Raw genomic sequence first — 58,653 nt, 5'->3', positions numbered from 1 at the left:
AATAAAAACCCGGAGCCAGAGATAGGAGTGAAAACCTGAGAGATCGGAGAAATAGGAAAAGCCACAAGCTAACCTTGCCTCACTGACACTTCAGGCTCCAAAGAGACCTTCTTCTTTTTTTGTTTGTTTGTTTTGTTTTGTTTTGAAGACAGGGTTTCTCTGTGTAGTTTTGGTGCCTGTCCTGGATCTCACGCTGTAGACCAGGATGGCCTCGAACTCACAGAGATCCACCTGGCTCTGCCTCCTGAGTGCTGGAATTAAAGGCGTGTGCCACGACTGCCCGGTTCAGAGACCTACTTCTTATATACCCACACCTATATTCCTTTGTGTTTTGCTATATCATTTGCTCTCTCCATTCAGCTACATCACTACCTACCTCTTCCTGCCCAGCTCTGTCACTTCCTGTCTGTCTGTACAGACCTCCAGACCTCCAAGGTTAACTAGTGTTGGAATTTAAGGCATATGCCATCACACCTGGCTCTGTTCCCAGTATGGCCTTGAATTCACAGAGATCCAGACAGATCCCTGCCTTCTGAATGATAGGATTAAAGGCATGTGCTACCATTGCCTGACTTCTATGTTTAATATAGTGGCTGGCTTTTTCCTGTGATCCTCAGATAAACTTCATTGGGTTGCACAAATAAAGTATCACCACACAGGAGGTCTTGCCAGGAACCAAAAGCAGACAGAACCTTCAGGGGCCTGCCCCCAGTGACCTACTTCCCATCAGGCCCCACTTCCACAGGCAGCCTTTCACACAAGCTGGGGATGAAATATTTAAAGTGTGAGCTGTGAGACACCCTTCACATTCAGACCTTGACACCAGTGCAATATCAAAGTATATAAATAACTTGCTTGTGTCCATGTTTATCATCTGTCCTCCCCACATTAGTATGGTCTCTACATGAGCACAGAGCTACACACATAGGCCCCCAGACATGGAATGATGCAGAGAATCCATACATGAATACTCTGTGGCAAGTGTAGTTTGGATTGATCCACTCAACAGGAGACAGGGATGACTGGGTGCCAGACACTGCACACATAGAGGTGAGTGACCTAGTCGAGGCCTAAATGAGCTCAGGGTCTACTGTGGGTGACTGACAAATGAACATTAGATTAAAAAAAAAAAAAAAAAAAGGCCTCAACCCTGGCCTTTGGAAATGCAAAGTGCCCTTGGACATGGTGTGTGAACCTAGACCGGGCAATGCAAGCCAGGCTGAGGGGAGGGGAGGTCAGGAAAGGATTCTGGGGATCAGTCAAATAGATACAGGGCACTGGGGTTGGGGTGGCTTCCTGATAAAAGGAATGGTGCCTTGGTACCTGTTTAGGGCAAGAGGGTTGCAAGAGGAGGGGCCGACCGACTGAGGTAGGCCTGTGGAGAAGAGCTGCTGGAGAGCAGGGCTCACCTAAGGTTATGGGGTGCAGGGAGGGTAGGCTCATGGTCTAGGCTGGGGAAACACTTTCACAGGGAAGCATTGGCTCTCCTCCTCCAGATCACAGGCAGGACACCAACGTGTGACTACAGCTGAGAAGTACTTCTCCTGCCTTCCTTGGTGCTCCTCCTTTACAGTCACCCATCCATTTAGCAGGCATTGATTGAGCTGCTTTGGCCAAGGCCTGTCTGGGAGCTAGGTTTACAAGAGTAAAAAAGACAGCGTCTAACCGTCCCACTGTCTTCAGTTCCCGGAATGCCACAGTGGGGGAAATAACAGCAGAGTGTTGCCTGGAGAGGTGGCAGCTGCCTTGTGATGAGCAACTCAAACAGGCACGTCAATCAGAGACAAGACTGTTACAGCTATCAAGCTGTAGAAACAGGTTTTTAAAAACCATAACCACCCAGTTTGATAGTTGTAGAAATCCCATTTACTCTGTAACATAGTGATTCTCAACCTGTGGCTCATGACCTCTTTGACAAACAAGTACCTCCAAAAATATTTACATTACGATTCACAACAGCAAAATTACAGTTATGAAGTATCAATGAAAATAATTTTATGGTTGGGGGTCACCTCAACATGAGCAACTGTATTAAAAGGTCGCAGCATTAGGAAGGTTGAGAACCACCCATCTGCCACCACCAAACACCTGCATTTTCTAAGTATACATGGATTTAACTGTTACAGTGTCTGATGCCCTCTTGTTTTATTGGCTTACTGTTTTGGTCTTATCAAGCGAGGCAATGCTCCCAGACCTTGGCTCCTCAACTGCAATGGGGAATTCAAACTGTATTATTGGCAAAGTCCTAATTCTAGTTTGCTTGTCCACCAGGCTTCCCAGGGTCCTAACAGCTACATTCTCACTTTCAGCTGGAATTCTATCATAGAATGAGGCAATGCTGGTATACTCAAGCTGGGTAGAAGCTTGGACTGGCTGTTATATAGGATTTGGGTGCAGCTTTTCAAAGGAAAGAGAAGCAATCATTAGCCAATAAATACAGCTTTATTCGGTACACAAATCTGCCACAGCTGCAGGAGTAAAGGAGGTTCTTAGTGGCAAAAGGTTGGAAACTACTAAGCTCAGGAATCTTGAGTCCAAAAAGCAGTGAACTATCACTTACCCACATGCAGACCTAAAGCAACTGGCTGCCCTCTCAGCACAAGCTCTAACTCAGTTAGTTGTTGGGCAGGAGTCTAGAGCTAGCTGGCTTCAGAGCAGGAGGAAGACATTCCGGCACCAAACAGCTTTCATAAAGAAAAGGCTAGAAGAAACCCCTGACGCCTGCCTTTGCTCTGCTCTTACGCTGCTCCTGGAGCAGGGATTTTAAATGAACTCATGTCACCCTCTGGCCATCTGACAAGCTTTATAAGCCTTACTTTAATCAATACCCATTTCACACACTGGGTTGAACGGCTAGTGAAGTAAGGATCTTGAAGCCAGACACACGTGGCTCTTGCAGTTCTCCAGTACTATGCTTCTAAGACAACGTACTAGAAATAGGCAAATCTCTCTTCCTTCTTAGGACCTCATTTTTTTTTTCTTGGTGATGGTATTATGGATTTTTTCTGATATTTTTCTATAATATCTAAATTTTTCTTGATATGGAGTATTGCATTTCTGATGGGAAAACAAAACAACCCCTCACCTAGCTATTAAAAACGGATTTCCCCGGGATGAATCCATCGGTAGTTACCGCCTGGCCTGAGTCTTCCAATGAGTCTGTTGACTACGAAGCTAGGTTCCACATTTTGTGAGTTATGAGCAGATGGGTTTTGAAACCGGGGAAGGTGGCTCAAGTTGCCCATAAGAGTCTGGAGAGTAGAAAATAGAGCTGAAGAAAGAACCCTGAAAAGACAAATGGAGGAAGAGGAGCATGTGAGAGGAAAAACAAAAATGCTTTATTACTTGCTCTGCATTACTTTCCAGAGTCAAGACACTTCTGGAAAGCCTTAGAGCTCTGCTAGTCTGATCGAGCCTTTACATTTCAATGTCTAGTTCCCCCCAACATCCCTCCCCCGACGGCTAGCTTCTCATACATTTCTGAGTAGTTCTGGTCTCTTCTTTAGTGACCCGGGTTTTTTTGTTTTTGTTTTTTGTTTTTCCAGCGAGTTTACCTGACCTCTTCGAGCTCAATGTTTTCGTTTACAAAACAGGAATTACTGCCTTTCTCGCAGCTGCTATTGGGAGAAGACGGCAAATGCAAAATAAAGTGGGGGAGAGGTAACACAAGGAGAATACTGCCAGTGTTTAAAACCGGTGCTGAAGTTAGCGGGCTCCCCACGGACCCCGACTTTTCGAGGCAGGCAGGGAAAGAGTACTCTATCCAGCTCCTCTTTGTTGTGAGGTTCAAGAAGCCCGGGAGTAAGGTTGTAATTTCCGCTCCACCACGATCCCTAACTCGGGCAATAGCCCCTACAGGCGCGGCCGCCGAAAGACTACCACTCCCAGAATGCTACGCTCCGGACGACACAGCCCACCGCTTCCGGGTGGGCTGCGCGCCGGCGCCGCTCTAGGCACGACCTCCTCTCGGTGCCTGGCTGCAGCCGCGGGCGTTTCGGATGCGGGGCGCTGGGAGCCGCTCCGAGTGTTACCTCGTTTCGAGGCCTGCGCGATGGAGGCCGGGTGCTGGGTGCTCGGCGGCGAATTTGAGGACTCGGTGTTCGAGCAGAGGCCGGAGCGGCGGCCCGAGCCGCCCGCGCCCTACGGCGCCAAGCTGTGCGAGCCACAGGTGAGACGGCTGGCTTCCTGCCGCTCCGCACCGGAGCCTGCCTGCGGCGAGGCCAGCCACCGCCACTGCCCCGCAGCCCTGGAGTCGGGGCTCGTAAGCACGGCCGCCTCGGTCGGAACCTCCGGCCGTCTGTCCCCACCCTCCCGCAGCTCCCGCAGGCTGGCCGGGGCTAGAGCCACACAACACCGCCCCGCCCCCGGCCCGCCCGCGTGGTCAAGAGCGCAGGTCCCCTGACAGTCTGGAGAATACAATAATTTCAAGCCAGTTTTGTTTCATCGTTTTCTCATAGGATAATGAAAACTGGGTGGAGGTTTATATGCTACTGTTATTCAGAAGTGGGGGAATGGCTAGTTAAAAACAGTGTGACTACATAGCTGTAAAGTGGAGAAGCTAACTGTGGCTCCGATATCTAGCCTTGAGTGACGTGGTGTTCGAAGACTAGAACCAAGTTTTCCCTACCGAGGTGGCTCAGGAGGAGAGAAACTGATTTAGCAAACTTGTGATACAGAGTGAAGTATTTTAGAAATACAGCCAAGCCATCAGAATGTGCTAACTACATTCGAGTCAACAGGATTTAGAGACAGACTTTCTTTGGCCTCAGCAGGTTTTATTGTAAAAGGGAGTAGGCGATGCTTCTTTGGACATACAGAATGCTTTTCATCCTGTTTTGTGTCCTTTCGTCGGGAGTTAAATCTCAATCTCACTTTGTATCCGGGGGTTTAAATCAGAAGAGGGAAGTGTTGTTAGAGACATGTCTTCAGTTCTCCTCTGAGTCTGTCTGGGATGCCCAGAACCCGCCTTTCAGTTGTAATTTCCTTTGCTCCGATTCCCTGTGTGCCTCTGTGACATTTTCACAGTAGCACCGTTGCCGTAGTAACCACAGCTTCCTGTGTGTGCGAAGGATTGTCGATCCCTTTCACCCCAGTGCCCTAAAAGAAAACAGATAACTGCTTTAAAAGAGTCCTTGGTGCCGCACAGGACGTGGTTGAAAATGTGTGCTTTTTTTTATTTTTATTTTTACAAATATGTTATTGATGCGTTTATACTAGTGGTCATTAAAGAATTTGTTTTTAACCACATTCATTTATGTGTGTGTGTGTATGTGTGTGTGTGTGTGTGAGAGAGAGAGAGATCGAGGTATGGCACTGTGTGGCAGTCAGGACAGACAGCTGGTTTTGGTTGTTTTCCTCTACCACATGGGTCCGTGGTCTTGGACTTGGTGACAAGTACTTTTACCCACTGAGCCATCTCACTGACTCTGTATTTGTGATCATTTTAATACGAACCTGGGCCATTAGTGAGATGACTCAGCAGGTGAAGTCACCTCTTGATGACCTGAGTTCTGTCACCAGAACCTACACAGTAGAAGGAGAGAACAGACTCCAGCAAAGCGTGCTGGGACTTCCACATGTTCACAGTGGCTTGGGTGTGACCTCACACATATAATATATTGAAAAAATGATTTAAAAAATCAGGCCACCATTAAGATTGTCATTGGTAGCGGGGGGAGGTGGCTCAAGCATGCGGACCTGATCGCCCTTATAAAAAACTGGGCATGTCAACCGGCACTGGGAAGTGGAGACAGGAGCACCCTGCGGCTAGCCAATCGGGAAGCTCCAGGGTCAGTGAGAGACCCTGTCTTGAAAAAAGATGGGGACTGATAGAGAAAGACAGCTGATCCTTACACCACACAGGCACAGGCATACACACACCTGTACACACACATATACTGCACATACATAGCATTTGGTCTGTGTGGGTTATGTCTGTAATCTCAGCACTTGGTGGGGCATAATGAGACCCTGTTAACAAAAAAACACCGAAAATGTAGCCATTCTTTGTCTACTGTTTCTGCTTGAGTCTCATCCTGAAGAAGCGTGTCCTTGGAGGTTATATGGTTGTATTATGGGAACCTGCTGTTGATGGCGATGTGGGAAAGCATGGCCTCACTCTTGCTCATAAATGCTGTCTTCTTGATTTCTAGTGGTTTTATGGAGAGACAGAAAGTAGTGAGGATACTGAAGTTCTCACTCTCAAGAAATTCAGAGGGGACCTGGCCTACCGACGACAGGAATACGAGGTGGGAGTCAGCCCGTGACAGACCACGGTACTAGAAGTGGGCTCTTGTCTTAGCAAAATAGCACGTGTAAAGAGCAGTGTGTGCCGAGTTAGGAGTGTGCTTTGTGGAGATGGAGTTAGCCTGTAGATAATCTTAGAATCCTAAGGCCCCGTCTTTTCTTTAGGGTCCATATTACGTTCTGTTTTTTCATAATTCCAACCAAAGACAATTTTGGGAGTCCTTGTGGTCTGTTTCCCTAGGCTCTCTCGACTCACCCGTGACTCCAGCATGCCACAGGGACAGATTCCCCAAAATATGCAAGAAAAGGGAAGAATGAACAATCAGGTGCCAGATTGCATATATGTTCCCATCTCATCTTTGTGCAAATGTTAATAAGGTCTATAGCTGGACCTCGTGGCATATGCCTTCAATTACAATGCTTGGGAGGTGGAGGCAGAGGCAGGTGGATCCCTGTGAGTTCAAGTCCAGCCTAATTAATCTACATAGCAAATTCCAGGCCAGCTGGAGTTATATATGTCTCAAAAGACACACACACACACACACACACACACACACACACGTCCCTATAAATCCGGGACTCAAAGCCTGTTCTGTTTGCGTCTAGAATGTTCTGTCTCTAATGCTGTGATATTTACCATAGTTGTAGACATTATGACCTGCAGCCATCTGTCTCCACCTTTTAGAAAAACATTAATAGTACTGTTTGAAGCACTTATGTCTCCCTTAGGTCTTTGGAGAGATCAGTTATTTTTTTATTTTATTTTAATTTTTTTTGGTTTTTCGAGACAGGGTTTCTCTGTAGCTTTGGAGCCTGTCCTGGACTAGCTCTGTAGACCAGGCTGGCCTTGAACTCACAGAGATTCACCTGCCTCTGCCTCCTGAGTGCTGGGATTACAGGCGTGCGCCACCACCGCCCGGCTGGAGAGATCAGTTATAATACTCCTTTCGGGCTGGAGAGATGGCTCAGAGGTTAAGAGCACTGACTGTTCTTCCAGAGGTCCTGAGTTCAATTCCTAGCACCCACATGGTGGCTCACAACCATCTGTAATGAGATCTGGCACCTTCTTCTGTGTACATAATAAATAAATAAATAAATCTTAAAAAAATAATAGTAATACTCCTTTCTGCGTGGGAAACGGCCCTCTCTACACTGGATCCTTTCTCCATCCTCCTTATGCCTTCCCTCCTTCCTTTACTAATTGTCAGAAAGCCCTGTGGGAGTACTCCAGGATCGCCGAACAGCTGCCGTCTACCAATGTTGCCATGAAAAGGGACGTCCAAGAAGGCCAGGCCCGGTGTCTGGCTCACCTGGGGAGACACGAGGAGGCACTGGAGATTGCAGCAGACTTGGTGAGTGGCTCCATCATGTTCTCAAACTCTCCTGTGCCAAGGACGTCAGAGTCGTTCACTCCCTGAAAGACAAACCTCCAGTGGAAGCAGGATTGGTGGGCTGGGATTATGGAGGGAAACTATCAGCGGTGTGATCATTGAGCTGAAGCTCGGTGCAACAGATGTGATTATTTCCTTGGAATCTTTTCCCTGTGCTATGATGAGAATTATTGCTTAGAAATCATATTTTCAGAAGTTTTATTTTTATGAGGAATATATACTCAGAGTTGGTAGGATTTTGAGGGATTTTTTTTTTATTTTTTTGGATTTTTCGAAGATACATTTTAAATTTTAATTGTGTGTGTATATATGTGTTGGGGTTGAAGTGTGGGTATGGACATGGCGTGCAGGTGCCCAGGAGCCTAGAGACATTGGATCCCCCTGGGGCTGGAGTACAGCTGGTTGTGAGCTACCCAGTGTGGGTGCTGGCACCCAAACCTGGGTCCTCTGCAAGAGCAATGAGTGCCCTTAACCACCGATCACCTCTAGTCCCGTTGTTTTTTCTTATTGCAGCCCTGGGAAAATCCCTGAAACACATTTAAATGGAATTTAATGTCCAAAGAGGGGCATACCAACCATGCCATCAAACCCTACTTTATTAATTTAGTATACCAGTCGTCTTAGTTAGGGGTTCTATTGCTGTGAAGAGAGACCATGACCATGGCAACTCTTTTTTTTTTTTTTTTTTTGGAGCTGAGGATTGAACCCAGGGCCTTGCGCTTGCTAGGTGAGCACTCTGCCACTAAGCTAAATCCCCAACCCCTGACCATGGCAACTCTTGTAAAGGAAAACATTTAATTGGGTGGTTCACTCATAGTTCAGAGGGTCAGTCCTGTATCATCATGGCTGAGAGCATGGCAGTGTGCAGGCAGACATGATGCTGGAGAAGTAGCTGAGAATCCTACATTTTGCAGGCAACAGGAGGTAGTCTGAGTGTCACACTGAGCAAAGCTTGAGCAAAAGAGACTTCAAAGCCTGCCTACGCAGTGACACACTTCCTCCAACAAGGCCACATTTCCTGATAGTGCCACTCCCTTTGGGATTATGGAGGCCAATTACATTCAAACTACCACACCAGTAAACTTACCTTATTAATCATATTATCAGGACCATAGTCTAGAACCCAGCATACTGGTGCATGCCTGTAATTCCAGCACTTGGGAGGCTGTGGTAAGAGCATCACAAGTTCAAGACCAGTCAGTCTAGTGTATGTATGTATGTATGTGTATATATATATATATATATATATATATATATATATATATATATATATATATATATCCTGTTTTTTGTTTTTTTTTTTAAAGCCGGAGTCGGGGCAGGATCACCGTCTGTGTGTAGCACCTACTTCACACTGACATATACCTGCTTTCCCAGTGGCCACGTGTTTTTGAGTAATAGAATGCATTATAGATAGTAGCAGAAGAAGTGGAGCATTTGCTAGATAACCCAGACATGTTCTTATCAGAAAGAAAAGGCATAATTAAAATGCTGTTTCTACATGTTGTCTGTTTGCTTAGAGGTGCTGGGGATTCCTACGCCGTAGCCTGTGTGGAGGTCAGAAGACAGTTGGTGGGAGTTAGTCTCCTTCCGCCGTGTGGTTTCCAGGATTGAACCCAGGTCCTCAGGCTTGGCAGCAATCACCTTTACACACTGAGCCAGCTCAGAAAGGCACAGCCTGGCTTTAGAGGATTCATTGTTCAGCAGTTAGGTGACATCTGTGGTAGGCAGAGCACTGTGCCATGTCTGTGTACTACAACTCAGAATCGAACCCAGGGCTCTTATTATTGCCGTAAGCAATAGAAACAGTTAAAGCAAGACGTGCCCAGTGCTTGGGTAGGTACGGTTTCACCAAATAAGTTATGAGCATCTGTTTCCTGTTTTCCCTCTCGGCATAGGAATGCTCCAAGAACTCAGCAGGCTTTCACTTCAGGCTGCATACTGGGTGGTTTACTGGTACCTGTAGGCTGCATACTGGGTGGTTTACTGGTTCCTGTATGCTGCATACTGGGTGGTTTACTGGTTCCTGTATGCTACATACTGGGTGGTTTACTGGTTCCTGTAGGCTGCATACTGGGTGGTTTACTGGTTCCTGTAGGCTACATACTGGGTGGTTTACTGGTTTCTGTAGGCTGCATACTGAGTGGTTTACTGGTTTTTGTATGCTGCATACTGAGTGGTTTACTGGTTCTTGTATGCTGCATACTGAGTGGTTTACTGGTTCCTATAGGCTGCATACGGGGTGGTTTACTGGTTCCTGTAGGCTGCATACTGAGTGGTTTACTGGTTCCTGTATGCTGCATACTGGGTGGTTTACTGGTTCCTGTAGGCTGCATACTGGGTAGTTTGGCCTCTGTTTGATACTGGGTTTTGTTCTGTGCAGGCGTTTGACCTGGACAGGCTGGGCTTCCCTTAGATTTCACATCAGGTTGAAGATAATTTCACTCTGCCATCTGCTCTCTGCAGACTAATTTGGAAAAAGTGGACCCTTTTCTTTAACCCACAGGGCATCTGCCATATGGCAGGTTAGGTGAGAGATGATGGCTCTTAAGGAGACTTCAAAAGGGTTTTCTGATCAGAAGGAAACAGAGCAACCTCCTGTGGCCAGGGACAGGAGGGAAGGCATTTGGGTGCAGTACCAAGCTGAGAGCTTCAGGCTTGTTCTGGGTAAGAATCCAAGCCAAATCAAAGATGCAGATGGGATTCCTGCAAATCATCAAGGAAATTACCTCGGGGTTTAAAAACTCTGAAATATTAAAAAGAAACCATTATGTCAGTACCTAATAGGAAAATGCACACAGACCTCACCACTGTGACAGACAGGACTCGGGGAGAGATGTGCTCATGGCTTCAGAGTCCACACTCCGGGGTCACTGGGCTTGTGTTTCTGGGGTGCAGTGAGGTGGTGTGACATGATGGAGGGTGTAATTGAGACAGCAGCCTCTCCTGGCAGCAGGGTGATGTGGGACAGAGGCACTGGCAGGCTCTCTGTTATTCCGCCTAGGAAGCCAGCTTATGGGGTCTACCCCATTTAACTAGTATGTTTTAGAACTGCCCTTAGATGCTCTCCTGGGTGCTTCTCAGACCATCAGGTTGTTAGCTGAGACTGGGCATCACCCCTTGCCAGCATGACACCAGATGACCATAACAGGACTGTGGTAAGGTTGAACAATCCATGGTATTTATATTTTTGGTGTTGAATTTTGTCAGGCCACTTATACATGAGCTGCTGCATTATGACATTGGGGTGTTGTGGTGGTTTGAAAGAAAATGGCCCCCAGAGGGAGTGGCACTATTAGGAGGTGTGGCCTTGTTGGAGGAAGTGTGTCACTGTGGGGGCAGGCTCTGAGGTCTCCTATGCTCAAGCTATGCTCAGTATGACTATGGATCAAGATGTAGAACTCTGAGCTCCTTCTCCAGCACCATGTCTGCCTGCACGCCACCAAGGCACCCACCATGATGATAATGAACTCAGCCTCTGAACTGTAATCCAGCCCCAATGAAATGTTTTCCTTTATAAGAGTTGCTGTGGTCGTGGTGTCTCTTCACAGCAATAGAAACCCTAAGAAAGGTGTCTAGGAGTTGCTAGGGACCATTTGCTGGATCATTTTCTAGGTTTATGGTTTCATATTTGTGTGTGTGTGTGTGTGTGTGTGTGTGTGTGTGTGTGTGTGTGTGTGTATACATGTGCACATGCTCCAGCCAGCCACAGCTTTCACTGGCCCTAGGTTATGGTTTGAAACACGAAAGCTGTGGAAGTATTAAGTTCACTTGATCCATATAGCACTTCAAAATACTTCTGGTTTAATAACATACACAACTTGGGCTTTTAGGTGCTTCCATTTTTATATGAAAACATTTTGTAGTTAAGATTTTTTTTGTTCCTTCTCCTCAGGAAAATAAAGCAACCAACACAGACCATCTAACCACAGTGCTCTACCTCTACTTGGCTATTTTTTCAAGTTTTCAGAGCTTGGAGAAGACAATTCTGTGCTTGCAAAAACTGATTTCCCTTCATCCTCTGAACCCTTGGAGCTGGTGGAAATTGGCAGAGGCATACCTGAGTCCAGGGCCAGACCTACCGGCATTGTGTACATCATCTCGGGGACAGACGAGTGTCACCTCAAGTAACCAAGTTATCAGTTCCTCAGATGTGCACTCTGGAACAAGCCACCTTTTGTATTTCCCAGCAACCTTGCCTGAGAGTGCAGTGCTTTCTCCGGAGGCAAGTGGTTGTAACATCCAGAAGGCTGAGAAGGCTCCAAAGAAGATGCAGAACTGTCTGGCAGAATGGAGAGAAGCCGCAGGGCCGGAGGCTCGGATGAAGGCTTGTGCCTCTCTGGTTCGCGCCAGGTAAGCCGAGAGGGTATGTCAGCACCCAGGGTGAGCTCGGAGAAAGGCTGCTTCTTTGTTTTAAGGAGGAAAGATTTGTTTCTTTAAGTTAATTTTTAAAGTGAGCATCCATGGTCTGCAGGGAATGAGGAATCCCATACAAGGCTGGTGGGAATATAGACTAGTACAGCCACTTAGATAAAAGTGTAGGGTTCCAGAAATAAAGTAAATGAAGCCAAGCTGGGGCCTGGTATGCACGCCTTTAATCCCAGCACTTGGGAAACAGAAGCAGGTGGATCTCTGTGAATCTGAGGTCAGCCTGGTCTATGTAGAGAGTTTCAGGACAGTCAGAGCTATGTAGAGAGACCCTGCCTCAAACAAACAAACAAAAAATCCACCCCCAAAGAAAAGCCAAAAATAAAAGTACCATATGACCCAGCTGTGATGTATACCTGAAGCACTCTGAGCTAATATGCCCCAAAGATACTTGTGCACCCGTGGTTACCACTGCTGTATTCACAGGGACTAAGATGGTTCAAGATGGTTCCTGATGTCTGTTAGTACAAGAAAGCCCAGCCGTCTGGGAAATGAATATAAACCACAATGGGACACAAATAAATGTTAAACATTTCATAATGCTATTGCTATAGGCCTGGAATTCCAGCACTTGGGAGCCTGAGCCAGGAGGATCATGAGTTCAAAGCCAGCCTGAACTATGTAGTGAGAATCTGACTCAAATGAACAAGACAAAGTTGGGGGTGTGAGGGAGGACGGGTCGGGCCTCTGAGGAACTCAGGCGGCATTCACTGAAGAAACATTCCCTTACACCTGTAGATCAGAAACCCACAGTCCCATGTGACGTGAGGAGGATGTAAGGCCATCTATAGGAGTCAGTTCAGTGAAAACAGCAAATGCCCACCTCGGGAGTTTGGGGAGATGGTGCAGACAGGAGGCAGAAACTGCCCAATGGTCATTACCCTGTTTGGAAAAAAAAAAAGGCAAATTAAAAAAACAGCTCTTGTTATTACTCAAGATAGAGTGTTATGATTGGAAACAAACGAACAAAAAGTCTGTGATGAGCAATTAAAATGTATTTTAAATTAAATATTTAAATATTAAACATGTAAAAGGAAAAGAGCCATTTCTACAGAAATTCTGGCAGAAATCTGAAGAAAGCCTGCTCTTGTACTCAGTGCTACTAATGAGCACCCAGTGCTTGGTGCACAGTACATAGTGCTTAGTGCTTAGTTCATACCACAGATCCTCCCGTGCTGGCTTCTGGGGACTCCAAGCACTTTGGAACCTTAAAATATATGGATTTGAGGGCAGGGGGAAGGAGGAATGCCTTTGACCAGTTCTGAGATTTGTCAGTGAAGAAACAAACTGTGGGAACGGAGGTTCTGTTTTTAATTCTGGAGAACCTATTGAAATTTAACTAAGAATTAAAAAGAAATTAGTGGATGCCAGATTATCATTGACCGCATCACTTTTTTATGTTGGGTTGGTTGGTTGGTTTTGTGCATAGGTTCTCACTCACTATGTGGCCGTGGCTGGCCTGGAACTCATGGGTAGACCAGGCTGGCCTCAAATTCATAGAGATGCACTTGTCTTTGCCGCCTAAGGGCTGGAATCAAAGGCGTGTGCCACCACGCCCAGTGACTGGGTCACTTTCATTCCGAAGCACGTGTGCCAAGCACTTGCTCGGTGGAGGACCATAAAGATGGTTAGAAGGAAAAAAAAAGCAGAACAGAACAAAACCAAACCAAGAGGCTCTTTCCTTGCAACAGTCACCATGTTGAGGGAAACATACATGTAGCCAGTGACTGGTACACAGCTGCTAAGGGAATGTCCTGGTGTGAGCAGAATACCATGGAGATCAGCCAGAGGGAAGAACCAGGCTTCTCCAGGCCTGTGCTCCTCTGAATATTCCTCAAGAGGAGTGCTTAGCAGCTAGCCACCAAGTACTGGGTGCTCTGTACAAATTCTTTCCTATTATTCCTCATGATTTTCTGGGCTGCATATTGGGGTCAGTTTATAGCCCCAAAGCCCTGTGTCTATGCAGTCCATAGTTCTTTGTGTTGTCTTGCTCATCCATGTACTGTTCCTCAGGTGAGGAAGGTGTGTTCCTGTGTTTGGTGAGAGAGAGAAAGAAAGCTCAGCTGGAAGGCATAGAGATCAGTTACATGATCTGGAGACGTCTTAGGGTTTCTATTGCTGTGAAGAAACACCATGACCATGGCAGCCCTTATAAGGAAAACATTTAACTGGGGTGGCTTACAGGTTCAGAGGTTTAGTCCATTATCATCATGGCAAGAAGCATGGTAGCACACAGGCAGACATGGTGCTGGAGAGGTGGCTGAGAGTTCTACATCTTGGGCAGGCAGGAGGAAGAGACACTGGGCCTGGCTTAGGTTTCTGAAACCTCAGAGCCCACCCCTAGTGACACACTTCCTCCAATAAAGCCACATCTACTCCAACAAGGCCACATGTCCTAATCCTTTCAAATAATACCAGTCTGTGAGCCTATAGTATCATTCAGACTACTGCTCGTAGCTAGTACAGCAATGTGGAGAAGCTCAAGGAGGGCTGGAAACCGCAATGCCAGGGCAAGGGAAGAAAGAGGCTGGTATTAGAGTCAGACCATCAGAACTTTAGTAAATGCCTGGTCGACCATGTGAGCCTGGACGGTTTGCTGGCCAGCTGTTGGCCTTGCACAGATTCCACAAACTCCGGACTCTAGACTCCTCATCGGACAGATGGAGGGATGGGGAAATGCCTGCTGCTTGAGGGTGTGGAGTTAAAGTTGTCTAACGTGCCCACTGCCATACAAGGGCTGCAGCAAGCAGCTGGGAATGCTAGCTATTGGAAAATGCTGAGCTGTTGAGCACTTTCATTGTGTTTGGGTTTTTTATTAGCTTAAGACTTTACCCTTTTTGCTTGTTGATTGACTTTGAGGCAGTGCTCACTGTGTAGCCAAGGTTTGCCTGGAACTTTGTATGCCGCCATGATCTTCAGCCTTTCCAGTTCTAGGACTGTAGCCATGAGCTGCCACCCGGCTTAGGTGCCGTACAGAACTGGTCCTTTCCTTGAAGGCCCAGAGAGTATTCATAGGCTTGAATTGGAGTGTGATCAGAGCTGTGTGTGTGTGTGTGTGTGTGTGTGTGTGTGTGTGTGTGTGTGTGTCAGGGTTGGGGTGAGGGTGTGGGGGGTGACTAGGAGAGGCCATTTGGAACTTTGGACAGAAGTGGACAGGCAGTGGTCACCAGTGATAGGACCTGACCTGAATAGTGCAGTAGTAATAGAAGTAGAAAACAGTGTCAGTGTCATTACAGAAGAGACGGGACTTGGTGACCAGCAGAGTGCATGGGCGGCATGGGAGTGAGGAGAAAGACTCTGGGGAGTGCCCTGGGTGCTGTTTGCTGAGATGGAGCATGCAAGAGGATGCGAAGGGCAGATCAGGGTCCGAGAAAGGATGATGTCAGCTTGATGTACGGAAAGCCAGGTGCCTGTGGGACATCCAGCCCGAGCTCCTCATTAGGGAAGGGGAGTTGGGCTCCGAAGATGGGGTGAATGACTCAAGAGACCAGGTTAGGATCACTGGGGACATTCATAGTAAGGCAGTTGTGAAGTGGTCGTCAGAGGTCTGGCCCCCGTTTTGGTACTCATGTGCGCCAGCAAAGCTAAGTAGTCCTTGGGGTCCAGTCTCTGTGGAGTCAGCAGATGCCGGCATCCCAGGAACAGACCCAGGACACCCTGAGGCTGGGGCTGACTGAAAGCTTCTCTCAGTGAATTGTTTTTGCTTCCAACTGCCTGCCTGCCTGCCTCATTGATTTGAGACAAAGACTCCCTGTAACCTATGCTACCCTCAGCCCCTTGAGTCCTGGTCCTTTCTTTTAGAAGATGTGAAGGGAGGCAGCTTATTCAGGCAGAAGCTGTAGGTGATGTCCTGGTGAGGCTGGCCTGACTCCCAGCTGCTGAGGGCCTGGCTCTGTGGGAGCTTGTGTTCTCTGCTGCCCTGTGGTGGGGCCTCTCATGCTGAGACTCTGGTTTTTCAGGCTTTTGCTTCAGCTCACCCAGTCTCAGCAGACCTCATTTGCTTTGGAGAGGAACTTGAGGACTCAGCAGGAAGTTGCAGAGAGAGTGAAGGAGCTCAGCTTCCCTGAAGGTGCTGTGCTGTTGATGGAAGAGGTGGGTATCCATATCCCTCAGGTTTATGCAGAGCCAGGCATCCTGCTGACTTGTGCTGCTCCATACCAAAGCCCGGCCAGAGCTCATCTCATCCTGAAGGACTTCTGTCCCCCTTCATTGTGTGCCTTTGGGTCACCCCAGTCCTCAGATCTCCTCCATCATCAGATCTCCTGCTGTGTTCCTCTTCCTTGTTCTCATCAGCTCTCCTTAGCGCCTGCCCACTTGAGGATCCCAAGTAACATGCCCTTGTTAGCTGTTTGAATGTGGAATTAACTGACCGGTGAGTTTTTTGGAGATTGAACCCAGGACCTTGTATGTGCTAGGCAATCTCTATGCTACTGAGTCACCCGTGGTGCTGAACTAATAGACAAGTGTCTGTACCTGTGCAGCAGTCTTATGCAGTTCATGTACCAGGAACAGGTCCTGATCCCGCTGCCTGAGAATCCCTAAACAGTTCAAGCTAAACAACTGTCTTGCCTATCCAGAGGGCCTAGTCCAGTACCATGGGGTTCCACAGCTATTGGTCCACAGTTCATGCATTTCCACTAGTTTGGCTGGCTGTCTCTGCATTTTTCCATCATGATCTCGATGTCCCTTGCTCATAGACTCCCTTCTCTGGAACTTGGTCTGGTGCCTGGCTGTGGATCTCTGCATCTGCTTCCATCAGTGACTGGATGAGGGCTCCATGATGACTGTTAGGGTATTCACCAATCTGATCACCAGAGTAGGCCAGTTCAGGCACCCTCTTGACTATGCCAGTAGTCTAAGGTGGGGCCATCCTTGTGGATTCCTGGAAACTTCCCTAGCACCCTCTATCTCCCTATTCCCATGATGTCTTCATTTATCATGGTATCTCTTTCCTTGCTTTCCCACTCTGTCCCTGTTCCAGCTCAAACCTCCCATTCCCCTATGTTCTCATCCCCCATCCCTTGCCCTCCATTACCCCCCTCACCCCTAGTTTGCTCATGTAGATCTCATCCATTTCTCCTTCACTGGGTGATCCATGTGTCCCTCCTAGGGTTCTTCTTGCTAGCTAGTCTCCCTAGAGCTGTGGGTTGCAGTCTGGTTATCCTTTGCTTTACATCTGGTATCCACTTGTCACTTGTGAGTGAGTACATACCATGTTTGTCTTTCTGGGTCTGGGTTAACTCACTCAGGATGATATTTTCTGGTTCCATCCATTTGCCTCCAATTTCATGATGTCATTGTTTTTCTTTTTCTTTTTTTTATTATTAGTATATTTGTGTTTTAATTTTACACATCAGCCATGGGTTCCCCTGTCCTCCTCCCTCCCGCCCCCATTCCCACCTTACTCCCATCCCCTCCCCTCCATTCCCATCTCCTTCAGGGCCAAGACTCCCCTGGGGATTCATTTAAACCTGGTGGATTCAGTACAGGCAGGTCCAGTCCCCTCCTTCCAGGTTGAACATGTGTCCCTTTGTAAGCCCAGGGTTCCAAACAGCCAGCTCACGCACTAAGGACAGGTCATGGTTCCACAGCCTGGATGCCTCCCAGACAGATCAAGCTATTCAATTGTCTCACTTATCCAGAGGGCCTGATCCAGCTGGGGGCTCCACAGCCTTTGGTTCATAATTCATGCGCTTCCATTCAATTGGCTATTTGTCCCTGTGCTTTTTCCAATCTTGGTCTCAACAATTCACGCTCTTACAGTCCCTCCTCTTTCTCAACAATTGGACACCTGGAGCTCCACCTGGGGCCTGGCTGAGGATCTCTGCATCCACTTCCATCAGTTATTGGATGAGAGTTCCAGCACGACTGTTAGGGTGTTTGGCCATCTGCTCACCAGACTAGGTCAGATCAGGCTTTCTCTCGACCATTGCCTGCAGTCTACAGAGGATGTATCATTGTGGATTTCTGGGGACCTCTTGAGCACTTTGCCTATTCCTGTTCTCATGTGGTCTTCATTTATCATGGTCTGTTATTCCTTGTTCTCCCTTTCTGTTCTTGATCCAGCTGGGATCTCCTGCTCCCCTAAGCTTTCTTTCCCTCAAACCTTGCCCTTCATTACTCCCACTGTCGTCCAGGTTGTTCATGTAGATCTCATCCATTTCTCTGTCATTGGGTGATCCCTGTGTCTTTCCTGGGGTCCTGTTTTCTAGATAGCCTCCCTGGAGTTGTGTAGCAGTCTAGTCATCTTTGTTTTACATATAGTATCCTCCTATGAGTGAGTACATACCATGTTTGTCCTTCTGAGTCTGGGTTACCTCACTCAGGATGATTTTTTTCTAGATCCATCCATTTGCCTGCAAACCTCATGATGTCATTGTTTTTCTCTGCTGAGTAGTACTCCATTGTGTATATGTACCATATTTTCTTTATCCATTCTTCAGTTGAAGGGCATCTAGGTTGTTTCCAGGTTCTGGCTATTACAAACAATGCTGATATGAACATAGCTGAGCAAATGCCCTTGTGGTATGATTGAGCATTCCTTGGGTATATGCCCAAGAGTGCTTCAGCTGGGTCTTGGGGAAGATTGATTCCCAATTTTCTATGGAAGCTCCATATTGATTTCCAAAGTGGCTGTACAAGCTTGCATTCCCACCAGCAGTGGAGGAGAGTTCGCCTTGTTCCACATCCTCTCCAGCATAAGCTGTCTTCTGTGTTTTTGATCTTAGCCATTCTGACAGGTGTAAGGTGGTATCTAAGAGTTGTTTTGATTTACATTTCCCGGATAATTAGGGATGTTGAGCAATTCCTTAAATATCTTTCAGCCAATGTCATTGTTTTTTACTTCTGAGTAGTACTCCATTGTGTATATGTGCCACATTTTCTTTATCCATTCTTTGGTTGAGGGGCATCTAGGTTGTTTCCAGGTTCTGACTATTACAAATAGTGCTGTTATGAACATAGTTGAGCATGTGTCCTTGTGGTATGATTGAGCATTCCTTTGGTATGTGCCCAAGATCATTGGATCTAGAGGTAGATTGAGTCCCGATTTTCTGAGAAGTCGCCATATATTTCCAAAGTGGTTGTACAAGTTTGCACTCCCACCAACAGTGTAGGAGTGTTCCCCTTGCTCTACATCCTCTCCAACATAAACTGTCATCAGTATTTTTGATCATAGCCATTCTAACGGGTGTAAGGTAGTATCTCAGAGTTGTTTTGATTTGCTTTTCCCTGATGACTAAGGATGTTGAGCAGTTCCTTAAATGTCTTTTGGCCATTTGAGATTCTTCTGTTGAGAATTCTCTGTTTAGAGCTGTAAGCCCATTTTTTAATTGGATTGTTCAATATTTTGATGTCTAGTTTTCTTGAATTCTTTATATATTTTAGAGATCAGCCCTTTGTCAGATGTGGGGTTGGTGAGGTCTTTTCTCATTCTGTAGGCTGTCGCTTTGCCTTATTGACCATGTCCTTTGCCCTACAAAAGCTTCTCAGTTTCAACAGGTCCCATTATTTAATTGTTGATCTCAGTGTCTGTGCTACTGGTGTTATATTTAGGAAGTGGTCCCCGGTGCCAATGCATTCAAGAGTACTTTCTACTTCTCTTCTATCAGGTTCAGAGTAACTGGATTTATGTTGAGGTCTTTGATCCACTTGGACTTGAGTTTTGTGCACGGTGACAGATATGGATCTATTTGCAGCCTTCTACATGTTGACATTCAGTTATGCCAGCACCATTTGGCTAAGATGCTTTCTCTTTTCCATTGTACATTTTTGGCTTCTTTGTCAAAAATCAGGTATTCATAGGTGTGTGGATTAATGTCAGGGTCTTCAATTCGATTCCATTGGTCCACATGTTGGTTTTTATGCCAGTACTATAGCTCTGTGGTGGAGTTTGAGGTCAGGGATTGTGATGCCTCCAGAGATTGCAAAGCAGGATTTAGAGAATGTCTTTCGTTAGGGTGACGATTGCTGTGATGAAACACCATAACCAAAGCATGTTGGAGAGGAAAGGGTTTATTTGGCTTACACTTCCATATCACTGTTCTCACTGAAGGAAGTCAGGACAGGAACTTAAACAGGGTGGGAACCTGGAGGCAGGAGCTGATGTAGAGGCCATGGAGGGGTGCTGCTTACTGGCTTGCTCATCCTGCTCTTCTAGAACCCAGAACCACCAGCCCAGGGAGGGAACCACCAGCCCAGGGAGGGAACCACCACAATAGGCTGGGCCTTCCCCTATGATCACTAATTAAGACAATCCCTACAGACTTGCCAGTCTTATAGAGGCCTGTTCTTAATTGAGGTTCCCTCCTCTCAGATGTCTTTATCTTGTATCAAGTTGACACAAACTGTCCAGTACAAAGAGGTATGAAAGTCACATTAGTACCATTTTAGTCATTATCCTTTAATTATTCCAAAGATGAAAATTAACATAGGATATATTTTCTGCATGCTCACAAGGCAAGGGTTTCACTAACTAACATCTCCTCAGCTACCTTCTCTCACTGGTTTGCCCTGTCTGGCCTCAAATTTGACACCTCAGCTTATTTGTAAGATAATGACTTGTGGTGTTTTGTCCCATAGTTTAAAATACTGATTTGGGCTTTTTGTTTTGTTTTGTTTCCTTGTTTTTGGTTTTCTGAGACAGGGTTTCTCTATGTAGACCCAGCTATCCTGGAACTCACTCTGTAGACTAGGTTGGCCTCAAACTCACAAAGATCCACCTGCCTCTGCCTCCCGAGTGCTGAGATTAAAAGTGTGTGCCACCACACCCAGTTAAAATATTGATTTTAAGACTAGGCCTGGGGGTTGGGGATTTAGCTCAGTGGTAGGGTGCTTGCCTAGCAAGTGCAAGGCCCTGGGTTTGGTCCTCAGCTCCGAGGGTGGGGGGGGGGGGAGACTAGGCCTGGTTTCACATTCCTTTAATCCTAGCATGTGAGTGCAGAGACAGGTAGATCTCTGTGAATTCTAGAGCAGTCTGGTCTACATAATGAGTTTGAGGCCAGCCAGGATGACATAGAGAGACTCTGTCTCTAAATAAATAAAAACTGATTTCCATTGAATCCAAGAAGTCACTTGTGAGACACATCATTATGATAAGCCACTGAAAGAGAAAGATCATGCCATTTACAATGTGATGTATCAGTTCATGATTTCAGAGATATTGAAATAATTTAAAAAACTCAGAATGGATGAATTAGTAATGTTTAATAAATAAACAATTTATTAATAAATTATTGACAATTACCTCAAAAAATGTGTTGTTTGAGGCTAGAGAGGTGGCTTGGTAGAGAGGAGCTTGTATGCAGTAAGCAGAAGGACCTGAGTTCCAATCCCCACATAAGCCAGGTATGGTTACAAATGCTGTAACCCTGGCGCTGGGGGACAGAGAGGGTGGACTGTGAGCTGGCTCCCAGCATAGCCAGAACAGCCAGGTTAAGATTAAGTTAGGCCATCTCAAAGAGTAAGGCCAAGAGTGACATTGGAATTCTTCTTTGGATTTGTCGTGCACAAGCAAGGGTACGTATGCCCCCACACATGTTCACACACAAGCATACACCACACATGTGCACTCACAAGCATATGCCACACATGTGCACACACACAAACATGTGGTTTCTGAAGGACCATTCTTTGGTTGCACTTCTGGTTTCCGTGGACACATGAGGTCTCAAGGTTGGCGGGGCCTTAGGTTAGTGTCTCCAGTTCCCTGCACAGCATCCCTGCTGCATGGTTGTGTACGTTCTCATGCTGGAGAGTATGAGCCTTGTTAGAACTCCATTTTGCTCACTGTCATTACCAAAGGATCACTTAGTGAGGTTACAGAAGGGCTTTCTAGAATCTAATTTTGAGTTGTCCAGAATCCAGGGTTGTGTCCCTGCAGTTTGGTTGTGACCAGGAGGGAGCAGTATTGTTCCTTTAATAGGGATGTGCTAAGGCCCTAGAGAGCCTTGGCTGTGGAGGGTTGGAGTCTCCAAGTCAGTGAGAGGTGGACATAGCGACTTGTTGCTTGATTCTTTGCTGCCTTTGACTTCTTTGGGGGAACATGGAGGAGACAGATCTGTATCCCACATCATACCCTAGGCTCTACCCTACCCTTTCAGCCCCAGCCTCTGGCCCACAGGTGCACTGTAACAGAACAGTCTGACTTAGCAAGGTTGACTCAGTGTCCCCAGGAGCCCAGGGGGCACAGCTGCCACCGTAGGACTTAGGGGTTCCTTTAGTGGGGGAGTGAGAGTGGGAACCGTGCAGTCGGCGTGTGTGGTAATAGCTTCGGACAGGCCTTCTCAGGGGAGCGGAGTGCTCCCCAGCGTTCTTTACAGCTGGTAAATAACCCTCCTTCTGTGCCTGCTGCCTCTAACTGGGCTAGTCTTCCCCTCTCCTCTCCTGCTACAGGCTATGGGGGAAGACATTGTCCCCGAGAAAGTCCAAGATGAAGTGCATTCAGAGGTGAAGTGTGTTGGCCCGGCAGCCCTGACTGCCTTGGTGATCGCATCCTCCCAAGAATTTGAAGACAGGTGGTTCAGAAAGATCAAAGACCGTTTCCGTTCCTTGGAAAATCAGTTCCACGTGGAGATACAGATCACAACTTAGGAAAGCATGTCGAGACTCAAATATCTTGAGCTGTGTTATCCTTGTTTACTTTAGGCAAGGTCTGTGTAATCATGGAAAACTGAAATAAAGAGGGTTCCTTATACTGTTTATAAAACCTTCTCTCCCAGGTAATTTCATCTGTTTTCAGTTTTGTTATTTATTTTTGTGTTTTTGAGGCCCTCACGTACTGTCTTGTAGGTCTCTGCCAACTTAGCAGGTAGCTCTGGGGAAAACGATAAAGGGCTGAGCTAGCTTTTGTGAGGGTTGATTGTGACTGATGGTTGCAGACATTTCTGTCCATCACAGTCAGGACAAGGCTCAGTCACAGTGGCCAGGAAGCAGAGGGAGACAGAGAAGGGACTAGAACAATACAGCCCTCAAGGACACGCCCACAGGGACCTATGTCCCCCAGCTAAGACCCACCACCTAAAGTTTCTACTGCCTCCTTGTGTTGACCTCAACAATGACTGTGAGGATAGTTCATATTCAAGCCCTAGCAAAAGGCTCTTGAGTGTTTCGAGTCCATTACTATATTGCAGGAATCTATAGCTCAGGTGCCTCCATTAGAAATGGCCAAGAATACTGAACCGTGAGAATAAACAGGGTGTGTCAGGAGCTACAAAGGGTCAGGTTTTATCCTACTTGCTAGCTTCCTGGATGCTGCCAGAAACAGGATTCCTGAGTCAGAGACCAGATTCCATCACTCAGGGCCAGCAAGCAGGATGAACCTGGGTATAGTTACGTCAGCTCCTTTTGCCTCCAGGTCCTAAGGAGGCTGGCTGTACACGTGGGCACACAAGAATGCTTCCTGTCACACTGTGAATGTGCCTTACTGTAATTCACATAACCGACGTGCCCTGCAGGAGAACCCTGGGCTGGGGAGTCCAGATTGCTAGGATGCGTGAGTAGCCCAGATGTCTGTCTATCCTTTAGCCACATGTACCACGGTGCCTACAATTGTCAGCATTTACAAAGGGCCATTTTCTTTTTTTCTTTCTTTTTTTTTTTTTTTTTTTTGGTTTTTCGAGACAGAGTTTCTCTGTAGCTTTGGAGCCTGTCCTGGACTAGCAGCTCTGTAGACCAGGCTGGCCTCGAACTCACAGAGATCCACCTGCCTCTGCCTCCCGAGTGCTGGGATTACAGGTGTGCGCTGCCACTGCCGGGCCTGGGCCATTTTCTTACTTAAGGAACAATCCAGGATTGAGTTGCTCTTTTCTAGTGGAAGTGATAAAGTAACCCTCACCCCAGGTGGTCTTTATTCAGACTTCCAGTGGAGAGAGAGATGATTCCAGCCCCCAGGTGCCATCCTCATCCTTGGGTTTCCCCCCCACCATCCTTGTTGGCTCCACTTTCCTTAGGCCCTTCCCCAGACAGACAAGGGGCTGATTGTGCTCAGTCTGATGACTCTGAATTGGTCAGCTTAACCAGCAAGTGCAAGGTTAGTTTCTCAAATGGGAAACAAAAGACTGTACAATTAACAGGCGTTGCGGTTATAGAAACCGTTAACAATGGAGCGCCCGTTCAGCCCTCCATTAATTGAGGTCATATCCTGTGTCACTCACTGAATGATTCTGGGGAGACATGGGCTGGAGTTTGTGGGCTAGCGGTGGATCACCCTCAGGGACATACACTGATATGGCCTGCCATGCCCCTCATAGTCCAGCTGTGGGCTTTCTTGTCCACAATTCTTTTAGCTTTCTGAAGGACCCTCTCTGTCTTCAACAGGTAGCCAAGTCACAGATTTGGTTTCCTAGAAGATTTCCTGACCCCCAGATGATGCTAGGACCCCCTCTTTTTTGGCCTCCCTTACTCTTCATTATTTTCATGGCTGTTTCCTGTGACAGAATCAACATTCTGTAAAGCCGAGGACTGCCTAGTTTACACTTCTATCCCCAGAGAAGCCTGGATGAGCCTGGGAATTTTACTAAAAATTCACTTTTAAGAATGGCTGAAATTTTGGGCTTGCATAAAAGCTAACATGCCTTAGATCTGATGCACGGCTAAGGCAATCCCGGTACCTGTCTGTGTCTCTTTCTGTAGCCGAACCCTTTTGCCCTGTGGGCCTAGATTTCCTGGAAAGGCTTCCTGTCCTCCTCCAGCCCTGGGCTCCAGCCCCACCCCAACCCCGGTCAGCTTCACCTATACTTCATGCTCTCAGTTCTCTGGTTCCCTCCCAGACTTCCCACCTACACCTGGTGGCCTGCTGGTTTCCATGACATCTTGGCATAGCTTACCACCTCATCTTCCTGGCAGTGGGTGACCAGTGAGGACCAGGCTCATCTAGCTCCAAAGCCTCAGCTGTCACTGAGGGTGGGAGAGGCATCAGGAGGCCAGGGTAGCTGGGTTTCATCACCCAGTGACTCCGGTCATTTCCAGCACAGACGGGGAAGGTAATGAGTTGGGTGATGACTCTGCCTCTGTCTGTTCACACAACTCCACCCTCTTGCCCATGAGTGAATCACTCGACGTGATTGCATGGCTGCAATAGGTGTTAGTGTCTGCTCTCCAGCTTGGGCAGGACATTGAATTGGTTACTTCTCTCTTGGAACCAAATACCTGACCATAAACCTTTAAAGAGGGGAAGGTTCATGTGGGCTCTGAGTTGGAGAACACAGTCCATCATGGCAGGGAAGGCCTGGGGCTGGCGTGTGAGGTGACTGCTCGTCTTGGATCTACAGTCAGGAAGCAGAGAGATGGATGCGTGTGCCCAGCTCCCTGTCCCATTCCTATTGTCTAGGACCTCTGCCCGCGTGATGGTGCAGAACGGTTACCACGAGTTTCCCTCGTCAGTCAAACTCCTGAAAAGCCAGCTCCCTCGGACACACCCGGGAGCCTAGGTGATTCCAAATCCTGTCACACTGACAATGAAGATTAGCTGTCATAGACCCTTACACTCTTAGAGGTCCTCACTTCAGTCCTCTCTCCTAAACAGGACTCTGTACTGGTTTAAGGACAGCAGGCCCGAGCACCCTGGACATGTTGCCCACAGGTTTTGCCTTTTACTCCTCTCCCTCTTGCTGAGAATCATTAGGTTACCTTTCTAGAGCCAGTCCCCAAGGTCCATTTCCTTACTTGGCCACTGACTCATTCTTGAGACACAACACCAGGGGCCAACAATCAAAATTCATTATTTGGGGCTGGAGAGATGGCTCATCGGTTAAGAGCCCTGGCTGCTCTTCCAGAGGACCTGGGTTCAATTCCCAGCACCCACGTGTCAGCTCACAACTGTTTGTAACTCCAGTTCCAGAGAATCTGACATCCTCACACAGACACATACATGCAGACGAGACACCAATGCACATAAACAAAAATACATCTTAAAAAAAAAAATAAAATTCATTATTTGGCTATCATGTCCAATCATGATTTACCAACTCACCTCAGCACAGACTCCCCCTTTTTCTCCTTAAAAACTCACTCCTATAACAAACAAACACCTATTCACTGCTGCTGCTTGCTGTCTGCTTTTGGAGCCTCCTCTGACACCCCATCCCTACCCCATCCTGGGTAATAAGTCTCCTTTGTGCTAAGATTTTTGGTGTCTGGATGTGTCCTGTTCTGACCCCAAGGGCCGACCTCCCTGACACTGTTTTTTTTTTTTGAGCTGGTAAATGTCTTCTATCTTTTACATTCTTACACATCTACAAGCTTCAAACTGGAGCTAGGATCTGACCAAGGTCATTCTTTAAGATGTCAGGAAGGTTGTCAAGTCTACAGGGTGGCCTCCTGGCCCCCTTGCTGCCCAGCTCACTCTCTCCTCTTGGTACTAGCTCTGGCTCTTGTTCACTTCCCTGGGCTCTCTAAGACCCCCCACCCATCCCTAGCTCTCTGCCCATCCAGTTGTCTCTACTGGGAACATTCTCCCCTGTGATCCTCTACACAACCCTTGTTTCCTTCCTAAAGCTCACCTGAAGCCTACATTTGTCAGGTTCCGGGTCAAATGTTACAGTGCCCTGTGCTTTGCCCAGTGGCTGTGGGAGCTAGAATTAATAATGCACTTGGAATTACTCCTAGGCAGAGCAGAAGCACCGGGACCATCTCTTTTGTTTGCCCTTCATGGTGGAGCCCAGCTTCCCTACTGCCGCCTTCCGAGAGTGCCAGTCTCTGGAAAAGGCCACCTGAGGTACGGTGGGATTGAATCCAGCCCCTGCAGAGTCAGGCCACCAGTGTCAAAGATGTTTCCAACATCTGTGCAGTATGACATTTTATAAAAGCTGTGCTTCGCTTTGGGGAAACCGTATTTCCAGAAAGATGGCTTTAAATGGGAGCCTCCTCCAAAAATTTAATCTATGAAAGGTTTCTTTTTACCCCCAGCAATTTTGGGGGGCATCAGGGGTTGATGGAAGCAAGCAAACCAACAAAGGAAAAAAGGACACAAAACCTCACAAAACTCCGCCGCTGTGGGGCTGCACACTCATCAAATCAGGGGCAGCCTTGTCCGAATGTAGCTGCTCTCTCCCTTCCTGATTCTGTCTTCTGGCTAAATCAGACCTAGGTTTAGAGTTTTGGACCCAGTAAAGCTAATAGGAATGTCCTGAGTGAGCCAACAGACAGTCCAGTGAATGGCACCTCAGTTCCATCGTCCCATATTGTGGTCGGTCACTTGGAGACTTTTGCAGGAGCTGGGGGCCCAGGTTGGAGGGGGCATAGGTGAATTGGAGGGATGGGATGGGTAGAAGACACTCATGTATTTCCTTTATTCTTTCTTCCTCCTTGGTACTGGGTTGCTTCATCTTCCAATATTGGAGCTGCCTCTCCTCCTTCCGGGAGAGCTGGCCTCTCCTGAAGCGCTGGCATCTGGTCCAGAGACTCAAACTATTAGAGGAGTCAGAGAGAGTTGTCTGACTCAATCTGGGCCAGATTCTTGACTGAGGATTTGGAAACAAAATATTCTTCTGAACCAAGCTGGCTCAAAGGATGGGAGCAGGCACTGTGCTCTTCAAAGCAGAAAACAAGAAGAGTAGGTCTGCAGAGAGAAAACACAGATGATGCCCCCCCTCCCCAAAGCACAGGGAACTCTCTGGACTCCAGGGCCTTTCTCATGCCTCCATGGAAACTCTGAGGAGCAGCAGGGAGAAGAATGTCCCCCACCCCCCACCCGTGATATCCATGTTCTGATACCCAGGACCTACAAATACATTAGGTCATGTGGCAAAGGGGAGGGTGGGCTGCTAGTCAGCCAAAGTTGGGAAGTTTATCTGGGAGGATCCAGGCAGACCCAAGGAAATCACCAGTGTCTTTAAGACTGGAAGATGGAGGCACATGGACTGTGCTGAAGCCAGAGAGATGCTGTATTTCTACCTTCCAAGATGGGGTAAGAGGTTACCAGCCAAGAACTTCCTGTAATTTGGAGAAACTAGAAAAAACACCAAAAAATGGGTTCATTCCTAGAAGTTTCAGGAACAAAGTTTTGTTGATCCCATAGTTTTTTTTTTTTGTTGTTGTTGTTGTTGTTGTTGTTTTTTAAGATTTATCTATTACGTATACAGAAGAGGGTGCAAGATCTCATTACAGATGGTTGTGAGCCACCATGTGGGTGCTGGGAATTGAACTCAGGACCTCTGGAAGAGCAGTCGGTGCTCTTAACCTCTGAGCCATCTCTCCAGCCCCATCCGGTGGTTTTTAGCCCAGTCTGAAAGTCAGTTTTCTGCACTGTAGAGTGGGGAGGTGATCCACTCCTATTAGGTTACTACCATTGTGGTCCTTCTTTAAGCCGCAAGAAAAAGAGAAGGTGTGAACTAATCCCACCCAAGATTAAGACTGCCTGTGCTGGCTTCTGTTACTTCCAACTCAGGCATTCTCTGAGGGCCCACCTGGATCTTGTTCTCTAGGTTTTAGAATGGTGTCTTTCATCCCAGAAAGCCATTGATGTTCTAAGTGATATCCCTTCACTCATTCGTTTGGTGATGAAATCTTGACTAAGCATTGTAGGAGGTGTCAAAGAGAAGAGGCAATACCTTTTTTTTTTTCATATTTCTCATTTCTCCTTCTCCTTCTTCTTCTTCTTTTTCTTTTCTTTTGTTTTTTGTTTTTGTTTTTCGAGACAAGGTTTCTCTGTGTAGTTTTGGTGCCTGTCCTGGAACTCACTCTATAGCCCAGGCTGGCTCGAACTCACAGAGATCCGCCTGGCTGTGCCTCCTGAGTGCTGGGATTAAAGGCCTGTGCCACCACCGCCTGGCTAAAACCTGTTTTTAAGGAAGTCATAGGTAGCCAGATGAGTAGACCATCAGAAAGCGTGGAGGAGAGGTAGAGGGGTCTGGACATTGCAGGAGTACAGAGGAGGGCTGCAGCTTTCAGAGAAGGTTCTGGAAGGAGTAGGTCTGAGTTGGATTTTGAAGAGGGGAAAGTATGCATCAGGCTTGGTGGACAATGAGAGATGGCTGCATCTGAAGCCTCAGATGGAGGTATGGGAAGAGCAGAGGTCTGGGGAAAATGAAGGATGGCCAGCTGGAATAGCAGAGCAAAGGGTGGATGATGAGATGTCAGACAGTTAGGCCAGCTCCAAACTGTAAATTGTCAACACCCAGCTAAGACTGACCTTAGTCTGGGGCAGTGGCTATGGGAGGCTTTGGACAGGGGCAAGGCTAGTTTAGGGATGTCCTTTTGGTTGAGGGACTTCTAGGTTGTTTCCAGTTTCTGGCTATTATGAGTGAAGCCGCTATGAACGTAGTTGAGCAAGTGTCTTTGTGATGTAATGCTGTACTCATGAATCTTGATTGTCAACCCGAACCTTGGAAACAAACCCTGGGCATGCCTGCCCATGTTTCCAATGAGATTTAACTGAGGTAACCCCACATTGAATGTAGGCGGCTGCTATGGAACAATCTTTGTACACTGTAAATACGTATTGCTCTCATTGTTAATAAAAAGCTGATTGGCCGATAGCTAGGCAGGATAATTTTGGCCAGAGAGAATGTTGGGAAGGAGGACAGAGTCAGAGGAGTTGCCAGCCAGATGGAAAGGAAATAGGACATGCAGGAGAGGTAAAAGCCACGAGCCTTGGGGCAGCACATAGATTAATAGAAATGGGTTAATTTAAGTTGTAAGAGCTAGTTAGTAATAAGCCTGAGCTATCGGCTGAGCATTTATAATTAATAATAAATCTCTGAGTGGTTATTTGGAAGCAGCTGGAGGTACAGAGCCGCTAACCATCCCAACAAGAAACTCTGCCTACAGGCAGCCCCATCCTGTGGCTTAGGGGGGTCTCAGACTGAGTAAAAAGGAGACAGGGAGCTAAGCACCAGCATTCATCTCTCTCTGCTTAACTGCAGATGCCATGTAGCCAGCTGCCTCATGCTCCCACTATCAAGCTGTCCCCCTTAGGATGGACTTGACTTTCAAACTGTGAATCAGAGTAAGTCCTTTCTTCTAAGTTGTTTTTGTGACACATTTTGTCACCGAAATAAGAAGAGCAATTAATATAGATGTCAAATGTAGTTTACCTTCCAAATGTTAAGTAGTCTTTGAACTTCAAGGAATGCATGTTTTCCAGGCCCATACATGAGTGTTCACATATGAGGAGAGTGGGGGTACAGTCCAGCTACCCAAAGGGCCCCAAAGCCCTAGAGAATTGTACAATTTGTCAGTGTCTAGAAGTTTCTCTCCAAACTTAGAATACAGCCAGACTCTTTCCCAGGGCTGTGCCCACTGTCTCTCAGGGTCTTCCCGCCTAGCCTGGGGCTGGCTTCTCATTTTTACACTTCAGTGCCTGTGTTTCCTCAAGTCCAGCCCTGTCTCCCTCAGACTAAGAAAGCTCAGGGAACACACACATGGCAGCTCCAGGATCTTGGTGCCGACATACCAACAGGAACACATTTCTGTCTCCTGGAGACTGAACACCTGCAGCAGGCCCTCTGGAGTGGCAGTCAAGCCTGACCTCCCAGGCCCAACCTGCGGACTACCCATTGCTCCTTTCTTAGTGCTGCCAGAGGGTGGAATAGAACATTCAGGAAGGAGATGGCTTCCCCATGTGTCTCTGTGTTACTGTTACAGTGAGGACCCCCAGAATGATACTCTAGGCCATGCCCCTTGGCAGGTGTCCCTGCCCCAGACTAGGAAGAGATGATACACATGGATATCCAGAGCAGCCCTGGGTCCTTCCTTCAGCTTCAGGACTGCTGTGTGCTGGAGGGATGCTGCCAGGAGTAGCCCTTTGAATGCTGGTGGAACGAACGTTTTGTTTTGCTTTGGTTTACTTAGACAGTGTCTTGCTGTAAGGCCTATACTGGCACCGGCTGGTAAACGGCTCCTCTGCCTCAGCTTCTCTAGTCCTGGGATTATAGACGACTGGGCTAGTCACCAATCTATGAGTATAGCAGAATATAATTAGGAATCATCTTGTTCATTTTTTTCTGTCATAGGTCTCTAGGCTGTCCAGTCATCCAGGCAGTGTTGGGTATGAGTTCTTCTCATGGTGTGGACCTCAAATCAGATCCGTTATTGGTTGGCCACTCCCACGCGTTCTGAGCCTCCATTGCCTCAGCACACCTTGCAGGTGGGATAGATTGTAGGTTAGGTTTTGTTTGTGGTGGGTTCGTGTCCCAGTCCCACCCCCGGAAGCCTTGCCTGGTTTCCGAGGATCCAAATCCTCCATGACTAGGAGTCCCCGCTAGGGTCACCCTCATGGAATCCTGGGAGTTCCTTCTTCACTAGGTTTCCACATTGCACCCCCCCAATGCCTTCCAATTCCAGTCCCTCCCAGGACTCTCTCAGTCCATTCCCCTCCAACCTGACCCCCCTGTTCCTATCCCACCTGCCCCCAGTCCACCCACAAAAGCTGTCCTATATCTCCTCCCAAGCAGATCTCTTAGAGCCCTCCTTGTTACTTAGCTTCTGAGTCTGTTAATTATAGCATGATTATCGTTTACTTAACATCCAATATCCAGCTATAAGTGAGTACATACTGTGTTTGTCTTTCTGGGTCTGGGTTACCTCACTCAGGATGATTTTTTTTCTAGTTTCATCCATTTGCCTGCAAATTTTATGATGTCATTTTTTTCTACTGCTGAGTAATACTCCATTGTGTAAATGTACCCATTTTCTTCCTGCATTCTTTGGTTGAGGGACATCTAAGGTTGTTTCCAATTTCTGGATATTACAAATAAAGCTGCTACGAACATAGTTGAGCAAGTGTCCTTGTGGTATGATTGAGCATTCCTTGGGTATATGCCCAAGAGTGGTGTAGCTGGGTCTTGAGGTAGATTGATTTCCAGTTTTCTGAGGAACCACCATATTGATTTCCACAGTGGCTGTACAGTTTGCACTCCCACCAACAGTGGGGGAGTGTTCCTCTTGCTCCATATCCTTGCCTTGGGATGGATAAGCCAGGCCTCCCGGGCACCCGAACCTCCATAAAATGCCTGTTTATTAGGGACTAAGTGGTGACACGGGCTGTTCTGTACACTGAGAACATGTGTTGCTTTTATTGGTTGATTAATAAAGCTGCTTTGGCCTATGGCAGGGCAGAATATAGCTAGGTGGGAAAGCCAAACTGAATACAGGGAGAAAGAAGGGCGGAGTCAAGAGAGAAGCCAGCCAGCTGCCCAAGGAGCACGATGCCAGCAGACTGGTAATGCCACAGCCACATGACAATACATAGATTAATAGAAAAGGGTTAACTTAAGTAGCAAGAGCTAATTGATTTAATTAACTAGTTAGTAATAAGCTTGAGCTGTTTGGCCAAGCAGTTTGTCATTAATATAAGCCTCTGAGTGATTATTTTACAAGCGGCCGTGGGATTAGGTGGAACACAGAAAAACCAGCTACCAAGTGGTGTGCTCCTACGTACCTGTTGTAAGGCCCTCACCCCTAGTGCCTCAGAATGTGACTGTTTAGAGGCTGGACGTTTATCTTCACAGTATTAAAATCTGTATTAGTCAAGATTCTCCAGAGAAACAGAACCAACAGGCAAGAGGGGGAGAGAGTGACAGAGACAAAGAATGACTAGCAAACACTGAATCGTGGGATCGTGGAGACTGGCAAGTCCCAAGATCTTCCGGATGCTTCTGCAAGTGAGAGCCAACAGTGCAGTTGCTGAATGTAGGCCACAGACTCAAGGCCAGTGAACCATTTGAGGTCAGGTGGAAGGCCACCAGAACTCTCTCGGCTCTGGAAGGCAGATCTTTCTCTTTTGTTTGGCTTCAGCTGACTACATGAGGCCTACCCACACTGAGGAGGGAAATCTGCTTTTCTAAATCTAGGAGTTAATCCCATCCACAGACTCTCAGAATAATGTCTTATCAAACGTCTGGGTATACCACAACCTTGTCATGTCACACATAAACCATTTAAAGCCCATCCCTTATCAACTCCTTACATGCTCACTCTTTCCAATTTGACTGGTGTACTTAGAAGGGCATTCAAGGACAGGCGTGTTGAAGTAATCTTGTGGGGTTTGTTTTTTTGTAGCTATGAATAACAAAAAGACTAAAAAATTTTAAGGGAGAAAGAATATATTTTGGATTTCAGAGGTTACAGATGTAGTATTCTGGCTCTGTTGTTTCTGTTGATTCTGTGAGGCAGAATCTTACAGTGGAGATAGAGCAGAACTGCTCACTTTATGGCAGAGAGAGAAGGAGAGACAGACAGAGACAGAGACTGAGACAGATGGAGAGAGAGGCATAGAGACACAGAGAGAGAGGCGGAGAGTCAGGCAAGGTAATCTTTCAAAGACATGGCCTTATAGTAATCACTTTTCTATGACTGTAATATGGCAACTTATAGAAGAAAGAGTTTATTTGGGCTTACAGTTCTAGAGAGCCAGGGTCCACGACGCTGGAGCAAAAGGAGATGCAGACATGGTAACTGAAACAGAAGCTGGGGGCTCACATCTTTTTTCCGTATTAAATGGGTAACAGAATTTATTAAGCTATAAAGTGAGAAAACACACTCACAGTTACACCACGGAGGAGACATCTGAAGTTGTCCTCTGATCTGAGGCACAAGGCCTTCGAATTCTCAAAGCCCACTCCTAGTGACTTGCTTCCTTCAGCGAGGCCACACTTCCTAAGCCTCCCAAACAGTGCCACCAAACAGGGACCAAGTATTCAAGGTCCTGGGCACCTGTCTCAAACCCCCGCATTCCCAGTACACCTACTTTGTCCAACAAGACCAGCTTCCATCACAGCCTTCATGGAACCAACCGTGTAAGGAAAATCCTTCGCAGACATCCCCAGAGGCAGCCTTTATCAGTCTCCTTGGTGTCTCTCAATCCAAGTTGACGATCAAGATTCACCACCACGGCTGTTTGCAGTAGGATGGGAGCCTTCTGCAAAGGAGAGAGGCCACTCAGGGACTGACTCAGGTGGCACTAGAGCTCAGACTTCAGAACCATCAGAAAACAAATTGCTTGCTGCTGAGGCTGCCTGGTCAGTGGTGTTTACGGCACAGTGGTTCTAGGCATGTCGTGTCCCTCGAGAGGACACAGTCATCGCCCCCTTGGTTCCCCACATGCCTTTTTAGCTTGGCCTGTAGTACCCCACTTACCTCCAGTGTTCACTTTCTTTCTCTACATTCCTGAGAAGTCAAGGGAGAGGCCTGGACAGTGCTGCTCAGAGATCTCAGGGAGCCTGGGCTTCTTCACAAGTACCTATTTCAGTGGGAACATCTAGAAATCTGTTCCCAAGCCAAGGCCACTAATCTAGAAGGCAGGGACTCCCTCTTCTGTCTTGGGGAAGACAGCGAAGGGGACCTCCTATGCATACAAGGAACCACTGGGCTATAGCCATTTATGCAGGGCTTCTGTCCGGCACGCCACTCAGCATCACCAGCCATCTTCACTGGCTCTGCAGAGGAAGGATGGCCGGGTGCTCCGAGGAGCACGAGCTACCTCAGAACACATGGAACAACAGTGAAGAGGGCTTGCATCTCCGCTCATCTGTGTGTGTCTGTGGTGTTTACATTCCCAGTGACAGTTTTTCTGACACACAGACACTCTTGAGGACGAAGCTGAGAAAATGACTGACAGTTTCTCTGTGTCCAACAACTTCTTGGACCAAGGCCAGAAAGCGAAGCACTGGAAGAAGCTGCTTTGGCACGTTGACGACAGGCCAGCAGGGCAAGCTGTGAAGCCACGGGAAGGTGGGAGCTCCTTTTTCCTGCCCCGTGAAAGCAGTCTTGGGGTGTCACAGTGGCCATCTGGCCTGCTGGAGGAAACCTTCTCACCAACACTCAGCTGAGGAAGCTTGATAATGAATCCACATGGACTAGCCATGGCATCGCTGCTGGCCTGTGGGGGGCTGCAGGGACAGTGTTGGTCTCTGGGCTCTTACAGTGTAGATGGAGCAATATAAGGTCAGTGTTTATGAAGATCAATGATTGCAACAAACTGTCAAGAAGATTCTAGAAGCATGTTGTCATTAGCAGCCAATATGTTCAGTCAGTGCAGGCCTTCTCGTGGGTGAAGCACTAGCCTTCCATGGGAGCCTCTACAACATAAAAGCTGACATTTCTTTCATTTTCTTCTGCTCCCTCTGGCGCCTTCATGGGTAGGTCCTTCCTCCTAGTCCTGGGTCCTCAGGGCAGAGAGATACACCCATAGAGGATGTCCAGGTGCCATTGTTGAACTTCACTCTGTCGTAGAGACTGTCGGTTAAGGACGGCTCCAGCAAGCAGCCCGTAGTGAGGGAGACCCAGAGAGGATTATAACCCCAAATGGAACCAAAGACAGCATGAAAACAATAGGGATGGACGGGTATGTGAACCTTTGTATTCCACACTATAAGACCACGCTTATATTCCATATTATAGTATGGAAGCTTTACATGCACATTATTAATACCTTAGCATGTACACACTGCCAATAGCCTGCATGTTCTGAGTTAGCTCAGCTTCTGAATCCTGTCATATCAACCTGCCAGGAGAGATGTGCCCATTGGTACAGTAGTGGCACAAAGCCAACTGCTTTTGTCTGTCAGGATTTGAACCCTGCTCCATAGGAGGGAATTCATGCCTGGTGCCATAAACTGTCAAAAGCCCATGACTGGAGAGATCACAGACCTTACAGGGAACCTGCTACCATTTTGCTATGTTGTCAAACTGCATTCTGACTGTTGATGTTTGTATTCACAAATTAGTGCTGCCCTCCATCTTGGCCAGAGAAACTTCTCTCTGCAGTGGTCACTGGCAAATGCAGAGACTTATAACTTTTCAAAGTGCTAAGAATAAATTACTATTGAGTGCCCAGCCTTAAGCGGGTCATTTACATCAACTCTAACACACACACACACACACACACACACACACACACACACACACACATATACACTCTCTCCATGGCTCCTCGGGGGACATCATGGAAGAGGAGGCAGAAAGAATGTAAGAGGATAGGATGAAGTGTTGTGGAATGCTGTCTTCCGGACATGGCATGACCAGTTTCACCCTCAAACTCACCGTAGCTATGATTACTTGCACAAGATCTGTGTAAGACCAAGCCAGCAAGAACAGTAAACATTCCAACCGGCAGCACCAGGTGGAAGCGGACTTGGTGGTTCCTGGGAGCTGGTCACTGGGGTGTGTATGATGGATTTGCATTGTTTACATGTTTAAAATTGTCAAGGAATAACTAAAAATATTCTTTACACAATATGGCTGACCACTTAGCCAGAGGGGCAAGACTGATTTCCTGAATGACTGACTGCCTTTGTCCCAGCTTCCCTGTAAAGCCTGCTGGTGGGAGGTGGTATGTGAAGGTTGCCATTTTCCTGCCAACTCAGATCTCAGGCTCTCTGAATAGAGTTCAGCATGAGGATTCAGCTCCTCCCTCTGCTCCTTGTGGCCAAAAATGGGAGGGCTGGTATCCCACTTTCAAGACCAGGCTTGGCAAGACTTGAGATTTGGATGTCATCTGGATCTGATTTTCCACCACCCACTGCCAGGCGCTGAAAACTTCGGCTGGTCTGCGGTGGGAGCCGGGTCTCTAGAAGGGAGATCAAGCCATCCCTAAGGATGTCACTATATCAAGCCAGTGGGTCTCAGAGGTCTTATCAGTCAGGTTAAGCTGGAACCATGATGCGAAAGAGAAACACCCCACATCCCAGTAGCTTAAATGACACAGGCTTGTTCCTTGTTGTTATGTATCCATTGCAAGGCAGGTGGTAGGAAAGGGGGATTCTGTGGCTTGTGGTTGCTGGTAGAGGAGGGTTTCAACCTGCCAGGCCCCTCTGGCTGCAAACCACAGGCTCTGCCTGGAGGTGAGTCTTACATGTCGCTAATCAGAACACAGCTGGCCTACCTCTCAGCCAGCAGGCTGTCACCAAACTGTGAGGGTTCAACAGAGTAGACAGTGTATATTTTGAATAGCCTAACATAGTGATAGGGCACAGGGGAAGCTGCTGGCTGGGAATAGCCAGGAACTGGCTGAGGCTTCCTCCTCCAGGACTGAGTTCATTCCAGTATATGGAGGTAGGCCTTAGAGTGAAGACTTTGGGAGTTTTTGTTACCCCGTGAGCTTTCTCTGCTTTCAACTTTCTCAGCCAACTGTGAAATCCAATTTAGAACTCAGCCAGGCCTGGTAATTGCACCTTCATCCTATCCTGGTGTCAGGGTGTAACAGCAGCCTCAGGGCTGCCTGGTAGATGGCTCAGAGAGTGAGGAAATTTGCCACCAACCCAGAAGGCCTGACTTTGATCCCTGGGCCCTGGGCACCACATGGCGAGGAAGAGACCCGAGTGCCACACACATTGTTGTCCTCTGGCTTCTGTACATGCGTACACACACACACACACACACACACACACACACACACACACACACCATACACAATTTTTAAAAATCAGAATCCAAATATGAGTATTTTTTCTTTCTTTTTTTTAATTGTTGGAACTAAGAGAAAGTAAAGTAAAAGGAGGATGGGAACAGACTTCAAAGGAAACGCACGGAAACCAGAGCGGCCTTGCCTGTGCCAGGAGTGTCAGATAAATAAGGCAGGGGGGGACAGGAGGAAGGAAGTCTCTACTCCTCAGGGCTGCTAAGCCCTCCTCAGTAAAGCCCAGGGTTTTGTTGTGATGGGTTAGGGCTAGCAGGATGTGTGTGTGTGTGTGTGTGTGTGTGTGTGTGTGTGTGTGTGTGTTCCAGGCCCCTGGCACTTGCCTTCTTTTGGCTGGACTAGGCTGGAGTTTATCTTGTGACCTGTCCCCCTCCTCCCCCAGCTGTCTTCAGAGAGGGGTAGCTGTCACATTCTTCAGGAATGAACGAATGATGGCCTTGTGAGGGCTCCACATTTATTTCTCAGAGCATCAACAGGACAAGCAGAGACCTCAGACCTGGAGGCAGGTGGCCGCCTGGGGCCAGCTGACCCCTTGAACAGTTGTCCAAGGCTGCCTTGGGCCTTGCTGAAGGCCATTTCCAGCCGTGATGGCTCACATCCCTGCAGCCAGCCCAGACTTCAAGGCCTTCCAGAGTCTTAAAATGCGGAATCAGGTTGTCCATCCCCGCTGGCTGCAGCTTCAGGTGGCCCCACATACTCACAGTTTCTGGGGTCTCATTACTAGTCCATCAGGTCCGGGGAACTCCAGTTTTAAGACACTGAACCGGGGAGGGGCATTTCCTACCAGAAACATCCAGCATGTTCTCGCCCTTGTTACTAAATCTTCCCTTTCTGAGTCTTTGGGGGTGGATCCTGTTTATAAAATATCTACCCATTTTTCCACTATGTAGACATCAATATCAAAGTCCAGGATGGCCTTTGGAAGACAGGGATTCTCAGTCACATTTTGTCATTAAGGGCTCTCCGCCACCTCCCTGGAATCTTCTAGAATGGGCTACCCATGCCTACTGAGGAAAACCAAGGAACTCATACAGTTTGTCAAGTGGATGGTCTCGGGCCTGAGAACATTCAGAGGTAGGCAGTAATCTAACCCCCTACCCTATCTCTAGTGCTTTTAGCTCTCAGGGAATCAGGCTCGATCCTATTGGTCATTAAGGCATGGCCTTTGAGTCAGAAAATTCAGAAGTGCCTAGTCCTCACCCCCAAAGAAGGCAGTGAGGGGAAAGGACCCTTCAAAAATGAGGCAAGGCCTGCAGAAAAGGCCTCCAGGGGTGAGTCACCCTGGGCACCAGGCCGAGCTGCTGCAGCTGCAGCCGGGTGGGCCTATAGGCCATGAAGCTGCTGTAGGGAGCGGATGCTCCCTCATGGGGCCTCATGGGTACCAACAGGGCCTGTGGGGCCACAGCTCTCCGGGGGCTGTGATAGGGCTGAACCCTTGGGACCGCGGGTGGGAAGGGGGCCAGCGGACTGCCCGGCCCTGAGGATGTGGACACACTCTGGTTGAGGGGATTGCTGCCGGTTGACAGGTTGCTGAAGGGGTTGGAGGAGGTGCGGTCACTGGTGGAGCCGCTGCTACCACTGAGGTGGCCATTGGGGGCTCCTGGACCCTTGCTGGGCCGGAGTGGGGCCACTAGCCTCGGGGACTTGAGGCCCATCACCGGCTTGGAGGAGGCGTAGAGGCGTCGGAACTCCTCATCAAAGAGCTCCACAGCCTGGCCGGTGAACTTGGAGAGGATGTTCCTGTGCACGTGTCCACAGAGCCAAGAGAAGCTGGAGGGGAGAGGAGACAGGGAAGAATCACGGCATCAGTCTTGGGTTTGTGCGACCCTCAGAGCCGCTCGCCCGGGGCCCCTGGTCCTCTGCACGAGCAGGCACACTTCATCTGAGCAGAAGCCCTGATAATTGGTTATGTGAACCCTGCTTAGCTTCGTCTCCCTTTCTGCAAACCGCAGCGCTGAGGCCCAGGGACCAGGACATGCTCGCAGATGAGTCACTGAGGTGTCGGAATAAGTCTTGGCTTCAAGGTTCCTAACACCCCCTACGCACCCACCCACTTTGCGCGTGCACACATAGACACAGAGACAGACAGACAGGCAGACAGACACCCCACAAGGGTCAGAAAATGGCTGAGTGAGAGCTGAATCCTCTCTACCTCCCTTCAGGAGTCACCAGATGGAGCTAGTATTGGGGGTCTTCAGTGTTTCCACCTGTAAGATGGGGCACCTGCCTCCTGCCAACATTTATCAGTTAGGGAAATAGCTCCCCAAACAGGCAAAAGGGGGATGGAGAGTGTTGGATGACCCTGCTGTGTTTCCATGAAAATCTGCCCTTCAGGCTCAGAGAGGTGGCACTGTCCTTTTATCTCAGGGTTCAGGAAGTTCAGGAAGGAGGATGGCTGTGAGTTCCAGGCTAGCCGGGCTATCCAACAGGACCCCGCCAAATAAATGAATAAATAAATAAATATCTCGCTCTGTAGCCCAGGCTGGCCTGGAACTCACAAAGATCCACCGGGCTCTGCCTCCCGAGTGCTGGGATTAAAGGCGTGCGCCACCACTGCCTGGCTGTAAATAGTAGTTCTTCAGTGAGGATTTAGCCCATTTGGCTCCTTGAGCAATGCAAAACGGAATGCAGGGTGAGCCCACAGGAACCTGAGTAATTACAGCTGCAATTTACGAAAGAAAGTTCCTCAGACATCCAGGGATGGACACCTCCTAGGGCAGGTCTTGGCTCCCTGTTTAGAGGTTTTAAGTGAAAACAAAATACTCTCTGAGGCATTTATGCCTTACTTTTATGATTCTCTTATTTTAGCAAGTGCTTTTGGATCTTGGATGGAAAACCTTCTTGATTTCCGGAGAAGCTGAGAACACAAGAGATGCCCCATCAAGAGAAGGCGAGGGATGCCAGGCTCCCTACTCAAATGGGCCATCCCTAGGGTAGGGAATGGTGCAGAGGGATAACCAGAAAAAGCCGGAGTCCTCAAGGTGCGGGTCGTGCCAGAGCTGATGAGAGACAGGCCTCCAAGGAAGAGCCTCTGCTCCCAGCCCTCTGCCTGCCTGCCTGCCTTGCCGTCCAGCCCTGGCTCCAGACCCCGGTTGGGTTCCCAGTACTGTGGACAGGCTCCCACAAGCCAGGATAATCCTTGGAACAATTGAGATGCTTTGTTTAAACTTCTCCTCCCACCCAGGAGCACCCACAGCTGGAGACCGGCAGCCTCTGAGGCTGAGGGCAGGCCAGCCAGGAGGCAGGGAGCGGGGTGAACCATCAGGCTTGGCTTGGCCTGGGAAATCAATCACGCAGTGTTTGGAATCAGACAAGATCAAGACACATAGGTGTGTACCTTGTTCCACAAAACAAGCCCAACGACGCCTTCGGAACTTCTTAGGCCAGTGCTTCTCAGCCTTCCTCCGAATGCAGCGACCCTTGAATCCAGTTCCTCATGCTGTGGTGACCCCCAGCCATAAAATTATTTCTATTGCTACTTTGTAACTGTAATTTTGCTGCTGTTGTGAATCATAATGTAAATATCTAATATACAGGATATCTGATATATGGTCCCTGTGAAAGGGTCATACAATTCCCATGGGGTCGCGACCCACAGGTTGAGAATCACTGTTTTAGGTCCTTCCAGTCCCTGTGTGACCCTGTTCACTCTGCACCTATGTATTACTGGGCTCATACACTTCTTTCACTAAACCCTGGGGAAGGAATGACTTTTTCTGTGTGCTGTGTTTAGGACCTGAAGGCAAAGTATCATAAGCTTTGTCTAGTGGCCCACTCTCCTTACTGACCTATCGATGGCTTATTTAATTCACGTATCTATTTATTTTCCTTTTTTACATAATGGCACTGGCACAATTTCATCCGGAAATGAAAGGTAGCTGCCTTTAAAATCTTGTCTATTTATTATTGCGCATGCTGTGTGTGATACATGTCTGAGCGCAGGCAGGGTCCTGCTACGGTGCATATATGGCGGTCACAGGACACCTTCCCGGAATCTCCTCCACTGGTTGGTTCTGAGGCTGGCCCTCAGGTCATGAGGTTGGCACAGCAAGCGACTTTACCCACTGAGCCATCTCACCAGCCTGGTCTCTGGGTCACAGCCCACACCTCGTGGCCTGGTCCTCCCAGCAACCTCATCCTAGGGTCCTGAGCTAGGAACATGTCAGCATAATGCGTCCTGTGACTACAGCATCTGTGTGCCAGTTACATCACTGTGACCTGTTAGAAACAGCTCCGGGGACAACCGCTTTGGTTTCAGTCATGGTGTCGAGGATTTGAGTTTGTCACAGGGAAGGCATGGCAGTGTGTTCGTGGAGGCTGGAACTTGTGGCGGAGATGTTCATAGGGTGATGCATCGGGGAGCAGTGAGAGCCAGGGCCAGGGCGTAACCTTCAAAGGCACGCCCCATTTAGCCTAGTTCCGCCATCGAGGCCCCACCCCCTACAGGTTCCACGGCCCTCCCAAACAGCAGCACTACCATGGAGAATCAACATCTAAAGCACAAGCCTGTGGGGACAGTTTAGATTCAAACCACACTGCCAGTCTCTGCTTTCCTGGTCCGTAGATAGAAATAATGCCTTATACTTCTATTTATTCTTAAAAGTAAATATTTTAATTTTAGTTGTTTTTTTTAACATGTATGCAATCTTTTAGGATTTTCCTTTTAATATTACATTGCTAAGATGTGTCCGGTTATTGCTATACCTTTTTGACCATTACATACTTTCCTTTGACGACTTCACTGATTAGGTGGGCTCTGGGTAGCTCCTGTCATCAACACTACTATCTTAACATACGTGTCTCCCACATACATGTGGACCGGCTTCTCTTGATATATGCCTAGGAGTTCAGCTGTTGGGCTATAAGTGGTGAATGTTCACCTGGAGGAGAAAATCCGAAACATCTTCCAAAGCCATTCTCTAAAACAAAAGCGCTTCACATATTTCAGTGTTTGTTAAAACCTTACCTGGTGTCCTAGGCCTATAATCTCAGCCCCTTGGGAGGCTGAGGGAGGAAGGCCAGACTGCACAATTCATTTTGACTTCATATCAAAATAAAAAGTAAAAACAGGGCTGGAGATGTAGTTTAGAGGTAGTGCATTTGGCTAGCATGTGTGATACCCTGGGTTCAATCCCCAGTGCTCCAAACCAAAATAACCGTACCTGGATTTTCACCTGACCCTGTACACCCTATCATGCTTACAGCCCCAACCCATGCAGAGCAATAAGCCTGGTTCCCGTAGACTGCTGTGGAACTCCACAATCACCCCGATTCTCACCCCACCCTCTTCTCTACAGCCCAAACAGGTTCAGGGCAAAGAGCTTGACTCTTCCCTTCCCCAGACTGTTGTTGAGAAAGAGTTGTTAGCGTTCGGTGCAGTGGACATGTGTCCAGTGCTGCCTGGCTCTGCTGCCTTGTTGGGCATGCACTGTCTCGGGAAACCTGGCCGTACTCTCTGGCTCTTTCCTCCAAGAAGCCCCACAGAAGGGGTGAGGCCTAGGAAGCGGACTCATCTCCTGGAATAATACTCCACAAGTCATTGATTAATGTGCTCATAATAATCACAGCTTTTTCTTGTTCACCAGAACCCATTAGAAGGGCAGATCGCTCTGTATAGGAGACCTAGGTGTGTGGGGTCGAGGAAACAAACTCATTATCCAACAAACCCTGCCTGGAGTTTTATAGCTAACACAATACAGGAGAATGTACATGTCAATTTGTTTTCGTTTTGAGACAGGGTCTCACTCTGTAGCCCAGACTGCCCAGAACTCACAGCAATTCTCCTGCCTCAGCAATGCTGGGATTACAGCATACATGAGCCATTATATCTAACATCAGTCTCATTTAAATAAAAAAATTAGTGTGTGTGTGTTGAGATGATGATGATGTGTGTGTGTTGAAATGTGTGTTGAGATGATGTGTGTGTGTATATGTTTAGATGTGTGTGTGTTGAGATGTGTGTGTGTGTATGTGTGTCTATGCATGCCACAGCACTGTATGGAGGTGAGAGGACATCTCTCTGAGGTCCGTTCTCTCCTTCCACTCTGGCTTCCAGGAATAGAACTGAGGTCATCAGGCTTATGTGAGATGTGCCTTTACCCGCTGAGCTGTCACACCAGTTCTAATACCAACATCTTACCCAAACCTTTTGGTGAAGCTCATGCCAGGCAGTTAAGTATCTGTGCTTGTCATTTACTTGATCTTCCTGACAACCTAATGGAGCATTAGTCCATTTCGTGTGGATGAGGAAGCAGGCTGAGAGGCGTGCACTGGGTGTGGACATGAGCCCACAAGCTCAAGTTCTTATGATTTTCAGGGATGATGTGACACAGAAGATTATGTTGACTTAGTTCAGAAATGAACACGGTGCCAACTCAGGGATTAGACAGTGAAACGGTCCACACTTTGAGCAGTTAAAGATCAACGGAGATTGCGTTTCCCTTGACGCCGAAGGGGACGGCACAGGATGGCACAGGACAGCACAGGCCCAGCTCTGATCTCCCTGCCACAGTCCTTTGGCTAAGATTCCCTCAGCCCCTTCAGCAACAGCATCCATTTTTATTTGCTTTTTAATCTCTCCAACCACCACCTGAGCACATTTCCTAAGGACATCGCTTATGGACCCTCTCTCGTCCTTGTGGGAACTCTAACAGGGCCCTGAATAACTGCTGTTTAGAAGAGATGGCAGAAGAAACAGAAACAGGAAGACAGGAACAGCCTGTGCAATTAATTAACACTCCAGCTACAGTCTAAAAGTTATGCAAAAATGCCTACAAAATGATGCAAAAACATTTTAAATAGGATATACCAGGAATAGCAACTTTAGTGAAATGGAGACTCAAGAAATGCAAACACAGCATCTGGAAGAGGCGACTTAGTGTGCCCAGGAATTATGCATCAGATTAAGTTTCGCTGTCTTACGGTTAGAGTCTCAGGATGGCTGAAGCAGTCAGTGGTAAGGAAGTGTTTTGGATCAGTAAGTTATGCTTCCTGATGGAGACTTCTTCCCAGAGTGTCACTAGTAGGCTGAGTACTCCCCTTTAGGTGTCTCCTGAAATCCTCACACCCAAGGGTGTAGAGTAGCCGAAGGCACAGGACGACTAGACCCTTGTGTGTAACAAGATACCGAAGGCCCTTCCATCCAGGACCAAGACACACTCTCCTGATGCAATTCCTTTTGAAGGCAACTATGTGTCCGGGGGCAGACATCCTGACACCTCTGTCACAGCTCCAGTCATCCAGAGTCACCCAGAGCAGGCAGAGAGTATTTACCAATTGTGCCTTCTAACAGGACTACTTCGAAGACACCAGAACTTCTGTCTTTCTCAAGCCAATCATCACACAGAAAAGCATATCAGACCAATACACAGAATAACACATACAATTACATAAACTCAGCATGCCAAGGATGAGCTCAAAAAAGAAATGTAAAAAGAAAATTTCCTCCGAGGTATCCCACGGAAACAACTAATGTGGCTCATAGGAGCTCACTGAGTCTGGACCAACCAGCCAGGGAGCCGGCATGGGACAGACCTCGGCCCTCTACAGATGTGTGACAGCTGTGAAGCTTGGCCTATTCACGGAACTCCTAGCAGTGGGAGTGGGACCTGTCCCCAAATGCTTGAGCTGACTTTGGAGAACCTGTTCCTCATCCTAGGTCACCTTACCCAGCTTCAATACAAAGGGAGGAGCTTAGTCCTGCCTCAACTTGATAAGCCATGCTTTGTGGACCCCCATGGGAGGCCTGACCCTTTCTGGACAGAAACAGAGGAAGAGTGGATGGGGGGCAGAGGGGAGCAGGGGGAGGAGATGGGAGAAGAAGGAGGGGAAACTGATGGAGATGTAAAATAAATGAAAAAAATGAATTAATTAAAAAAAGAAATAAGAAAGGAAGGAAGGAAGGAAGGAGGGAGGGAGGGAGGGAGGGAAGGAAGGAAGTGTCCTCAAGATGTTAAGTGACTCCCAGGAATTTGAAGGGCAGGTCAAGCTTTTGTCAACGGATATATGTATGCAACCCAGAACTTACTGCCTGTCCAGCTCCTTCCCCAGGCAGGTACTAATGAAAAGTTTATAGACTCGAAACGGAAAATAGCTCAAAATAATACCCTACAACCCAAGGGTGTCTGTCCACACTGCTAGTTAAGTCCCAGGTGTGGACACTATTCCACAAGAACAGGTAAAGTGTAAGTAGAACCAAATGTCTGCAAACAAAGGTCCAGGTGTACGATCTTTACTCCAGTTACCAAATGAAACAAAAGATAAGAATTCTAAATGATAAGAATGCCAACGTACCTTGGTTTTCTCAAACCTCTTTACAAGTGAGTGCCAACTGCACAGAGAAACTGCAGGCTGTGAGAGTTTACAAAACCAGAGAAATTTTCAAATGACGAGCAAGTAAAAAAAAGAAAGAAAAAGAAAAAGAAAAACCTTTCCCTTAACCAGTTTATCAATGAGATGCTTACATGCCCAGCCAACTGTGCTGAGAAATCGGGAAAATTCCAGCTTCCCAGTAGCTGCTGGAGTTCCCCAGCACTCCAACTGCAGGGTTGGCTGACCAGCCTGGAATTCACACTCCTGATTGGCTCTCTCCAAACTGCTCAGCAGAGTCTGGAATCTGAGATCTGTGCCTTGTGGTCATAGAAAACAAAACCAGGAGCTGGGTGGTGGTGGTGCACACCTTTAATCCCAGCACTCAGGAGGCAGAGGCGGGTGGATCTCTGTGAGTTCTAGGCCAGCCAGGTCTACAGAGTGAGTTCCAGGACAGCTAGGGCTACATAGAGAAACCCTGTCTTGAAAGAGAGAGAGAGAGAGAGAGAGAGAGAGAGAGAGAGAGAAAGAGAGAGAGAAGGGAAGGGAAGGGAAGGGAAGGGAAGGGAAGAGAAGAGAAGAGAAGAGAAGAGAAGAGAAGAGAAGAGAAGAGAAGAGAAGAGAAGAGAAGAGAAGAGAAAAGAAAAGAAAACCAGGAGACAGTAATTAGCAAAGGGAGGTGAATTTACTTACAGTTCCTGTTAGAACTGGGAGAGAGAAGATCTTAATTTCTTCCTACCTCTTTTGTATTGACATTTTACAGAAAAGATGAAACAAAATCCAGGAAGCATGCAGATTGTTAGGTCCAAAGAGGGCCCCCAAGTAGTGCTGCTGACAATGGCAGCCCCTGATGGTCTGCATTCAGCTTAGGCTGGACTCTGGGTAAACAGAAGGACATCTAGCAGATAAAGAAAACCTAGACTCGCTGGGCGGGGTGGTGCACGCCTTTCATTCCAGCACCTGGGAGGCAGAGCCAGGTGGATTTCTGTGAGTTCGAGGCCAGCCTGGTCTACAGAGTGAGATCCAGGATCCAGGAAAGGCACAAAAACAGAGAAACCCTGTCTCGAAAAACAAACAAACAAACAAACCTAGACTCAGCATTTCCCAGCAAACCATGTGAATGGTGTCTCTGTCAGTCAGGAAAAGCCATTACTTCCCTTGTCTGTGCCCTACTGACAGAGACCTCCAGACATGAACAACCAGCTCCAGATGAACTCAAACAGATCCAAGTCCAAGTCCACATGCCACCTCCCAACTTGTTCTGGCCTGCAACCCCACATCCTGCTCTTCTAACTCCCAGGCTGTTCCTGAACACACACACACACACACACACACACACTGAGAGACAGCATTGGCAGTTTGATCCCAATAAACCTTTCTTTCTACCCACAGAGTGGTCTTGTTCAGTGGTTTCACAGTGCCCTTGCTTATGCAGACAATTCAGTAGAGAGATAATAATCAGAACTTCCTGGGAGGTGAGACCCCTCTCTGGCACCTTAGATTCAGCTGGTCTCTCCCCCAGCATGGGACCCCTGGGGGGATATGATGCTTTGGGGGCCATCTTCTTCACCATCCATGTAATAACTACTCTGTGGTCACGTGGAAGGAAGGCAGCCAATGGGTTCTAAAAGGCACACTTTATTTGTGCACTCTATTTATCAGGTTATCATAACTGTCAGCTCTTCAGCCATTGGCTAAACTGCCTCTTCTCTCTCCACAGAAGCCACGCCCCAATTTGAAAGGAAAGTATCTGGGTGAAACTTCCTCCAGACTTTACATTGTTAGATGCTAGGGACAGGGAACATCCTTGTGAGTGGGTAAACAGTTGAGCAAGCTGTGGTACAGCCATACAGTGAATTACTGTTCGGCTCTAAAAGGGATAAAATACTGAGGCATGCATGTCCCAGCTGATAGAATCCCCCAAACACTATGTTAAGTAAAAGGAACCAGCTACAAAATACCACATAGAGCATGACACATTTATATAATGCCTAGAGAAGTAAACTCATACAAAATACAGACTAGTGGTCATGAGAGGTAGGGGAGAAGAAGAGGAGAGTGACTTCTTAATAGGTACGGAGTTTCTTTTTGGGGTGATGGAAAGTTTTCATAACTAAATGGTGATGATGGTACAGTGTTGTGGATCTAATAACTGCCACCGAGTCAAACATTTTGAAATGATTAATTTCACGTTATATGAATTTTAATGTAGTAGGAATAGGAATAGGAATAAAGAACCCAACTACAGACGCCTTACTTCAGGCATTTTTTTTTTAAATCAAGGGCAACTGTCAAAATACAACAGAAAACTTGCAGATAATGGTGCTGCAGTTTGGATATGGGTAGCACCTACTGAAGACCCATTCATTAAGGACTTGCTCCGTAGATTGAGAGTATAGGGAGGAGAGCAAACTACAGGAGGGGGGCTTAAGGAGAGAACCTTAGGTAAGTGGGGAGGGATGCCCTTAATAGGCACTGTGGGCAGGCTGGAGAAATGGCACAGGATGCCTTTCCAGAGGACTACGGAGTGGCCTCCACCCATCTTTAACTCCAGTTCAGGGGATCCGATGCCTTCTTTGGCCCCTCCAGGCACCACATGGTACACAGACATGCATACAAGCAAAACGCCATTATAATGGATACACGAATAAAAACAATGATAAAAAAAGCAGCGTGACCCTGCCTTCTCTTGGTTTCTCGCCCTGGTTTTTGATGTGAGCGTGGGCTTCTACTCACACTCCTGTCCCAATAATGTCCCACCTTCACCAGAGGCCAGGCTAATCTTCCCAAGCTGTAAACCAAATACAACTTTTCTCTGTATAAAGTTAGTTGTGTTAGACCTGGAAAAAAATAATTCATGACTGTCTGATTAAAGCAAGTTATATTTAGAACTGGCCAGCCAGCTGCCTCTCTCGAAGTCGGGATTTCAGAGAGCAGCCGCTCACTGGCTTTTGAGCTCCCTTTTATGGGGAAGGGTCAGGGTTGATAGAAAATAGTGGCTGGGATAATTGGCTGTTAGCACCTGGACAGAAGAGCAGGGGACTCAGAGCTCAGGGCTGCTGCCTGGGGAGTGGATAAGAGCAAGAATACATCCCATGGAAGTGGAGTTCTCAAGGAATCAGGGAAGATACATTTTTGTTAGGCAAAAGGTCAGTCATATATCACAGGTTCAGGAGGTTAGCAAGGCAAAGGGGTGGGCACACATCATGGGGTCACAAGTTCAGCGTAGGTTGAAAAACATGGTTTGCATGGATACATTAGGCTTAGGAAATAGAAACTTATTCTTGTAAGGGATGCAGACTTAATAACAATGTAGAACAATGTGATTCCTGATTTGGTTTCACAGTGGCCTCTGGTAGTTTGCTGTAAAAATGCTGACTAATACAAATGGTCTCGGAAAAGGGAGGTTTGTGTTAGAACTCAGTGTTGATGTCTCCCCCAAATCCACAAGTTAAAAATCCTTATCCTTAATGTGACAATATTGGGGCTGGGTGCTTCAGACAGTGATTAGGTCTTGAAGGTGGAGCCCTTATGAGATTAAATGCCTGTCATGGTTTGAATCTGAAATGCCTCCCAGGAGCTCCTCTGTTGGAATTCTGGTCCCCAGATGGTGGCATTGTTTTAGGAGGCTGTGGAAGATTTAGAAAGTGGGGCCAAGCTAGAAAGGGGGGTACTGGGGGTCAGCCCATAAGGATGACAGCCCAGCCCTGCATTGACCCTGCACATCTATCTCCTTCCTGATCCACTGAGGAGGTTAATGTTGTCACCTTGCTAGGATCACACAAGAGACAAGACTATGGGCAAGCCTGGGAAGTATTAGCTCAATCAGGTTAGTGGAGGTGGGAAGATCCACCATAACTGTGGTGGTATCATGATGGGAGAAAGCAAGCTGAGCATCAGCATCCATAACTCCCTGCTTCCGGACTGTCCAGCAACGGGTACCTCAAGCTCCTGCAGTTGTATTTTTCCCACCATGAGGGACATCCCCCTTGACCATGAGCCAAAACAAACCTTTGCTCACCTAAGCTTCATTCTTTGTGTCGGGTATTTGATCCCAGCAACGAGAGCGTTGATTAACGTACCCAAGATGTAAAGGGCTTTGCTGTAAGTTTCTGCTGCCGTACGTGAAGTCCAGCCACCATGCCTTCCCCTCTTGATGAACTGTAGCCCCTTGATTTGTGAGCCCAAGCAAATCCTTCCTCCCTGAAATTGTTCCTGTCAGCAAGGAAAGTAACCCACAGAGGCGGGCCCTTACCAAAAAAAAAAAAAAAGACTACAGAGAGTTCCCTCATCCCTTTTGCTGTGTGTGGGGGCAGTATAAACACAGCTTTTCTTAGTAAAAATGCTGTCTATGGGCATCTCATAGAAAGTGGTATAAAATCACATTTGTACTTCACTCTGTAGGACAGAATCTACCTGTATCTTAGCACCTATACCCTGTTAATACTTGATTTCTGAGTTGACCTTCAATCTATTTATCCAGCACCAGGTCCAAGCTGAATGAAAATCTCAGTGGCCCTGATGTAGGGGCACCTTCCCTCCCACTATATAGAGAGATCCTAATGAGAAGACGCAGAACTTCAGAGACAAGGTAGACCACCTGACCAGAGAGGCAAGACAAATTTTGATTGACAGATTTTGTTCCTCTTTTCTCTGTAATCTGCTGGCTGAAAAGATGGGAGACAGATCTTTGGGGTGGGAATCCAAGGTCTTCCCAGGAAAGATTCAGTTTCTGACTTTTTGGAGTTTTGCCTAGATGATAGGTATCAAGGGCTACTTATAAAAAGACAGTGTCTGACAGCCAGGAAATAGGCCTTTGTTAGCCATTATGTGGCTACCTGTTTTACCCTGGACTTCCTAGCCTTCAGGACTGTGAGACGTACATTTATATTATTCATAAGCTACCCAACATATGGTATTTTTGGTATAGCTACACAAGTAGAGTGAGGCACTATGCAAATATTAGTGATGTCAATGTTGTGAAGAGCATGATGTACTAAAATGAGCAGAAGAAAGCCAATTTTTTTTGTTTTCTCCCACCAATTTTCTTCCCTTTATGCTCACTTCTCCTTGGCTAGAATCTTGGTGGCTGCCTCCACCTGGCTGCATAGTGGTGTCTCTGATTCTGCAGTATTGTCGCATTTAGTGGATAGCCAGATATTTAGTGTCCAAGTCTTGACTTGTTTGAAGACAAATGGATCCTCTAAAGAAGACATGCAAAGGGCCAAAAGAACAAGGCCTCAACATCCTCAGTCTTCAGGGAAATGCAACACAAACCCACAAAGAAAGAGCATTTGTAAGTCCAGGATGGCTGGGACACAAGCAATAAACAATCAGTAACAAACACCACTCAAGATCAGAGAGGTTGGATGTTCTTGTTTGTTGTTTCTGCTCTTTTGAGGGGCCTGCCACCCAGCTCCCAAATAAATCACACACACACAGGCTTATTCTTAATTATAAATGTTCAGCCTTAGCTTGGCTTGTTTCTTGCCAGCTTTCTTTAACTTATCCTGTCTACCTTTTGCCTTTGGGCTTTTCCCATTCTCTTACTTCTCTAAATCTTACTCTTACTCTGTGGCTTGCTGTGTAGTTGGGTGGCGGACCCCTAGAATCCTCTTCCTTCTCTGGCTACCTCTTCCTCCCAGATCTCCTCCTTCTATATGTTCTCTCTGCCTGCCAGCCCTGCTTATCCTTTCTCCTACCTTGCTATTGGCCGTTCAGTTCTTTATTAGACCATCAGGTTAAACAAGCACAGTAACACAGCTTCACAGAGTTAAACAAAATGCTACATAAACAAAAGTAACACACCCTAAAATAATATTCTACCACAGTTGGAGCCTTCAGACATTACTGGTAGAAGCACACATGACACAGCTACTGCGGAATAAATCTCCATCAGTTCATCACAAATAGAAACACAGTTAATATCCAGCAATTCCACCACTAGGAACACACTCATGAGGTTTAAAAGTAACTCCACACAAAAGGTGGTACATGAGAATTATTACCTGAATTACTCACTAAGTTTGAAAAGTGGAAACAGCACAATGAATGAATGTCCATTCATTGCAGAGTGGATGAATGAAACGCACTACGCTGAGTGAAAGAAGCCAACCTCAGGAGACCACATATATGGTTCTACTCCTACAAGAAGTCTCGATGAGGCCAAGTCATTAAAACAGGAAGTAGATTTGTGGTTGACTAGTGAGCAAGTTCCTAATTGTGCTGGAGGAACAGGGCAGCCACTACCAGTAGGAATGGGGTGTCTTATGATGATAATTGACTGTAGTGATGATGGTTAAGCAACACTGTAAATAAGCTAAGGAGAAGCAAACTGCACATTAAAGTAGGTGAACTGTGCATGGATCAATAAATCGGTTGTATTAAAACAATTAGAGGGCAGGGAGATGGCTTAGTTAGTAAACAGCCTACTATGCAAGCAATGAGGACCTCACTTAAGATCCCTCGCATCCATGTGAAAAGCCAAGTGTGGTCACATGTGTCGGTAAACCAACCCAGGGTGGGTGGAGTCAGGAAGATCCCAGCCAATGTAACCATTGGTGAATACCAGGTTCAGTGAGAAACCCTGTCTCAAAAGATAAGGTGGAGAGCTTGGAAGATGACAAAACCACCTCTGGCCTCCATAAATAGTCCCGCACACTATACACATGCATGTGCACTCACACATACAAAATAAAAATAATAAATAAAACAAACAGATCATGCCACACACAGCAAAACAAATCCACTGCTTTATAACAATTCCTAAGAGACTTGAGAGGGAGAAAAGAGAATTCTGTGTCTGATTTCAGTACCGGGAAGGGGCCACATTTCTTGCTTCTTGCCCCATTTATTTGATGAACTCTGTGGACAGAAAGAAGCTATGTGCCCTGGGAGCAGCTGGGGTCCAGCTGGCACCTCCCTCAGCCCTTCACTGCCAGGAAACCTTGACAGCAGCTGAAGCCAGTACTCACCTGTATGATCCGGATAAGACAAATCTCCAGTCTGATATGATGAATTTCTCTTGGATTTGGCCGGCAAATTTCCTGCCTGACTTGGCACAATACACTTCCCCTTCCACACTCCGGATGGAAATGTTCTGTTGGAAGCAAAGCAAAGGTGTCATTTACTAACTGTGTGTTTCTTGATAAACACGTGGGCTATGACTGAACCTGTCCCCCCAATTCTGTGTTGAAACCTAATCTCCAATGCAGTGGTTCCGGGGCGTTTGGGAGGTAATTGGCTCACCAGGGTGGAGCCTCGTAAAGGGGATTAGTACCCTATGTCACAGACTGGCAAGCTCCCTCATTCTGTACGCCATATGAAGAAGACACAGTGAGACAGTCATTTACACCCAAGGCAGAGAGCCCCACCAAATACTGAATTTGCAGACATCTTAGTCTTGGATTTCTCTGCCTCCAGAACTGTAAGAAATAAATCTCAGTTGTTTATAGACCACCCAGTCTATGACAATCTGCTATAGCAGCCCAAACACACCAAGACAATTTGCATAGGAAATTGGAAGGATGTTCACCAAGATTTTATCTAAGCTTGGAGAGATTTTGTATTATTTACATTTTTTTTTTTGTTGGCCTAGTTTTCTAGGTTTTTTTTTTCCCCATGGCTCTGGCAATAGATGGTAATGGGGAACAAAAGGGTAGCATTCCAACAAAAATAAGTCAGCAAATAAAATAAAGACAAAGGCTTAATGACCAAGGAGCCCTAGTCTAGGCCTTCATAGATCACAAAAGGCTTGCATTGTCAAGAAGCAAGTTCATAGGTGGCCTTAATGGCATGAGTTCCTTACCCTAAGCTGGTCAGAGAATTGGCCCAGTAAAGCAAGAGGAGGCACCATGGACCCTAGATCATTTGGAGAAAAGATGTGTTCACAATTCCAATCCTAATTCTGTTTATATCCTGTCTCCCTAACAGCATCTGGTGTCCATGCCTCAGTTGAACCCCATGGAAGACTTTAGAAAGGACAAAGCAGGGGGATATGTGGGGGTTTACTGTAGGCTTCTGGCCAAAGGTTGTGGAATACTGCCAGGACCCCAGTGATGCCTGTCCATGGCCACCAGTCTCTAGAAAGGGCACTCCAATGCCTCCAGAAGATCCTCCCAGCATCTCAGTGGTATGAGGTCATATTCACTGCTCTGTAGGTGTGGTCTGTGAAGGCAAGGCCTGCATCGACTCTCTCAATCTATTATAATGACTTTTTGTCATGGAGTAGAGACCCAGGGAACACCAGGCAGACCCTGAGTGACTGGTTGTAGACAATGGCATCAGGAGGGATCTCTGAACTCGGCTGCCTCCCAGGCAGTGTGTGAGTGTGTGTGTGTGTGGGGGGACTTGTTTTGAAGGTAAATGTTGTGTTTGAGCTGGAGGGGGACCATCTATCAGTTGTTAAGCTAGGCCTATTCATGAACATTATGGCTGGTTTTCCTTTTGACTTGGACTCAGTGCTCTCAAGGTTGCATGACTAATTAAATTCCTATCTCTGGGTTTCTTTCCTTCCTGCCAGGCAAGGGAAGTGTGTATGTGTGTGTCTAGGGGAAGATTTAACTAAAAACATCAACTTTCTGTTAGGTTCAGGGAGTTCGAGATACATATCCTCCTGGTCATCAGGGTTGCCCTGTGCGGTGAGGTGTAACAACCTTGTTTCCGAAGCTGAGAGGAGGAGAGAAAAATGTAGCCTGCTTACTGGGTATTCATGGTGCCCTGAAATTTCTCAGGCCCTAGATTTCCATTCCTTCAAGGTCAAAGGGTTATAGGTGGGAATGATGGACATCTCATCCAGGTCAGGGCCTCACAATAGCCTTCAGAGTTCTCCAGTTCTCTTTCTTGACCACATACACCTTAGCGTATAGCATAAGATGGAAGAGGTCTGGTTGACCTATATAGAAACTTGAGCAAGAAGTAAGCCTTCTTCAGATTTTGCGATGGGGCATGGGCTGCTGCTGTCCTATCTGATGGATACGGGGTACCCTTAGAACTGTCCCCGGGCCCCTCACCTTGAGATGAATATCAGAGATCTGGACTTTGTCACACATCTCCTGGAAGAGCCTCACACCTCCCTGGTCCAGAAGCACACAGACAAATACCCCTCGCTTATTGGCCGCCTCCAGAATGTCACAAAAGATCTCCACATCTGTGAACACATCCATCAGGATGGCCAGGACCTGGGCCAGGAGAGAGGGCTCCATTAGCAGAGAAGTCAGGGCCGCGCTACAAGACCTCAGCCAAACTTCCTAAATCCCGGTGCGTCTCAGGGAGCCAGAGGGGAGACGGTAAGATTGGGGAGGGTCCGACTGGGCGGGATTAGAGGAAGGGAAGGAAGAGACGAGGGAGGTCCTGCACCTGACTTGGTCCCACCCTGCCAACCTGGGCACATGTCTCTGTGCTGAGGGGAAAGCTGAGAAGAGAGTAAGGAAGTGACAGAAAGGCAAACTGGCTCAGAGGAGAGAAAGAAAATCAATGTCGCATAGTCTCAGCCATTACTCAACAGGCCTTACTTCTCAGTAGAAGGCACGCGTGCCCTCTGCTTTTCAACTGTTCTTCATCTCCTTAAAATTTCACTTATTTATGTTTCTCCTTCCTTCTCTCTCTCTCTCTCTCTCTCTCTCTCTCTCTCTCTCTCTCTCTCTCTCCACACATGTGCGAGCATGCCATTATGTGCATGTAGAGGTCAGAGGACAACTTGTCGAGTTGGTTTTATTTGTTTGTTCCTCCACTGACTTGCTTAGCTCGTAGCTGGTGTGCTAAGGACACTGGTGTCCAGTGTACTGTCCCTTGTGGAAAGCACACACAGAAATGAAGGCAGCCTGGAGGAAGCAAGGCCAGGCAGTGGCCATGGATCCTCAGCAGCTCCTGAATACCTGGTTCCAGCCATACCTGAAGCCAAATCCATCCTCCTGCCTCAGCCCCTTGAGTGTTGGGATTACAGCGGTATAACTGTGCCAATCTACTTCTAACCTTTCCATAAAGAATGTCAACAGATCTCCTCCCTTAGTTTGTGGGATTTATTTATTCCCTTCCTAATACCTAACTGGCAGTATAGTGACAATTCCATTATTAGGAAGCCATTTAAAAAGATAATTATGAAGCCAGGCAGTGGTGGTGCACGCCTTTAATCCTAGCACTCGGGAGGCAGAGCCAGGCAGATTTCTGTGAGTTCGAGCCAGCCTGGGCTACAGAGTGAGTTTCAGGAAAGGCACAAAGCTACACAGAGAAACCCTGTCTCAAAAAACAAAACAAAACAACAACAACAAAAAGATAATTATGATTGTGTTAAAATTGCAAGGCACAGTAGCATCTTTGTGGTCTGAAGTAAGGCCTGTTGAATAATAAGTGCTCAACAAAGGTGTGTAAGTCATGAATAAAGTGAAAAACAGCATAATAACCCCAATCGTCATCTTCCACTGTGACGGTGAGTAGAACATCATAGACAGATTAAGCCAAACTCGTAGCCCTGACAGCAGGGGCGTGGAGAGTTTCTTCTCCAACATTAGATGTGACGTTGGCCAGTGAACTGTCCCCCACAGGCTCATATGCTTGGACACTTGGTCACCAGATTGAGGGGAGTTTGAGGAGGTTGCAGAACTTTGGGGAGTTGTTTCTGTCAGAAGTTTTGTCATAACATGGAGACAAGTGGCTAGCATAGCTACAACAATATTGTTTTATCCTCTTACCAACAATACGCACATACATTGTGTGTGTGTGCGCGCGCGTGCGTGTGCGTGTGCATGTGGGTGAGTGTGTGCGTGTATGTGTGTATGTGTGTGTGTGTGTGTGTTTTCTCAGTTTCGTTTTGCTTTGACCTCACTGTGTGGCCCAGGCAAGCAGTGACTTGAGATCTTCCCAAGTGCTGGGATTACGAGCCTGAGTCAAAAGGCCCCCGTGACAATGGTTTTTGTTTTGTTTGTTTTTAAAGCACCAAAGAACTGGGAGTTAGCAAGGAAAGAGAATACCTCATCTTGTTGGTGGGCCAAGGAGGTGGCCAGGACCTGTGTGGGGATGACTACTTAGCTGATGCGTGTATCTGTGCAAGGGAGGGGACAATGGAGAACTTGCTCTTGAGCAGTGAGGCCCATAATCCATTAAAACCACAGCTGATGCCACATAACGGAAAGGCTGTAAAGTACACATATAGGAGCCCAAACGGCCAGGACCTTCTTTCTCTGCTGTGAGATAAATACTTCCCTTCCAAGGCACAGACAGAAGAGAGCATGTCCTTTCTAGGGCAGCAGAGGTGTTCCTCTGAGACAGGGTTGGTGAGAAAGTGACAGATGGGATAGATTTATAAAACAAGGCATCTTTTTTTTTTAAAGATTATTTATTTATTATGTATATGGAAGAGGGTGCCAGATCTCATTACAGATAGTTGTGAGCCACCATGTGGTTGCTGGGAATTGAACTCAGGACCTCTGGAAGAGCCGTCAGTGCTCTTAACCTCTGAGTCATCTCTCCCGCCCAAAAAACAAGGCATCTTGATTTAGGTTATGGATGTTTGCAAGATGGCTGCACAGTATCTGGGTTTATCTTCTTTGCTTCCTGTTGGGGTGGGCTTCCAGCTAGATTCATTTGAGGCCAGTAACTGGCTTGAATTGCTTTTCTTCCCCCCCCCCCCCAAGAGTTTCTGTGTGTTGTTTTGGTGCCTGTCCTGGATCTCACTCTGTAGACCAGGCTAGCCTCGAACTCACAGAGATCCGCCTGGCTCTGCCTCCTGAGTGTTAGGATTAAAGGCGTGTACCACTGCTGCCCGGCTTGAATTGCTATTCTTAAACTCCCTACTTGTTGCCTGGGGTGGGGAGGTGTCACCTTAGATGGTATAGTGATTGAACTGTGGTTCCTCCCCGCCAAAAATATATGGTCATAGCCTAATCACTGGGACCTGTGAATGAGACCTTATTGGGAAAAAGTCTTTGCAGATGGAATTAAGTGAGAAATGTCAAGGTGAGTTCTTCCCAGATTACTCAGCGGGCCCTGGATCCAATGACAAGAGGCACAGAAGAAGTGAGGTTTCATGGTGCAAGACTGGAGTTTTAGCTGAGGCAGGAAGATCACAGAGCCTGGGACAGCCTGGGCTACATAGACCCTGTGACCAAATTAAAGCTAGCAGAGGAGAGATGCAAGAAGAGAGAGAGGCTGTGTGAAGATGGAGGCCGAGATTTGAGTTGGGTAGCCAAGAGGCCTGGAGCTTCTGGAGGCTGGGCGAGGTGAGCAAGGATTCTTTCTGGAGTTTGGAGAGAGCATGGCCTGGCGGGTGCCACCATTCCATCATTCCGGCTTCCAGAACTGCTCGAGAATAAATTCCCTTTGTTCTAAGCCACCAAATCTGTGCCGAGATGTTTTGGTGGCCCTGGAAATCAACACAGGGTCCCCACACCATTGAGAGGACCTGCTAGGAACTAGCAGTAGTCTGCCAGGTCCAAAGGAAACTCCAGTTCCCCAGACTCCCCACGGCAGTCCAAATATCCAGAAAGGAGCTTAAACTGGACTATAGGAGGGTTCCTGGCGGTCAGTTAAAAGCCAGCATTCCTCAGAACCTTGTGAAGCCAAATCTCGACAAATGTTAAGTCATGTAGGGGCCCTTACTCAAGGTCAGAAAGCCTGAGGTTTCTGACTGGGGTTCTGACAGGGCTACATAATAGGATGATTTGGCCAAAGATGTGGTTACCAAGTGTTTTTAAGGGTCTACACTTATTGGTACTTTATATCTAGACTTTGAAGGGGGGGTGTCTTTTGCCCCTCCCCTTGCTGATGTATAAAAAGCCCATCATGAATAAACTTGGGATGATGGGGTATTGACCCAGGGCCCTCCCAAAGCTATCCTGTGTCTCTGTCTATGTCTGTATTTCTTCCTATTATTTCTCAATTCTTCACTCCTCCCACCAAGAACCCTTTGACAGGTTGGGGCTGGACCCCAAT

General features: G+C 47.4%; 2 protein-coding genes across 7 annotated transcripts; one reads left to right on the top strand and one right to left on the bottom strand.

Moving 5' to 3' along the window:
* The first annotated feature begins 3,936 nt into the window (after positions 1–3,936).
* LOC118597388 (uncharacterized protein C8orf76 homolog) lies at positions 3,937–31,591 on the top strand. 6 transcript variants are annotated; one of them, XM_036208932.1, is made up of 7 exons: positions 3,937–4,168; positions 6,153–6,248; positions 7,455–7,598; positions 11,533–11,990; positions 16,025–16,157; positions 29,927–30,009; positions 31,016–31,079. In XM_036208932.1, exons 1-6 carry the CDS (start codon positions 4,052–4,054, stop codon positions 29,987–29,989), a joined length of 1,011 nt encoding a protein of 336 aa, XP_036064825.1. In that variant the 5' UTR covers positions 3,937–4,051; the 3' UTR covers positions 29,990–30,009; positions 31,016–31,079. The 6 variants fall into 6 exon arrangements, with proteins under 6 accessions (XP_036064825.1, XP_036064823.1, XP_036064824.1 ...); XM_036208930.1 differs by lacking the exon at positions 29,927–30,009 and adding an exon at positions 26,670–26,778 and having other exon boundaries at positions 31,016–31,076; XM_036208931.1 differs by lacking the exon at positions 31,016–31,079 and adding an exon at positions 26,670–26,778 and having other exon boundaries at positions 29,927–29,955.
* Positions 31,592–38,612: 7,021 nt separating this feature from the next.
* On the bottom strand, positions 38,613–54,929 carry Fam83a (family with sequence similarity 83 member A). Its single transcript, XM_036208369.1, has 3 exons — positions 54,738–54,929; positions 52,701–52,825; positions 38,613–39,189 (listed from the first exon to the last, which is right to left on the bottom strand). Exons 1-3 carry the CDS (start codon positions 54,927–54,929, stop codon positions 38,652–38,654), a joined length of 855 nt encoding a protein of 284 aa, XP_036064262.1. The 3' UTR covers positions 38,613–38,651.
* Between the last annotated feature and the right edge of the window lie 3,724 nt (positions 54,930–58,653).

Source organism: Onychomys torridus, chromosome 16 (assembly GCF_903995425.1).
Source record: "Onychomys torridus chromosome 16, mOncTor1.1, whole genome shotgun sequence".
NCBI lineage: Eukaryota > Metazoa > Chordata > Mammalia > Rodentia > Cricetidae > Onychomys > Onychomys torridus.
Note: the sequence above shows the minus strand (reverse complement) of the source record. Positions and strands in the feature narration are given on the sequence as shown.

Excerpts from the sequence above, each read along its gene's own strand:
- Fam83a (XM_036208369.1), bottom strand. The coding sequence starts at position 54,929 with ATGGAGCCCTCTCTCCTGGCCCAGGTCCTGGCCATCCTGATGGATGTG. Across the intron at positions 52,826-54,737 it reads TCTCTGATATTCATCTCAAG|AACATTTCCATCCGGAGTGT; the intron begins GTGAGGGGCCCG and ends TGCTTCCAACAG. Across the intron at positions 39,190-52,700 it reads GTCTTATCCGGATCATACAG|CTTCTCTTGGCTCTGTGGAC; the intron begins GTGAGTACTGGC and ends TCTCCCCTCCAG.
- LOC118597388 (XM_036208928.1), top strand. The coding sequence starts at position 4,052 with ATGGAGGCCGGGTGCTGGGTGCTCGGCGGCGAATTTGAGGACTCGGTG. Across the intron at positions 6,249-7,454 it reads ACCGACGACAGGAATACGAG|AAAGCCCTGTGGGAGTACTC; the intron begins GTGGGAGTCAGC and ends ACTAATTGTCAG. Across the intron at positions 7,599-11,532 it reads TGGAGATTGCAGCAGACTTG|GAAAATAAAGCAACCAACAC; the intron begins GTGAGTGGCTCC and ends CCTTCTCCTCAG.